Consider the following 61,510-nt stretch of genomic DNA (forward strand, 5'->3'; position numbering starts at 1 on the left):
TTTGTTCTTGCGGCACTCCCTTCCCCCAGACCTCCTTCCTCCTCGGCACAGCAGCACAGCAGACTCATCTTTCTCAGCGCAGACCTAACCGCCTGGGGTATACAGCCGCTGAGACAGAGCCCCAAGCACTTTAGCGGCAGACAAAAGCCAGCAGTACGTGTCCCGGAGTCCCAGATTCGCGCAGCGGCTGCACCATCCTCCCAGGGCACGAATATGCTAGACACCATACTAGCTCCACAGGATCACCATCACTGACGGTACGGCCCGCCCAATCCCACAGTGACAGAGAATACGCTATATACTCACCAAAACCAGGCAGAAACGTCATACAACCTGGACACACCAGGCGCTGGGTCTCCCAAGCTTGGAGAGCACAACGAAGAGATCCCAGGACTTCCCAGAAAGCATTGGGACTAGCAACCCAGTCTCCAGTTACAGCGGGACATGGCGGCAGAGCAGCACTGAACTGGCAGGGCACCACAGCCCTCCAGTTTAAGACTAACCACGGCCAAACCAGAGAACAGGGTTACCCCATTCCTGCTGAAGTGACCACCCGGAAATCTCCAGCTGCAGCAAGACCTCAGAACCTGGCAGTGACAGCAGCACAGAACTGGCAGAATACATCAAAGAAGCAGGGCCAAACCAGAGAACAGAGAGCCCCGGATACCACGATCTCTGCCAAGAGACCTGCCTGTAAGTGAGTGCACCCTTGAGAATCTGCAGTTCCCCAGATCCTGGGTCCTTCTAAATCAGAAGCCAGGCATCGAACCTCCCTCCCACCCACATACCCACTTTGGGAAACAGAGGAGCACTAGGGACATTGAAGTTCCTGCCCTGTGGGCCTGATTGAGGAGTTAAGACAGTTAATACCAGAAATTGCGCTGCAATCATCATTAGCGCCTGTGACATATACAGTGCAGAGCCCCTCCCACACACTCAAGGGTTCAATATTAGCCATCACTCTGTCCCTCGAGAAACTCATCCACGCACACTTACACACAACAAAACACACACACACACACACACACACACACACACACACGCGAGCACACACGCTTGCATTTGCCCCGTTTGCACCTGCGTACTTTCCTCCCACAGGTACAGCTAGTCCTCAGCACACACTGAGAGTGCTCAGCTTCCTGAAGAGCTCTCCAGATACCAGAGAGATACAGCACCAGTCTGATCTGCAGAATCCAAAAACAAACAGGGAAGGTTTCAGATAAGCCAATGGCCAGGGGTAGGCAAAAGAACACTTCCAACATAAATCAGGACATCATGACTTCACCAGCAAACCCCAAAATTGATGGATACTCCAATTCAGCAGAAGCACAGGAAAATGATTTTAAAGCCATGCTTGCCCAATTATTTGAGGCTCATAAGGAGGAAATGAACAAGTCTTTCAAAGAGATGGCCAGTCAATTGGAGGTAAAGAAAGAAGAAATAGACAATATCCTTAAAGAAACACAGGCAAACATAGCCAAACAAATAGATACACAAGTAGAGGAAAAATTAGTGGCATATAAGAAGGAAATGAAAAAAGAAATAGAGGCCATCGTAGAGAGAAAGGAATCCAAATTCAAACACATGAAAGAAATGGTGCAAGGCATGAAAACAGAATTAGAATCAATAAAGAAAACACAAAATGAGAAAACCCTTGAGCTGGAGAACTTGGAGAAAAGATCAGGAACCACAAAAGTAAGCATCACCAACAGAATACAAGAGATGGAAGAGAGAATCTCTGGAGCTGAAGACACACTTGCAGAAATGGATACTTCTCTCAAAGAAAAAGTAAAATCAGAAAAGTGCCAATCACAAAATATCCAAGAAATCAAGGATGCTATGAAAAGACAAAATCTAAGAATAATAGGAATTCACGAAAAAGAAGACTCCAGACTCCAAGGTCCAGAAAATATTTTCAAGAAAATCATAGAAGAAAATTTTCCCAACTTAAAGAAAGAGATGTCCATAAATATACAAGAGGCCTACAGAACTCCAAATAGACTAGACCAGAAAAGAAATACATCACATCACATCATAGTCAAAACACTAAATCTACAGAACAAAGAAAAGATATTAAAAGCAGCAAGGGAAAAAGGCCAAGTAACATATGAAGGTAGACCTATCAGAATCACACCGGACTTCTCATCAGAAACTATGAAAGCCAGAAGGGCCTGGGCAAGTATCATGGAGACTCTAAGAGATCACAAATGTCAACCCAGACTACTATACCCTGCAAAGCTTTCAATCAACATAGATGGAGAAAACAAAATATTCCATGACAAAACTAAATTTATACAATATCTACACAGCAAACCATCCCTACAGAAGATACTAGAAGGAAAACTCCAATCCAATGAAAACAAATTCACCCAAGAAAACAGGGCATACAGATAATATCCCAACAAAAATGAAAAGAAAACAAGCAATGAATCAGGGTTAGATCATCGACTCCATTACAAAAGGAACTAACATGCATTGGTCACTATTATCTATCAATATCAATGGACTCAACTCACCAATAAAAAGACACAGGCTAACAGAATGGTTAAGGAAACAGGATCCAACATTCTGTTGCATCCAAGAAACACACCTATGCAACAAAGACAAACACTACCTCAGAGTAAAGGGCTGGAAAAATGTTTTTCAAGCAAATGGTTCCAGAAAACAAGCTGGAGTAGCCATCCTAATATCTAATAAAATAGACTTTCAACCCAAGTTAATGAAAAAAGATAAGGAGGGCCACTATATTCTCATCAAAGGAAAAATCCACCAAGAGGACATCACAATCTTGAATATCTATGCCCCAAATACAAGAGCACCGACATTCGTAAATGAAACATTATTAAAGCTTAAATCATACATTGATCCTAATACCTTAATAGTGGGAGACTTCAACACTCCACTCTCACCAAGGGACAGATCAACTAGACAGACACCAAATAGGGAAATAAAAGCACTCACAGAATCCCTAAATCAAATGGACCTAATAGATGTCTACAGATTATTTCACCCAAACTCAAAAGAGTACACCTTCTTTTCAGCACCCCATGGAACCTTTTCCAAAATAGACCATATAGTGGGCCACAAAGCAAGCCTCAACAGATACAAAAGGATTGAAATAATCCCTTGTATACTATCTGACCACCATGGACTAAAGCTCGACCTCAACAACAACAGAAACAACAAAAAGCCGACACGCACATGGAAACTAAACAACTTACTACTCAATGACAGCTGGGTTAAGGAAGAAATAAAGAAAGAAATTAAAGACTTCCTAGAATTCAATGAAAAGGAAGGCACAACATACCCAAATTTATGGGACACACTGAAAGCAGTGCTCAGAGGAAAATTTATAGCACTAAGTGCCTGCAAGAAGAAATTCGTAACATCACATACAAACAACTTAATGGCCCAACTGAAAACCCTAGAACAAAAAGAAGCAGATACACCCAAAAGGAGCAGACGGCTGGAAATAATCAAACTAAGGGCTGAAATCAATCAACTAGAAACAAATAAAACTATCCAAAGAATCAATGAAACAAAAAGCTGGTTCTTTGAGAAAATCAACAAGATAGACAAACCCTTAGCCAAACTAACTAAAAAGCAGAGAGAAACTATCCAGATCAGCAAAATCAGAAATGAAAATTGGGACATAACCACAGACATTGAAGAAATCCAAACAATTATTAGGTCATACTACAAAAGCCTATATGCCACAAAATTTGAGAATCTAAATGAAATGGATAATTTTCTTGAAAGATTCCATCTACCAAAACTAAGTCAAGATCAGGTAGAAAGACTGAATAGCCCTATATCTCCCAAGGAAATCGAAGCAGTCATTAACAGTCTCCCCTCCAAAAAAAGCCCTGGACCAGATGGCTTCAGCGCAGAATTCTACAAGACCTTCAAAGAAGTGCTAACTCCAATTCTCCTCAAGCTATTCCACAAAATAGAAACAGAAGGAACACTACCAAACTCATTCTATGAAGCCACAGTCACCTTAATACCTAAACCACACAAAGACCCAACAAAAAAAGAGAACTTTAGGCCTATCTCTCTTATGAACATTGACGCAAAAATACTCAATAAAATACTTGCAAACCGAATCCAAGAACACATCAAAGATATCATCCATCATGACCAAGTAGGCTTCATCCCAGGCATGCAAGGGTGGTTCAACATACGGAAATCCATCAATGTAATCCACTACATAAACAAACTGAAGGAGAAAAACCACATGATCATCTCCTTAGACGCCGAAAAAGCATTTGACAAAGTCCAACACCCATTCATGTTTAAAGTCTTGGAGAGATCAGGGATACAAGGCACATACCTAAACATAGTAAAGGCAATATATAGCAAGCCTATAGCTGACATCAAACTCAATGGAGAGAAACTTAAATCAATCCCACTGAAATCAGGGACAAGACAAGGCTGTCCATTGTCCCCATATCTCTTCAACATAGTACTTGAAGTCCTAGCCAGAGCAATAAGACAACTAAAGGAGATCAAGGGGATACAAATCGGAAAGGAAGAGGTCAAAGTGTCACTATTTGCAGATGATATGATAGTATACATGAGCGACCCCAAAAATTCAACCAGAGAACTCCTTCAGCTGATAAACACCTTCAGCAAAGTGGCAGGACACAAAATCAACTCAAAAAAATCAGAAGCCCTCCTATATACCAAAGACAAAAAGGCTGAGAAAGAAATTAGGGAAACAACACCCTTCACAATAGCCACTAATAACATAAAGTACCTTGGTGTGACCCTAACCAAGCAAGTGAAAGACCTGTTTGAGAAAAACTTCAAGTCTCTGAAGAAAGAAATCGAAGAAGATATCAGAAGATGGAAAGATCTCCCGTGCTCATGGATTGGTAGGATTAACATTGTGAAAATGGCCATACTGCCAAAAGCAACCTACAGATTCAATGCAATTCCCATCAAAATACCAACTCAATTCTTTACAGACCTTGAAAAAAAGATTCTCAGCTTCATATGGAGAAACAAAAAACCCAGAATCTCCAAAACGATCCTGTACAACAACAGATCATCTGGAGGTATCTCCATTCCTGATCTCAAGCTGTACTACAGGGCAACAGTAATAAAAACTGCATGGTACTGGCATAGAAACAGAAAGGAGGATCAATGGAACCGCATAGAAGACCCAGAAATAAATCCACACACCTATGAATACTCGATATTCGACAAAGAAGCCAATTCCATTCAATGGAAAAAAGACAGCATCTTCAACAAATGGTGCTGGACCAACTGGATGTCTACATGCAGAAAAATGAAAATAGATCCATATTTATCACCCTGCACAAAACTAAAGTCAATGTGGATCAAGGACCTCAACATAAAACCAGATACCCTAAATCAATTGGAAAAAAAAGTGGGGAACAGCCTAGAACTCATTGGCACAGGAGACAACTTCCTGAACAGAACACCAACAGCACAGGCTCTAAGAGCAACAATCAATAAATGGGACCTCATGAAACTGAAAAGTTTCTGTAAAGCAAAGGATACCGTCATCAAAACAAAACGACTGCCTACAGATTGGGAAAGAATCTTCACTAACCCTTTATCTGACAGAGGACTAATATCCAGTATATACAAAGAACTAAAGAAGCTGAAAAGCAGCAATCCAAGTGATCCAATTAAAAAATGGGGAACAGAGCTAAACAGAGAATTCTCGACAGAGGAATATTGAATGGCAGAAAAACACTTAAAGAAATGCTCATCCTCATTAGCCATCAGGGAAATGCAAATCAAAACGACCCTGAGATATCACCTTACACCCATCAGAATGGCCAAGATGAAAAACTCAAGCGATAACACATGCTGGAGAGGTTGTGGAGAAAGGGGAACCCTGCTCCACTGCTGGTGGGAATGTAAACTGGTACAACCACTCTGGAAAGCTATCTGGCGCTTTCTAAGACAAATAGGAATAGTGCTTCCTCCAGACCCAGCTATACCACTGCTAGGTATATACCCAAAGTTTGTTCAAGTACACAAAAAGGACACTTGCTCAACCATGTTTATAGCAGCTCTATTTGTAATAGCCAGAACCTGGAAACAACCCAGATGTCCATCAACGGTGGAATGGGTACAGAAATTGTGGTATTTTTATACAATGGAATACTACTCAGCAATCAAAAAGGAGGAAATCATGAAATTTGCAGGCAAATGGTGGGATCTAGAAAAGATCATTCTGAGTGAAATATCCCAGAAGGAGAAAGACAAACATGGGATATACTCACTTATATAGACCTATAAGATATGATAAACATAATGAAATCTATACACCTAAAAAAAGATAATCAATTGAGCGGACATGGGGTAAGATGATCAATCCTCGTTTAGAAAGACAGATGGGATGTGCATTGAACGTATGACAGGAGTCTACTGAGCGCATCTGAAAGACTCTAACTAGCAGTGTTTTCAAAGCAAAGACTCATGACCAAACCTTTGGCAGAGTACAGGGAATCATAAGAAAGAAGGGGAGTTAGTCTGATGGGGAAAGGATAGGAGCTCCACAAGGACCAAATATATCTGGGCACAGGGTCTTTTCTGAGACTGACATTCAACCAAGGACCATGTATGGATATAACCTAGAACCTCCACTCAGATGTAGCCTGTGGTAGCTCAGTAACCAATTGGTTTCCCAAAGTGAGGGGAACAGGGACTATTTCTAACAGGAACTCGATGACTGGCTCTTTGGTCTCCCCACCCCCGAAGGGAGGAGCAGTCCTGTTAGGCCACAGAGGAGGGCTTTGCAGCCAGTCCTGAAGATACCTGATAAAACAGGATCAGATGAATGGGGAGGAGGTCCCCCCCATCAGTGGACTTGGAAAGGGGCACGGTGGAGATGAGGGAGGGAGGGAGGGAGGGACTGGGAGGGAAGGAGGGATCGGGACACGGCTGGGATACAGAGTTAATAAAATGTAACTGATAAAAAAATAAAATAAATTAAAAAAAAGAAAAAAAAACAAAAAACAAATATTTACCTAGAAAGATGGCTCACAAACAAAGAGGTTTAACAAAGACTCAGAGGTGCTGAGTCTCTGAAATTAGGCTTGTGATGTTGCAGTTGCTGGAAGGTTACAGGACCTGTTTCCTTGATGAATGACTATGACTAAACCTTAAGGATGGATTCTAGCCCAATGTAGGTGGTTAAAACCCTTCAACTTGGGGCTGTGTTGAATAAGTAAAGCAAGTAAGCCATAAAGACTAAGCATAGCCAGATTTTCTCCATGTTGACAGCATCTGCCCCTGCTTAAACTTCTGCTCTAACTATGAGAAACGGTGGACATGCATCAGGTCATGTAAGCCAAATAACCTTTTCTCCACACATTGATTTTTGTCATGATGTGTATCAGCAATAGAAATTGCACTAGGACAATATCAGAAGACTTACATCATTCTCAAGATCCTATTGACTCCACCTCCTAAGTGACAGGATACAAGAACGTACTACACCACTAAATTAGAAACTCTCAGATGAGATAGATGTCACAAAAAACAAAAGTTACTATCTAGGCAAACACGAAAAGAGAGGTGAGGATATGGTTAATGAACTTAATCACAGTAAGTGTCTTCAAGCAGCTGGATTAGACAGTTTTAGTTTATGAGGGAAAAATGTGAAATGTGATGCAAGAAGTATACAGGGATGGGGTGGGGAGAATTTGACTTCATTTTTAATGCAGTGAGAAGACACCAGAGGATGAGAACAGAGGAGTGACATCATCTGACTTGGAAAGTCAGACATGGGGCAAACATGTGAGTTGCAACATTGATTACAGTGACATAAGTTTAGGTTGCCTGTAGAAATGTGGTGATACTCTGGCTTGTTCCACATCAAAGTTCAATCCCAAGGTGAATATGCCATCTACATTTGGTGTGAGATGTTTCATTGAGTCAGAATATATATGCTTAATTAGCTAATCCAGCATGCAAACATGTGGGTGTGGGTGTGAGAGTGTATATGCAGATAACCTAGCTCATGAGATCAGAGGAAGTGTACCCTTCTGAACTAGGCTACAACGCACATCCTGGAGCATGGTTTGTGAGATCAGAATGGATATCACTCCTACATCATTTAGCATAATCTCATCTATCTCACCTACAAACAAGCACCATTTTTCTCTGCAAAACTGAGATGCAGGCACCACACACCAAAGAACATCTAAGAGCCTCCAAGCAAGAATCACCAATCACCAACCAGAGCACTCAACGCAATTAAGTCAGAAAGAATTAACATCTAAATCCGATGACCAAGCCCAATACAAAATCTTAAGTAATACGAAAAATACAAGAGAACCTGGCCCCTCCACTACATGATTAGTTCCAAAGTAATGCCCAACTGCAAGTGTCACTTAAAAACTTCAAAGTATTGAATGACTTTATCATGTCATTCTTTTTTCTACAGAACTTCTTTTTTTTTCTAGAGAAGTCAAAGCTGATTGTTCCTTATGGAATTAATAACACAAAGTGTTAAGTGAAACATGAAAGTAGAATGTAACAGAAAACAAAAGTACTAGAGGAAAGCAATGCTGGAAATAAAAAGGATCCCTGAAAGACATGCATGGTATGTGCTCACTTTTCAATGGCTACTAATCATACAGTACAGATAAGCATGCTACAATCCACAGACACAAAGAAGCTTATAGTTAACAAAGAGGACAAATGGAGGCTGTTTGAATCTCAAACAGAAGAGGAAATAAAACAGGTATCTGAAGTATGTGGAGGAAGGCAACTTGGTAGGAAATGGGAAGAAGAGGGACTGAGGATGGAGATCATATGTGTTTTTTGCAGACTGGGAGAGAGAAAGGAAATCAGTGAGGGGGAATCTCTTGGGTGGAGGAGACACCCAGCAGTCCACAGTTGGAGTATTCTTGTGGTGCCCCATGTCTTCTGTAGAATCTCAAGGCTGAATTCCAGAGCAGACTGGACATAGAATGAACAATCATCAGTCACAAGTGCAGTGGATCCCAAGTGTGGAAGGCAGATGAGGCTTTATATGGCTGCCATTTCTATGCTTCCATTGAAGTGGCAGTGGATAGAAAGAAAAGCTGAGGAAGTGTGGTACCTCTGAAGAACTCAGAGTGATGGCTATTCTTGGTTGTCAGTATACTGTATTGGAATTAAGTACTATCAAATCAACTAGGCATATTTGTGAGGGATTTTTTTCATATGTAATGGGAAGACCCACTCTAATCCTGATCTTTGAAGAGGGCAGATATGCCTCTATTCCAGATCTTTTGAAGTCAGAAGTGAGACATTTAATCTGGTCATTGGCATGAAGAACATGGAAGAAGGAATGTTGCTTATTCTGTCTGATTGCTCTCACTCAAGCTGTGTTTTTTCCATGATGAACTGCTGTTCTCAAACAATAAGGACTTATTGGGGAAAATGAGGTATGTGGGACAATGGATTTTTCCTTATGCTATACAGCCTGTCAATCACAGGAGTAAGACTGCACTGACAGTTTTCCAGGCCCTTTGCCATGCCTTTTCCCACAGATGTTCAGCAAGATTTCCTCCCTCAGAGGTGACTAAATGATTAACCTCTCTTTAAACACTTGGACCACAAAGAATCATATTTACTTATTTGACTATTTGTCTTTTTTTCTGTCTATTAAAGTGAGACTTTGTAATTCACAAAGTAAGCAATCTATGCTCCCAAGTATAACTGGGTAGTTTAGCTTTCATAAATTGCTGTAGAATTTCTCTTCCAAAATCAAACTGTATGAATATTTACAAACTGAGGTGGCAGGATCTCCTGTAGAGTTTTTGAAATGTGTGCTGTTCTTTGCAAGGGTTTCTTTCTTCTTAGAGAAATAAATTAACTCATAAAATTTTCTTTAATCTGTGGATATTTTTCATTACCATTCAGACACTGACTTCATCAGGAATTCATCTTCATGGACTGCTGCAGAAATGGTGTGGATCCATTTTATTTTAAATATTAGCCATTTGTGAAGTGCCATGCATTTCAGTCTTGATGTAAAGAAATGCTTTGATATGCTACTTTCTTGTCCACAACAAATATGTGGGAAAGGGTGCATGTTTGTTTATGTTTATACAGACTTGTCTGCATATGTGTACCTGTGGCTGCAAGAGATATAAGCCTTGAGTGTGTGAGCTTCTTGACTATTTTTTAATTAAAATTTCACACACACACACACACACACACACACACACACAAACACACATAGCAGAATACATGTTTCCTACTCTATGCCTGTGGAGGTAATAAGATAATTAGTGAGAGTCAGTTCCCAGTTTCAACCATGTGAGTTCCTGGGGAAAGAACTAAGACCAACAGGCTTGAGTCCAGACTCCTTTAACTGCTAAGCTGTATCACTAGCCGTGTTTAGCCTGGGATTATTTTATGTAGAACAGAATGATCTAATTCCCAGAGAGATTCACCTGCCTCTGCCTTCTGAGTGCTGGGTTATAGGTGTGCAATATAATACCTGGCTTCAGGTAACATATAGGATCACTGGTAAATCCTTCTAAACATTTAGAAAAGAAATTACCTCAGTCCTCCAAACCCTTTCCCTTTGCAATTTTGGGGACTAACATCCACCACTGTGCTACAGCTCCTGCTCTCCAGGTCCTGTTGGGAGAGAAAGTGATGGTATCCTTTCTATTTTTGTATCTATTGCTAGCTAGCTTTTCATAAATACCCAAGCCCAGAAAAGAGCAGAAACAACAACGTTCATTTGTCATAACCACAAAACAATCAGTTAATTGTCCAGGTGTGGCTCAGGCAAGTCTGTCATGCCAGGACTTGAGGGGCAGAGAAAGAAAGATCAAGAGTTGAAGACATTTTAATAGCAGCCTTTAGAAACTCTTAAACAAACAAACAAACAAAGCAACCACTAAAGCACACCAAGTGAAAATATTACAAGGAACCACACATCTGTGGCTCCAGGTTTGCAGAAGAAGTAAGCTATAGCCAGGTTTCCCTGCCCTTCTCCTCTCTCTGCCAGGCACAAGCATGCCATTGGGCTTCTGATGTCTGGACGGACATGCCATAAGAAGACGAGGTTGGAGCATGATAAATGAGAGATTATACGGTCCTGGTAAAGAATCTGGTGTTGCCAGGTAGATTGAGGGAAGGGATCAAGTGGATTTTCATCCGCATCAATACAATAACTTGGGGGACATACTCACATATAGAAAATTATATATATATATATATATATATATATATACACATATATATGCATTCTATTTGATAAGTGTATGCCACACTTGGAAACTGTCTCAAAAATCAGTTTTGCACAATATCTAAGTAACATAAAGACTGCACATTTCACCATGAAATTTTATTATTTTGTTAATTCTTGCATATGTTAGATGCTGCCTAAACCATGCATATTTATCTAGAGGTTACAATTCCATAGCAGATAATAATAATCCTAAAATGATATTGCTATAAACATAGTTAAACAACACTGTTGTTTTAAAAAGACTAACCATTCTACAACACACTTAGTATTGGCCCATCAGTCTGGCCCTGTGAATCATCCCCAGGTCTCTGCCCTCATGTCCCTGTCAACTCCCCTTGCAGGTTCGGGCTTGCTCGGATGCATAACAGGCGTGGGGACAAGTAGAAGCAGAGACTTTGCCTTCCTAAGCTCTACTGCATCTGAAACCAATTGTGAGAAGGGCCCATGACTCAGGCACATTGTTTCATGAGCTCAGGAGGGGCCAGAGACCTGGAAACTCAGCTTCATTTCACGTTCTCCTCCAGCTGAGGTGAGACACACTCAGGCCTGCCACCTCATCCTCTGCACAGGACCACACCCCTTTGAGAACCATAAACTGCCTCCTTGTCCAGCCAAGCCTCTAGCATACAGCCACACCTCTGAAAGGACCCCACCATGGGCTCACAGACCCTACCTCCAACTGTCAAGGAAGCATGGCCCATGTAGGCTTCTGCCCAACTTCATGGAATCGTCTTGGGCATCACTCTCAAAGAAAGCCTCACTTCTGATGGATCCTTTTCGCCAGATCATACCCAACACCAGGAATATGGTACATCAGGGGTACTCAGCAGCCCTTACAGGGGGAAAGAATAAGTGTTCTCATGGCGCTATTTACATTCTAAGACAGGCTGTATCCATGATGCATTGTGAAACTAAAGGTTAGAATTTGAAGCTCACAGGTCAACTCAAAAGCTCTCTCATTGGACTTAATTCTCTTCTCAGCTTTGCTGGTTTTCCTTGGTGTGTTCTGTATTGAACCTTTCTTCAGGCAGCCTGAGTGAAATAAGTTTAAGTGATGTAGCGGCAGGGAGATCAGAGGTCCCAGGCCAGATATGTTGATGGGAAACCAGTTTTTATCATCAGTTACCAGCAGAACATCAGAGCCCATCCCTGCTGATGGAGACCACTCATGGAGACTTTACTCAGGGGAGGGCAATGCAAAAATAGATATGCTTAGTATCTGCCTCTTGGTGGTGTCTCACAACCAGTGAAAACGCACTGTTGTTCTTTTTTTAATTAATTTATTTTATTAATTAATGTTATATACTTTGTATCCCAGTTATAGTCTCTTCCATCGTCCCCTCTGAATCCTACCCTCACTCCTTCATCTCCTCCAATTCCCCTTTCCAAGTTCATTGATCCACCTCCCATTCCCTCTGACCATAGCTTATCAGGTCTCATCAGGACCATCTGCATTGTCCTCCTCTGTGGCCTGAAAAGGCTGCTCCCCTCTCAGGAGGATGTGATCAAAGAACCAGCCACAGAGTTCATGTCAGAGATAGTCCCTGTTCCCCCTACTAGGACATCAATTTAGAGACTGAGTTGCCATGGTCTAAATCTGTGCAGGGCTTCTAGGTTATCTCCATGCATGGTCCTTGTTTGGAATATCAGTCTCAAAAAGTATCCCTGAGCCCAGATATTTGTTTTTCTCCTTGGTGGAGCTCCTGTCCCCTCCAGATCTTTTCAGAAGTGTATTTATTTTTTATTAATTACAGTATATTCACTTTGTATCCCAATTGTAACCCCCTGCCTCTTCCCTCCAAATTTCACCCTCACTGCTTCTTCTCTACCCATGCCTCTCCTCCAGTCCACTGATAGTGGAAGACCTCCTCCCACTTCATCTAATCCTGTTCTATCAAGCCTCATCAGGACTGGCTGCATTGTCTTCCCCTGTGGCCTGGTAAAGCTCCACCCGAATCATGGCATGATGATCAAAGAGCATGACACTGAGTTCATGTTAGAGACAGTCCCAGTTGCCATTACTAGGAAACCCACTTGGACAGTGAGCTGCCAAGGGCTATATATATGCAAGGATTTTATATTATCTCCATGAATGGTTCTTGTTTTGAGTATCAGGCTCAGAAATGATTCTTTTGCCCAGAAATTTTTATTCTTCTCCTTGTGGAACTCCTGTCTCCTCCATGTGTTTCTCTCTCACCCTTCTTTCATAAGATTCCTTGCACTCTGCCCAAATTTGGCTGTGAATCTCAGCAGCTGCTTTGATACTCTGCAGGATAGAGTCCTTCAGAGTCCTTCTTTGGTAGGCTCCTGTCCTGTTCCCTGTTTTGTCCCTCCTGTGATGTCCATCTCATTTGCCTTTCTCAATGAGGATTGAGAATCTTACCCAGGGTCCTCCTTCTTGCTTAGCTTCTTTATGTGTACAGACTTTTGTATGATTGTTCTATATTATATGTCTCATATACACTTTTAAGTATATATATACCATGTGTGTCTTTCTGCTTCTGGGATACCTCAATCAGGATGATCTTTTCTAGTACTCACCATTTACATGCAAATTTCATGATTTTCTTGGTTTTAATTTCTGAGTAGTATTCCATTGCATAAATGTACCACAATTTCTGTATCCATTCCTCAGCTGGGGAACATCTGATTGTTTCCAGATTTTTGCTATTACAAATAAAGGTGCTTCAAGCATGGTTGAGCCAATGACCTTGTTGTGTACTTGAGCATGTTTTGGACATATGCCTAGGAGTGGTATACGTGGATCTTGAAGACACACTATTCCTAATTGTCTGAGAAAGTGCCAGACTGAATTTCAAAGTAGTTGTACAAGTTTACATTCCCACCAGCAATGGAGGAGGGTCCCCTTTTCTGCACATCCTCTGGAGCATGTGTCGTTACTTGACTTTTTGTTCTTAGTCATTCTGGTGGGTATAAATTGAAATCGCAGGATCATTTCAGTTTACATTTCCATCATAGCTAAGGATATTTAGCATTTCTTTAAGTGTTTCTCTTCCATTCGATGTTCCTCTATTGATAATTCTCTGCTTAGCTCTGTACCTCAGTTTTTAATTGGATTACTTGATTTTTTTTTTTTTTTTTTTTTTTTTTTTTTGCTGTTTAAATTCTTTAGTTGTTTATATATTCTGGATATTAGCCTTCTGCCAGATATAGGGTTGCTGAAGATCCTTTCCCAATCTGTGGGCTGTCATTTTGTTCTGACTACAGTGTCCTTTGCTTTACATGTTTCACTTTCATGAGGTCCCATTTATTGATTGTTGATCTTAGAGCCTGTTCTATTGGTGTTCTGTTCAGGACATTGTCTCCTGTGCCAATGAGCTCAAGGCTCTTCCCAGGTATTTTCCTAACAGATTTAATGTGTCTGGTTTCATGTTGAGGTCTTTGATCTACTTGGACTTTAGTTTTGTGCAGGGTGTAAATATGGAACTCTTTACATTTTTCTACATGTAGATATCCAGTGAGACAAGTACCATTTGTTGTGGATGCTGTCTTTTTTCCATTGTATGGTTTAGAACTCTTCATCAAAAATGAAGTATCTATATGTGTGTGTGTTTATTTCTGGGTCTCCTATTTGAGTCCATCGATCCAACATTCTGTTTCTCTGTGTACTATGCAGTTTTTATTACTGTTGTTCTGGAGTACAGCTTGATATCAGGGATGGGGATACCTTCAGATAATCTGTTGTTGTACAGAGCTGTTTTAGCAATTCTGGGTGCTTTTGTTTTCCATATGAAATTGAAAATTGTTCTTTTAAATTCTGTGAAGAATTGTGTTGGTATGTTGATGATAATTGCACTGAATCTGTAGATTGCTTTTGGCAGGATGGCCATTGTCACCAATCCATGAGCAAGGGAGATCTTTCCATCTTCTGATATCTTCTTTAGTTTCTGTCTTCAGAGACTTAAAGTTTTTCAAACAGGTCTTTCACTTGCTTGGTTAGAGTCACACCAAGGTAAATTATGTTATTAGTGGCTATTGTGCAAGGTGTTGTTTCCCTACTTTCTTTCTCAGCCCTTCTGTCTTTCATATACTGCAGGGCTTCTGATTTTTTTTTTTTTTTTTTTTTTTTTAGTTAATTTTTTATCCCACTTGGCTGAAGGTGTTTATCACCTGAAAGAGTCTCTGGTTGAATTTTTGTGGTCACTCATGTATACTTGAAGCTTTAATTTTTTTCCTTTCTGATTTATATCCTCTTTATCCATTTTAGTCATCTCATTGCTCTAGTTAGGACTTCAAGTACTATATTGAAGTAATACGGACAAAGTAGGCACCTTGCCTTGTCCCTGATTTCAGTGAGATTGATTTAAGTTTCTCTCCATTTAGTCCAATGTTGGCTACAGGCTTTCTCTATATTACCTTTACTATGTTTAGGTATGTGCCTGTATCCATAATCTCTCCAAGACTTAAAACATGAATGGGTGTTGTATTTTATCAAATGCTTTTTTTTTTTTTTTTACATCTAAAGAGATGATCATGTGGTTTTTCTCCTGCAGTTTGTTTATATGGTGGATTAAGTTGATGGATTCCTGTATATTGAACCATCTCTGCATGCCTTGAATGAAGCCTAATTGTTCTTGGTAGATCAAAGCATAGTCTGAAACTCATAGCCAAAACTTGGTCAGAGTGCAAAGTATCATATGAAAAAAAGGATGAGTTAGTATGACCTGGAGAGGACAGGAGCTCCACAAGGACCAAATATATCTGGGCCCAGGGGTCTTTTCTGAGACTGTTTCTCCAACCAAGGACACGCATGTATATAATCTACAACCCCTGCCCAGATATAGCCCATTATCGAAGTGGGTTCCCTAATTATGGGATAGGGACTATCTTAATGAACATGAACTCAACAGCTGGTCTTTGACCGCCCCACCCTCTAGGGAGAAGCAGCCTTGCTAGGCCACAAAGGAGGACATTGCAGCCAGTTCTGAAGAGACCTGATAAGCTAGGATCAGATGGAAAGGGAAGAGTACATCCCCCATCAGTAGACTTAGTGAGGGCCAGGAAGGAGAAGAGGGAGGGAGAGTATTTTAGGGAGGAAATGAGGGAGGGGGCTACAGCTGGGATACAAAGTGAATGAACTGTAACTAATGTAAAAAAATAAACGTTTAATTAAAAGATGCAGGTGCTCTTGTGTTTGAGGCATAGATGTTAAGCATTGTGATGTACACCAGGTGGATTTTTTTCTTTGATGAGAATGAAGTGATATTCTGCATCCTTTTTTTATCAATTTTGGTTGAAAGACTAAAATTGATTAAATTAGATGTTAGGATAGCTACCCCAGCCTGTTTTCTGGGTCCGTTTGCTTGAAAAACAATTTTCCAGCCTTTACTCTGAAGTACTTTTTAATCTTTGTTGCAAAGCTGTTTTTCATGGATGCAACAGAATGTTGGATCCTATTTCCACAACCGTTCTGTTAGTCTGTGTCTTCTTATTGGAGAGTTGAGTCCTGTGATGTTGATAGATAATATGACCAATGAATGTTAGTTCCTTTTATTGTGGAGTTAGTGTTTTTTTTTTTTTTTTTTTTTTTTCAATGCAGTTTATTCAGGAACATTGAACAATCCTCGGACCCCGGGGAAAGCCAGCCCACAGCTTAAATAGCCTCTGGGTAGCCAACCCAGGCGTGCCACGGGGGCAATGCAGATAGGTCCACATACATGGAAGCAAGCCAGATCCTCGGCCTTAGCCAAATGTGGAGTTGTTCCTGACAGAGAGCACTCACCATCGGGAAGGTGGAGGGCGGAAACCAGCTCCATCTTTAAGGCATAGCATTCTGCAGCTCTCTACAGTTCCCCCTTTTTGTTTTAGACGCATCAGGCAAGAGTAGAGGTCTGATCTCTGATATTAGAAATAAATTGGGACTTTGTACAGATGTTCATTTAGGTGTCATCCACCCAAAGAGCATCGGACCCGTCCGATACCTTTTTCTCAGAGGCGGGACCTGGGGCATCAACCCGCATGCAATCAGACATGCTCTTCTCTGGGTCCAAAGCGGCTGACCCTGAGTGCAGTGCTTAGCCTCGCATCCTGAGCGTATCATTTTAGCTTTTTATGGTATCCAACCATGCTTGGGGAGAATGTCTGCCTCTGACATAATCTGATTGGCCTGCTCTTTGATCACCTCCCTCTGGGGGGGGGGGGGGTGCAGCCTTACCAGGCCACAGTACAGGACAATACAGCCACTTTTGATGTGAACTGACAGACTAAGAACAGAAAGGAGAGGAGAACCTCCCCTATTAGTGGACTTGGGGAGTGGCATGCAAGCAGAGGGAGGAGGGAGGGTGGGATTGGGATGGGAGGAGGGAGGGGCTTATAGGGGGATGCAGAATGAATAAAGTGTAATTGATGAAAAATTTAAGAAAAAAAGGGAAAAAAATAATTTAAGAACCTTAAATTGGAGTTAGTGTTTTTACAGTGTTTCTGTGCTTGTTTTCTTTTAATTTTTTTGATTGTGAAGTTATCTATATCTTTTCTTTTCTTGGGTGTAGTTGATTTTGTTAGATTGGAGTTTTCCTTCTAATATCTTCTGTAGGGTTGGGTTGCTGGGTAGATATTGTTTAAGTTTAGTTTTGTCATGGAATATTTTGTTTTTTCCATCTATGTTGATTGAGAGCTTTGCTGAGTTTATTAGTCTGAATTTATTAGTCTGTGGTGTTGGAGAGTCTGCATGACATCTGCTCAGGCCCTTGTGGCTTTCATGGTTCCTGTTGAGAAGTCTGGTATGATTCTGATAGGTCTACTTTATATGTTACTTGCTGTTTTGCCTTGCTTGTTAAAATATTTTTTTTCTTTCTGTATATTTAGTGAGGTTTTTTTTCTATTCTGTGATATGAGGAATGTCTTTTCTGGTCTAGTCTATTTAATATTCCATAGGCCTCTTGTACCTTTAGCACCTGAGATTCTCTCTTCCATTTCTTGTATTCTGTTGGTAATGATTACCTTCGTGGTACCTTTTGTTTTCTCTAAGATCTTTAGCTCCAGGGTTTCCTCTGTTATTTGTTTTTTGTTTCTTTGTTTTTTTCTTTATTGATTCTAATTCGGTTTTCATATCTTAGACCATTAACTTCATCTTTTTGATTGTGGATTCCTTAGTTTCCGTCATGACCTCTATTTTGTTGTTGTAGTTGTTCATTTCCTCTGTATATGCCTCTACTATGCATCTATTTGTGTGGATGTATTTGCCTGTATTTCTTTGAAAACTTTCTTTGTTTCCTCTCTATATGTCTCTACTTGTGCTTCTGTTTGTTTAGCTGTATTTGCCTTTATTTATTTGAGAGCTTTGTTCGTTTCCTCTTTATATGCCTCTAATAACTGGATAAGCATAGATTTGATATCATTTTCCTGTGTTTCCTGAGGGTTATTGTTGATATCATGATGTCCTGATTTTTTCTGATGTGTTCTTAAGCTAACATCTAGTCATCTGCTTATCAGTAACTTTCTCTGTTCCTGGGGCCTGTACTACGAAGGGTTCCATCTGTCTCTGTACTCTGGAGTATTCTTCAGGAAGATGAGACAGGTCCACAGCTTCAAAAGTGGTTGTTCCTGTTTCAGCTGTAGCTAAGGGAAGAAGGTCAAAGGCACATGTGCACAAGTGCAGGTGTATGCATGGAATTCTATAGCATGTAAAAGCCGGGAATGGTGAAGCTTAATAACAAGAAGGGGTGCAGGTGCTGTTCTCCGTACAATGTGCATGTACAGATGTCCTGTATAACTCAGGGCATATAGACTGGTCTACTGCCCTTCTGCTAACAGATCTGTCTTTGCTCCAGGAATTGTTTGCCTGGACTCCACTGGGAGACCCAAAGAACAGGACCTTCAATTTTGAGAATGCTGTCCCAAGGATCCTATGTTGCCCACAGTAGGGCTGCGGGTGGGAGGGATCCTATGTCTGGCTTTTAACATAGAGGGACTCTGGATCTGGGGCTCTGCACGTACTCACTTGAAGGCACACTCATACACTCACAGGACTAATCAGAAAGCACAGGTTTTCCCCCTGTTCTCTACTCTCAGTTTTTGGCCTAAAGGGGCAAATGAGAGTGTAAGAGATCTGTCAGCTCAGTTGTGTCCAGTGTTTGGCCATCGGGCAGGGAGACCCATACTTGGGGCAGCTGCCTCTGCTGTCTCAGTTACTGAGCACGGAGGTACCTGCTTGGGCTAGCTGCTGCCCTGCTGCAGCACAAACCTGGAAGGTGCTTACAGCACCCTGCCTCAGCCACAGTCCTGGGATACCCTCACTGCTGCCATCTCTGCTGTCTAGGTCACTGACCAGCCATGCTCATGCTTGGGTCAATCACTGCAGCCTCTGCTGAGCAGGGAGGCTTGTGCTTGAAGCAAGGAGAAGTGCAGAAGTGCACCACAATCAGTCCCCAGAGACGTTCAATGGTAACCTGGATCCATAGTGTCCCAGCTCACAGGTTGTCACCCCTCACCCAGGAAGCCTCAATGTTGATGTTCTGTCTTCAGCTGTCCCTCCACTCAACAATTTCAGAGTTTTGGATCATGTGTCCCTCACATAGGGTGTGAGCTAGTAGCCACTATCTTGGACTCCTTGCATTGTTTTTCTTTAAGAGGATGTAGGCTAGTCCTAGGTAATATGGTTGGCTTGGAAGTGGAATCACTTGGGATAGCACCCCAATGGGTGCTGACTATTGAGAACACTTCCCCTCTTTTCTCTGTCTTGCCTTTCCATGAAACAAAGCTCTCACCCATGTCTCTCATCATATTCAGATGTTTTGACAACATCCTTGAAAATGTTCAGAATTTATGCTCCAGGACCCTAAAAACATGATTTGAAAGGAGCTCAATTTTCTTCTACAAACATCAGGTTTTTTTTGTTTTGTTTTGTTTTGTTTTGGTGCTCTTGCAGATGGCCCAAATTCAGATGAGAGCATCCATGTTGGACAGCTCACCCCTGTCTCAAAAGGTCAGCATGGGTTAAATAGTAACCATACATCTCAGAAAATCAACACATAACAAGTACATTCTAGAATTCCTCATGAAAGACAAAAGACACAAAATCACCAGTGGACAGTCCATATGTAAAATTTGAACTCTGACCATGCTTGCAGCCAGTCAACCTCACCATTCCTCACTCACCATTCCTCAGTCTTTTGGCAACTCTCTCAAACAGATGAGACAGTCATTGTCCATTACTGCCAGCCTTGACTCTCCAAGATTTAGAATGTCAAGGTATGCTTTAGCAGTGCACCACTAAGGGGGATCATGATCATTAGGGTGTGCTCTCTTTCTTTTAAGTTGTTTGATCTTGGAAGATTTTCGGCCATAAATGAAAGCTCTTCACAGCTCAGTCTTGAGTCTGTGGAACACTAGTTTGAGATGAATTAGACTAAGTACCAAGAAGGAGAGAAACTGAATCATTCATTGGCCCATCCTTCTGAATACCAAAGTGTTAAAACCTCAGGCAATAAGATCAGATTCAGTTCCTGGAAGCATACCCATTGGAGCCTCTAAAGACAGAATAGGTATGCCTTCCAAATGTGACACACTACTTAGCTCTATGGACCATTTGCTCAGTACAGGGAATGACATTTCCCTGCTCCCTTCAACCTGCAAATTCTTTATTTAGATCTTGGCACAAGTCAAAATAGAAATACTTTTGCAAGCTCTTTCCAAGACTTCTAGCCATTACTTGTTACAAGACTTCTGTAGGCCTATGTATATATAGGCTGTATATGCACATATGTTTTTGCATTATTTGTATAGATAGCAGGTTTTCCTGAGTCCCACAGACATCCTAGTAAAGAAATAACAATCTGACATCAGCTGTTAATCCTTCCTGTACAGAACTACAACAGGAGGTTGATCACTTAGGATCAATTGATCCATTTGCTCTGAGTACTAGAATAGGCTCCTGGAATACGTGATTAAATGAGACTCTAACCATCAAACCTTCTACAATCCCTAACTCCAATCTTAAGGTAAAAAAGGAAATCCCAAGCAAAATGCTAGTCATACACCTGCATCTAGACATAAACACATGCATGCACACGCTTGCACACGCACACACACACACATGACCATTCATAAGCACATGCACACATAGACAGGGAGTCTGAAGTAGACAAAAAAAAAAACTCAATGGCTAATATTCCATCTTTCAGAATGATCTACCTCACAATGTGAGGAATCTAGGTTGCAACCTTCAACAACCATGATTTGTCCTGTCACATTCCCGAAACACTGATTTACTTTGACTCTCACCTCTTTAGTTGTGTGTGGAAAAGAGCAAGAAATGGAACTGAGGCCATTAAGAACAATGCCACCAGTGCATGCATAATTACACAGAATGCAGAAGTTCCTTCAGTCTCTGGAAAGGAGTTAGCATGTCTTTGAATCTGATTGAGAGGACCAGTGCATGCAATAGTGGAGTTTATGGCGATCAGAGAGAAAAGTCCAGTGTTTTTAATGCTTCCCTCTCAGTCTCAAATGTGAAACAGCTTAATCAGGTACTCCAACAACACATGCAAGCATAGACACAGGAAACAACACCTCATAATATTCTACTATTTCTGACTTGGCTTGATATTTTGTTTTATTTTTTTGTTGTTGTTGTTGGTGATGTTGTTCTTTTTTTTTTTTTACATTTTTTTCTTTATTAATTACACTTTATTCACTTTGTATCCCCCCTGTGGTTTCCTACCTCCTCCCGTCCTAATCCCTCCCTTCTTCCACCCTCTGCATACATGCCCCTCCCCAAGTCCACGGATAGGCAAGGTCTTCTTTTCCTTCCTTCTGATCCTAGTCAATTAGGTCTCATCATGAATGGCTGCATTCTCTTCTTCTTTGGCCTGGTAATGCTGATCCCCCCTCAGGGGGAGGTAATTAAAGAGCAGAACAATCAGTTCATGTCAGAGACATAAATGCCTGTTCCTATTACAATGGAACCCACTTAGACACTGAACTGCCATGGGCTACATCTGTGCAGGGGTCTTAGGTTATCTCCACGCATAGTCCTTGGTTAGAGTATCAGTCTCAGGAAATCATGAAATTTGCAGATAAATGGTCGGATCTGGAAAAGGTCATCCAGAATGAGCTATCCCAGAAGCAGAAAGACACACATGGTATATACTCACTCATCTAGACATATAATAATAGGATGTTGTTCTTAATATATCTCTAAGAAACAGATTTCTATTTGTATATATTAAAAATAATCAAGTACATTTAAGTTAAAATAAAGTAGTACACCTATGAATTTCTTTCTGTTTTTCATGATTCATGTATATATTTGGATTCTCAGACTAACTATGAAAGACTAATGTGAAAAATAAAAGCTGCATGAACAGTCTGCTTGCTCCAGTCCTGGCCTGTCTTTCAGTGGTCACTGAAGCATTTTAAAACATGTTGAATTGTAGAAAACTCAAACAACGTAAATTTCCACCTATACATGAAAAGAATAGATCACTTGGCAGACATGGTTCTCCTCTAATTTTTCACTTTAAACTTTCTTTAACCAGGTGGTGTTGGCATGTGCCTTTAACCTCAGCACTTGAGAGGCAGAGACAGGCAAATCTGAGTTGAAGGCCAGCCTGGTCTACAGAGTAAGTTCTAGAACTCTAGGGCTACAAGAGACACATTGTCTCAGAGAAAAAGCTTTTTATATGTGCACGCATGTTAGGCAGAGCATGTATGAATTTTTGTCCAAGTAAATACATGCGTGTGTGTGTGAAAGTATATGGACACAAGCATGTTTTTTTTTTTTTTTTGTAGGAATGGGAATACAAGTTTGTATGATGACTTTGAAAACTAGCATGTGAAGGCACAGACAGAAGGCTCAGTTGTTCTCATCTGCTATAGTAGGCCAGTGGCATTCAGTGCAATTGCTCCTGCTGGTTCATGCATCACTCTATGCACAGGACTTCCATGATTATAGGATACAGTTGGTGTCTGTGGGGGCACTAATCAGCCAGTAAATGCCCCCGGATTCTTTGTGCTTTTGTGCTGTTACTGAAGAACCCTGTCCTCATCCTGGGCAGGAAGCTAACTCTGGAAGCACTTCCAAACAGCACCCCAACCTGGGGCATGAAGATACTATCTATACTATACTTAATAAACTATACTTACTATACTATACTATACTTACTATACTAAGCCCAGCAAGATACTATCTGGGCCTGATCGTGCCCTGAAACAGGAGCAAATGATGGTGACAGAGGTTGACCAATGGTCAATATACAAAATGGTGACAGTGTATCAGTGTACCCCAACAATAGCATGCAAATATTGTAGTGGTATGAGAAGGAGGCCCTGCCTGAGTAACATGTGAAGAATATTGGTATAATATCCTTCAGAAGATGACTTGATTTTGGGGTGCTTAAACCCCTATGTTTATTCTTGTCTATGAACCTGCATTGAGTTCATGGTAAAACAGGATTTCAGGAGAAGCATGTTCCTGGCATGGATGTGCCCATGCTGAGGGAGACACAGGGAAGGGCCAGTACAGACAGGAGATACAGGAGCCCATCATTCGGTGACTGCTTCTTTTGTAAACAGTGTGTTCCACAGTTCTTGCTTGCTCTCATTAGTGAATTCTTAAAACTACAATGCTCCACCCAACCTTAAAATTTAGAAGAAGACTCAAGCTTCTGATGGATGGAGAGCAAAGGAAACAGAGCCCTCCACGAAAACCATGTGCAGTGTCTCACAGCCTCCAAGGTCTGTCCTTCTCCCTTGTTCCTTTGAGCTTAGAGGCAGGTCAGGTTCTCTTCATTTGCTGCTCCCCTACACTTGGATGTCAGGTTAAAATTGCACCTCTCCCTAAAGCCATGGCAGGCCCCATGGCAAGAGCAATCAGCAAGGGCAGATTGAATGTATGTGTGCTATTTGGACATTCTGGCTCCTATGTATCCTGGAGTTAGGTACCCTTCTCTCTGTCTTCCCACTAGAAACTACCACTGATAATGTGAATGAGGAGCCCCATTCTGCTGTAGGTTTTGATGTCTAACTACAAAGTAAGCCTGGACACTGGCAGGCAGCAGGAGTCATTGTGGGAGGATGAGGCATTTGTTGCATAATTCTGTTGTGTGACAGACTTTCACTGGGACAACTAACACACAAAACCAAATCAACTCACCCCAGAAAGGGAGGCAATGCTAGGAAATAGGTTGAAAACACCCATGTTTAATTTGGATGACCACTGTCTTTTACTCCACATTCCAGAGATCATGGAAGAGGAGTTACAAAAACCTAGGATAAATAAACAGTGGAGTCACTAGAAAACCCACCCCACCATCCTGAAACATCGTGAACACTGCAACTCTAACACTCTGTTAGCAGCTTGCCTGCAGCTCCACACTCAGAATGTGTCTTTCTTTCTGACAGTTGGTTGGTCATTCTTTCCCTGCAAGTGTTTACTTTTTTTCTCTTCTATTTATTTACTCAGTTTACATACCAATCCCAGTCCCCTTCCTCCTCTCCTCTCCTCTCAGTCCCACTCTCTGATTACTTCTTTTTCATTTCCTTCTTTTCAGAGAAGGTAGCCCCCACACCCTATGCCAATCTGCCCAGCTACTTCATGTCACATCAGGACTAATCCCATACTCTTCCACTGAGGCCAGACAAGGGTGCCCATCTAGGGAAAAGTGATCTAAAAGCAGGCAACTGCATTCATGTCAGTGACAACACCCACTCCAGTTGCTAAGGGACCCATGGAAGGTTGGAGCTGTCTATCACCTATGCAAGTGTAGGGGGCCTAGGTCCAGTCCATGCATGCACTTAAGTTGGAGGTTCAGTCTGTGTGAGTCCACATTGATTTAGTTTAGTTGTCTCTGTTGGCAGTCTTGTGGAGTTCAGTAAGGTCTATCCTTCTCTCAGCTCTCCCATAAGATTTCCAGATCTCCATCTGATGTTTGACTGTGGGTCTCAGTATCTGTTTCTTTCAGCAGCTGGGTAGAGTCTCTCAGAGGACAGTTATCTTGGCTCATGTCTGCAAGCATATCAGAGTATCATTAATAGTGACAGGGGTTGGCTCTCTTTGATGGGGTGGGTCTTGCATTGGGCCAGTCATTGGTTGGCCATTTTCTCAAACTCTGCTATATATCTATCCCTCCCAATCTTGTAGGCAGTGTAAATTTTGGTTGAAAAGTTTGGTGGGTGGGTTGCTGTACCCCTCCCTCCACTGGAAGTCCTCCCTGGTTATAGGGGTGACTACTTCAGTCTCCATATTCCCTGCTGCTAGGAGTCTCAGCTAGAGTCACCCCATTTCCTCCCAGAAGCTCCCCTGTCCCAGGTCTTCATCTTGTCCCAGAGATTCCCCATCTCTATGCCAGCTTTACCACCTCCCACCCCTGCTTTCCCACATGAAGTACCCACATATATTTTCCTTCCCACCCTCCTGCCAGTTCCCTCTCTTCAGCTACTTCTGATATCGTTTTTATTTCTCATTTTGAGTGGGATTCAAGATTTCTCCTCTGGACCCTTATTGGTACTCATTTTCTTTGTGTCTGTGGATTGTGCTATGGATATCCTGTACTATATGGTTAATATCCACTTATAAGTGAGAATATAGTATGTGTGTCTTCCTCAGTCTGGGTCACCTTTCTCGGGAGAATATTTTCTAGTTCCATCCATTTGCCTGCAAATTTTAGGATTTCTTTGTTTTTAACAGCTCAGTGGTATTCCCTTATGTAAATGTATCATGTTTTTATCAAACATTTTTCAGTTGAGGGACATCTGAGCTATTTCCAGTTTCTGGCTATTATGAATAAAGCTGCTATGATCATAGTTGAGCAAATGTTCTTGTTGTATGTTGGCACAACTTTTGTGTATATGCCCAGGAATTGTATAGCTGGATCTTGAGGTAAAACTATTTCCAATTTTATGAGAAAGCACCAGCCTGGGTCGGACTTCAAAGGTGCTCCAGAGGAGAGTAGGGGAGGTCAGTCTGCTGGGCTCAGCTGGACTAGGTGGCAGGCTAGTGAAGCAGGCTGTTGGGGCTGCCTGGCTGCAGGAGAGCCCTTCGAAGGCTATACCACCCTGAATGCACCAGATATCTTCTGATGGCTAAAGCTAGTGCTAGGTGATGTAGGTTTACTGCCTCCCCTCTATTGCTTTTGGAACCAGCCAGTGAGCCAAGTCAAAACCAGGCCAGGTCCTTCACCCAAGCAGCCCAAGAAAATAGGTCCCCTTCCAACAGCAGTGGAAATTGACCCTTAGTCACAGCCCTCAGACAGGAAACACCAGAATGAAGCTGTCTTGATTTGAAGGAAGCCTAGGCTGTCGTGTAAGTCCAGATCCTGGGACACCACCACACCTGGAACTCAAATTCCCCAGGCAGGCTGGTGGACCCTCCTACCCCACCCTGTAGGAGCAGTGTATGAGGATCCCAGTTCTCTCACCTGCCTCTAGGGCCCATAGTGTAGTGGGCCTGAATGTGTATACATGTGGGCCTGCCTGTCTTGTGTTGTGTTGTGTGTGTTTGTTTGTTTGTTGAAGGGGTGTGGGTGGGTATGGGCCAGGGAACATGCCTGGTATGTGTGGGGATGGGGTGGGTGGGTTTGTTGTGATGTGGCTGTGGGTGTGGGAACATTCAATGTGCTTCTCTGTGTGTGTGTGTTTGTCACAGTCTGACCAAGATGTGTGCTGGAAAGTAGTGGATAGCTGCTGTTTGGGGATAGAAGGTGGTGGCTGGGTTGTTGGGTAGAACTAAGGATAACCCAAGATAGTTCTGGTTACTGACCCAACTGTCCAAAAGCTAGGTCACCAAGTTCTGTGGGATCTGTCAGTCCTGACAGCATCTTCCACACTGGCCATCTTCTGTTTCTCCCTCCAGAGTGGTTTCAGGGATCCAGGGAATCCGCATTTGAAGTGGAGGAATGGATGGCCCCATTGCATATATGGGTTGGACTGGGTGTGGGGACAGAACTGGGAGTTGGAGAAGCTGCTGGCATTACAAGTCTATCCTGGCCACCCACCAACTCACTTTCTCTCCCACTGTACCAGGGCATTAGGTCTTGTAGTGCTCCTGGAATCTCCTGGAGCACAGAGATGTACTCGCTGGAGGAGGAGGAATAGGAGGATGAGATGGAGTCAATGCCCCAAGGGTGAGGAAAACCACCTGAGCACCCATTCTGGCAAGGTACAGGGAGAGCATGGGAAGGACAGTATCTACCCTGTCTGGGAGTATGAGCCAAGCAATCTGGCTGCCTTGCCTGAGCCTTGCTCCCCTGAAAGTCAGTGGTCACCGTCCCTGAAGGGACAGCACCAAAGCATAGGCAAAGCAGGGTCTGGGACCCATCTCTCTGAGCCCTTTCTCTCCCCACTGCGACCCCAATTCCTTCTCCACCAGAGAGAGACATGCCTGTAGGTTAGATGAGGGCTCTAGCCAGCCCAAAGGCAGTGCCTACCTGGCCCCTGGCCTCATGTGGGGTAAATCAGGAACGAGGTCCAAAGTCAACCCGAGTCCTGAACCACCCTGAGGAGTACAAGTCAACAACACTGGATTTTCCCCTTGAGGAGCCAGAGGCACATTCATAATGGACCCAAGGCCCAGGGAAAAGGAGCAGGTCAGCGACCCAGCAAACCTGCTACAGGAACCGGTCAGGGGTTGTGTGGGGCCGGGTGAGTGGCAGTGCAGATGATGAACAGGAGATAAGGTCCAGTAGGGTTGGGGGAAAGCTGGCCACTGCTAGCACTGGACCCCTTCTCCAGGCCTGGCAGAGGAAAGCTGAGGAAGTTCTAGCAGGCCTGAAGGCTGGCATGCCTGGGAGAGCTTGATCCCTGCTCTGGGGGTGGCCTGAGCTCGTTTGGGCTCCATGGCAGGAGAGCTCAGTAGGTTCTTGTGGCGTCTTAGAGATGGTCACTCTCTCTAAGGCCATACCACCCTGAATGAGCCCAACCTCATCTGATCTCTGAAGTTAAGCAGAGTCAGGGCTGGGTAGTACTTAGACGGGAAACCATTTGATCTCTGACCTTTTCCAAGCTGTGCTGAAATGAAAATGAAAGATTCAAAATGGTAAAAAACAGGGAGAACAAAAGAAAATAATATGTTAACAACATATGAAATTTCAACAGGTGGGTTCCAAGATGTCAGTGACCAGTGTGTACTATATCTGAGGGACAGAAGATCAGAGACTGCAAAACTGGTGAGTAAATAAGCTAAATAGGTAGCTGGATCCAAAACACAGACTTTAGTGCTTCTTGGACTGGAGGGGACATCAGTGGAGTTGTGGACAATTGGATTCAGCCCCCCACCCCCATGACTGTCTCCTGTGTCTAGGAGTCATGAACTGTGAACCCCCCTGCCCTTTCTGCATACTCTGCAGGCCCTCAGGTACAAGGACCCTCTGCTCCAGAAGCCAGACCGTGGATCCCTCATGCTTCCCTGAGGGCTGGATTCCTGGAACAGTATCTCAGCCTCCAAACCCCCATTCTACTGGCCCCTTTGTGGAGACCACATGGACAATATCGTACAGAATCTTGGATCCGAGATAGTGGAGCCCAGACACAGTGTCTGGAAGGCTTGTAAGCCATAGCTCAGCTGCCTTTTGAGGCACCAGAGGTGGTGGATGACTCTTACCTCACACCCCAAAGCTTCCACCTAGAGCGTCTGTGCCCCCTCAGCTACTACCTGAGATGGCTCCCCTAGCCCATACCCATGCCATTCAAGGAACCTGTACCTGTACTCTTCCCTTCAAGGCACCTTTCTTCTGAGTTGTGAAACACCCATGCCAGCGTGGCAACATCTGTAATGCCAGCATCCATTCATGTTCCCCTGGACTTCTCTCTTCATCCTGAAGACTATTCCAGACTTCAGAGACAGGTACATCTAATCTTGCATGCAGGTTCAAGAAACAAACAGCCAAGGCATGGACAACCAGATTGCTAAAGGCCAGCATAAGAACACAATCAACAAAATCTAGGACATTATGACTTCACCAGAAACCTCCCAAAACAAAGGAAATTCTAATGCAGCTGAAACACAGGAAAATGACCCTAAATCTCTGTGCATGCAGTTATCAGAGGCATATAAAGAGGAAACAAACAAATCTCTCAAAGAAATACAGGAAAATACAACCAAGCAAGGATAGACAGGAAACCACAATCAAACAGGTGAAGGAAATAAATAAAACAGTTCAAGACCTGAAAACAGAATTAGAATCAAGAAAGAAAACACAAACTGAGAATATCCTGGAGATAGAAAACTTAGAGAAGAGATCAGGAACCACAGACATGAGCATCACCAACAAAATACAAGGGAAAGAGGAGAGAATCTCAGGTGTTAAAGATACAATTGGAGAAATTGGTACAAATCTCAAAGAAAACATTAAAACAGAAAAGTTCCTGACAAACAATTTCCAAGAAAACAAAGGCACCATGAAAAGATGAAACCTAAGAACAATAGGAATAGATGAAAAAGAAGATTCCAGGATCCAAGGTCCAGAAAATATTTTCGAGAAAATCACAGAAGAAAATTTGTCCAATATAAAGAAAGAGATGCTCTTAAACATACAAGAGGCCTACAGAACACCAAATAGACTAGACCAGAAAAAAAAATCCTCACATCACATAATAATCAAAACATTAAATATACAGAACAAAGAAAACATTATTAAAAGCTCCAAGTAACATATAAAGGCAGACCTATCAAAATAACACCTGACTTCTCAACAGAGACTATTAAAGCCAGAAGGGCCTGGACAGATGTCATGCAGACAATAAGAGAGCATCGATGACAATGCAGACTACTATACCCAATAAAATTTTGAATCAGCATAGATGGAGAAAACATTCCATGACAAAACTAAATTTAAACAATATCTGTGTACCAAACCAACTCTACAGAATATACTAGAAGGAAAACTTCAACCTAACAAGGTCAACTACAACCAAGAAAACACAGGATATAGATAACTTCACAACAGTAAAGCCAAAAACAAACTAACAAAAACTCAAAACCAAAACAAACAAAAAACATCAGGCACAAAAGCACATTATTACCACCAACTCCACAATAAAAGGAACTAACAATAATTAGTCACTAATATCTATTAACATCAGTGTACTCAACTCTTTAATAAAAAGACACAGACTAACAGAATGGTTGTGGGAACAGGATCCAACATTCTGCTGCATTTACGAAACATACCTCACCAACAAAGATAAACACTACCTCAGAGTAATAGGGCTGGAAAAAGGTTTTCCAAGCAAACAGACCCAAAAGTCAAGCTGGAGTAACAATCTTAATATCTAATAAAACAGACTTTCAGTCATAATTAATCAAAAAGATGAGAAAGGACCCTTCATTCTCATCAAAGGAAAAATCCAACCAAACAAGGATAGACAGGAAACCACAATCAAACAGGTGAAGGAAATAAATAAAACCATTCCAAGAGGACATCACAATTCTGAATATCTCTGCCCCGTAAACAAAGGCACCTGCATTCAGAAAAGAAACATTATTAAAGCTTAAATCAATCCCAACACATTAATAGTGGGAGACTTCACCAACCTACTCTCACCAATGTACAGATCATCAAGACAGACCCTAAATAGGAAAATAATGCAACTATCAGAGATGATGAATCAAATGGACTTAGTCTACAGAACTTTTCCTCCAAACACAAAATAATATACTTTTTTTCTTAGCATGATACGAAACTTTCTCCAAAATTGACCATATTGTCAGTCACAAGCATACCTCAAGTTTATTAATTAGTTCATACTTTCCCCTCACTGAATCATGTTTAATATCCAATTTTCCTGTGACCCTCCCTGCCACCAGGGATTGTCAGCCAATATTAGTCCATGGGGGACAGGAACAATGGACAGGGAGTTTGGAAGTAAAAAAAAAAAAAAAAAAAAAAGACAACACTCTGGGATCAGCTGCAGACAGGAAGATCAATTTCATTTGGGGTAAAGTAGGGCTATATAGAACATTGTGGAGGGGATAGGACTATCCAGGGTGGGAGAAGGTCCTTAGGTGAAGAGCTAACATATTGAGATACCTCATTAGCACAGAAGGCATTCGAGGAATTGCAGGTGCTTGCTGAAGGACAAAGGCTGTGGGACCTGTAATTTCTACAGGAGCTGCATGATGTTCCTCAGGTAGAGGGTGTGGGGTCCAAGATTCCCTCAGAGAGAGAAGAGGAAGATTTGAAGACAAAGGGAGTCCATCATTTTGCACCTAGCTCACAGCTTTCCAATAATCTCAGACTTCGACCTTAACAACAGGGTTTTCCAAAATTTTCCTACATGCAAACATTTTCAGTATTTATCATAAATAAAAATAAGTAAATAATGGATAGCCAAGAAATAGAGAATGTAAAACTTTCTTTTATAGAATTTTGTGTATAGAGACATGCCAGAAAATAATCATGGGTCTATGAGACATGGCAGTGAAATAATCATGAGTCATTTCTAATAAAATTAAAATTGTCTATAAAAGTACAAGTCTAACAATTACTCAATTATACCTATGATATAATGTGTCATTTACTTAGTTAATCATTAGCTCCAAAATTAATAATTAAAAATTACCAATATGTATGCTATGAATACTTACTTTCACTTACTAAATTAACATAGTATGCTTTATAATGTATCTCTTTCAAGTACTGCTATTTTAAATACTTAATACATAGAAAAATCCTCAGTAGTATAAAACCAGAACTGAAGAGGCTTGAGAGGATGGCATAAACTCCATTTTATCTCCATTTTAAGACCAGGCATGACTTTAAAAGAAAAGTCATTAGTCCTAGGAACTAGTCCATATGTCACCAATTCCCAGAACAAGACCATAAAATCCCCTACCCAAGGAACAGCCTGGAAATAACCACAAAAATGGAAAAATATTTTAGCTCAGAATGGGGCATCTATGCTGGGCAGCCTTATTTCATCCTGTAGTTAAACATTCTTGGCACAGGAATGCAGCCCGCTGAATTCCTAGCTAATTAGGAATCGACCTTTGTAACTTCCCCAGCACCCACCAATGAGGTTTCAGATTATCTAACCCTTGTTAGAATTCCCCTAGTTTCCTATAAGAAAAGAACTGTGTGCCTTTGTCTAGTGTCAGCATTTTGTAAAATGTTTTGACCCCTGCATGCAGGTTTTCATGAAATAAAACCCTCTTGCCAATAGCGTGTGTGAGTGGTAGTCTGCATGGAGTAACTTCAGACTTAATACACCAAGCTTCCACAGTTTACTCCTGAATCTCATGCTAACCCATACAGGGCTGGAGACACAGGTCACTCATTAAGTAATCAAGACTGGCTCTGAGCTGTTATGAACTTAACCTTGAAGGAAAGCCAGAGTAAAGACCTCTGTCTGGTTTAGAATGATAAGAGTAGATGGTTTGCCTAGAAAATCTCTGAATAACTTCACTGCAGATGTGAAGAAAACTTACAAGCAAATAATAAAAATTTAAAATCCAATTAGAATATAAAATCTTTTTTATATATATGGTGTATATATATATGGTGTCAATTACCTATGCACCTATACTTAAATCTCAGCAGTAAATAAACAATTGTTTATAAGTTCAACAAAATTAAGGATGTTTTTCAGGGAAAAGTATTTTATTACCGCCTTACTGTGAATGTGTTAGCCAGCTTTTTTTCACCATAACAAGTATTTGGGATGATCACCTTATAAAGACAAAAGGTTTATTTTGGCTCTTGGTTTTAGAATTTACATTCCATTGTCAAATGAACAAAATAGCATGATGGGAGTAAATGGCAGAGCAAAACTGCCCACCAGAACTGCAATGAAACAAAGAAAAGGAAAAGCAAGGGGCTGGAGTCCGCATTCCCTTCCCAGGCATGCTCCAGTTATCTAGCTTCTACTTACTACCTTTCACTACACCTTCTAATGGCTCTTTCTGGCAGTAATACCATGCTGGATCCAAGTAGTCATCACATAGCATTTCAGGAGAAAGTGTAGGTTTGAGTAATAGAAACAATTGGCATTCTAGCTTGTGTTAGGTTTTCTGGATCCCTGATCTCACCACAAGCTGCTCCTGCTGTTCTCAGTTTAGGAATGCTGCTATCTGAAACTAAAATGAGAGGGTAAAAGCTGAAAATCAGTGACATGAAACGTGCCTGCCATTCTGACTTCTGTGTCATCATTCACACCAACACACTGTTCCCCACACTGCCTTCAGTACTGGGAGTAAGACACAGAACTAGTGAGAGATGGAGAAGAATGTGCTGGCAAGCAAATACAGACAGAGTGAACTCACATGGGCAAAAGTGAAAACTAGGTAAAAGGGACATTTTGTTTGGTTACAAGCTGCTCATTAGAAGAGATGACAGTGGATCAAAACTCAATTGGCTCCAAGCTGAGCACCATGCCTCCATTCTGCTTTTATCGAGGCACAATTCGGCTTTCCCAAAGGCCCCTCTCTTGCCTTCCTTATGTTTCTTTTATGACCCAGAACTAGGATTCCCTTTGTTAAGGTTTGGATTTCTAACATTTCCTTGGTCCTTCCCTCATTTTCTTTTTCCCAAGTAGAACATGTTCCCATGGGAAGGCTGCAACACGTTGTCCACAAATTGATTCTTCTCATTGTAACCAGGCAAAATCTGATTGAGCAGGAAGACATCAGGAATTTCATGTACATTCGTATAGGTGACCTGTGAAATTTGTGTGGTTGTGCTTAAGGTAGTTATTTCAGAGTCAGAATCTAGACTACACCTTCTAGCATAATGCAAACTTAAAAGTCATAGTATTCAAGTTTTACGTTTTCCTTAGCTAATAAACCTGTTTTACTGATTTGCAGTGAGTAATGGAGAAATTACAGATTGGACGTGATCTGCTTTTATAAAATTGTAATGTGATGTTAATAATGGCAGAGTCTGGACTACGATTCTTGACATTTACAGCATGCTTCAGGACTTCTTTTCGCTGGGTGTGGCTTGCCGACAGCCTCCGTGTTCCTGATGTCTACTTGCACATCTTGATCAGAGTTCCATACAGAAGTTTATAGAAGTTCCTTTCATCTTTTGTCTATAGATTTCATCAAACCTCTCATTCTGAGCCACAGTAAAATGGTGTTTCCAATCCCCCACAGTTCCTAAAAAATAAAGCCCATACAGGAGCATCAGTCTCTGGTTGAGAAACTTTGTATCCCTGAGTAGAGTATGGAGTGCCCACATGGGAGCTGGCCTGACAGGAGCCGAATTCCTCACCACCTTAGCTCTCCTGCCAGATGGGTAGGAACTCCGGTTTCTAAATCAAGCAGACAGCTAATCCAGGGGAGCATGGTGACCTGGAGCACTGGCCCTATCTGTGCTACATACATATCCTGGATAGTCACAGTTAAAAATTAATGAATGCTAGACATTTAACCATACCAGGAGATCTTAAGATGTTATGCTTGCCAAAAATCCTGGACATAAAAAATACATACTGTGATATTCCATGTATATGCCATGTAAGAGCAAGCAAAATTAACCTACAGTGAGAGATGAAAACATTGTTTTCTGAAAGTAGAAACTGACTAGAAAGGCTATTAGAGTAAATTTCCCAAGGTGATGAATTCTTTTCTGCCTTGATTCAGCTGTTGTTTACATAGTTTAATTGTTTATAAAAGTTTGTTGAACTGTATCATTAATTTCTATGAATATTTTGTATTATAGTATAGATTATATTTCAATGAAAGAGAATTTGGAGATAATTAGGATGAGATTCTATTTTCCACCAAGCAATAATTAAAATAATGTCAGATAGGAAATACTCTCTGTAAGGCCTGTGTTTGTTATGGAAAATTATACAACTTGATGAACAGAAATGTCCATTGCAGTACTAAACATAAAAATGTAAACACAGTATATATAGTTTCTATAATAGAACAAATAATTGGATGAATGACAGTATGACTATGAGAACTGTACAAACAGTGATGTACAGAGGTCTATGTTCCTTGCTCGTATGACTCATATTCTGGTAAGCAAAAGTGTATATTGTAACCACAGTTTGTGTTTTAAAGAACAAATTTCTATCATGCTATCTATATTTGTGTTTTTATGGGCCAAAGAAGCAAGCAAAAAAGCGAACACAAGTGTCTGTGGAGAATGCTGTATACGGATGGACTTAGAGAAATGTACTTGTCAAACTGTCACCACTGATTAAGAGTGAAAAGAGCTGTGTTTCAGGACTTTAGGATATTTTGTAGACTGCAGGGGCCATGAATGAGTTAGCTCATGTACTAAAAGAAAAAGAAAAGATGTATGTAAACTCCAGTTCCTAGTTGCACTGCTGTGAAAAAGAAATACATGTACTAATGAGAAGCAGGGAAGAGCTTTGTGCTGTTCCTAGCTTCTTGGGAAAAGAATAATGAATTTTAATGAATAAAGAATAAGAATTTTAATGAATATTTTTGTGAAACAGTCAAACAGTGTTGATTTTATTTTTTAAAGAGTTATTGAGGGCTGTGGAGATGGCTCAGAGGTTAGGAGTACTCGCTGCTCTTCCAGAGGTCCTGAGTTCAATTCCCAGCAGCCACATGGTGGCTCACAACCATCTATAATAAGATCTGGTACCTTCTTCTGGCATACATGTGTACATACATACAGAACATCATATAAATAAATAAATAATTTTTTAAAAAGTTATTGAATGTTATTTTTATATTTTAAATGTTTTTAAAAAATAACATTTTCTTCTTAAAACTGGACTATCTGAGTCAATTAGAATTCTTCTTTCAGGATCTAGGAAGCATTAAGAAGCTAGGTCTCAGCAACACATGTTAGAAGTCCTGAGACTCAGAGATTCGGGATCATGATCAAAAGTAAGTTAGGCACAGAAGTTGTACTGCATGCAGCAGCTATGGAGGAGGAGAAAGGCACAGCAGTGGAAGACAGTGGGTATGCATGTGGACAGTAGCTGTACTTACAAGTGGTAGAGCCTTACAACAGAGTGCTAACTTTCTGATTTCAAGACCTCAGGTCTGATGAGTCTGACCTCAGGCAGGGTTCCCAAGGAGGTGTGCACCAAGAGTAGCTCTGGCCTTAGTGATCTGTAAGAGTCTGTGTGGGGAGTTTCTTGAACACTAGAAACAGTCTCTAGCCTTCTCAGTTACATATGTGTATTTGAGGTGGACTGACTCAGACCTAGGGATAAAGAAGCCCCACAAACCTTTTCTCATGAAAGGAGAAATGGACTGGTCCAGGATAGACTTGGGGACTGTAGAACGATTTGTCATAGGATTCTCTTTCATTTTCTCAAATGATGTCTCCTGGACAATTTTATCCAGCACTGCTTCATCCAAGTTCTTTCCCATGAACTGCATCACCTTCTGGATTTCATGCCTTGGGTTCTGTGGGTGAGAGTAACATTGAGTTGACTAGAAGAGAGTTTTGATAGGATCCCATTTTCCCAGACAGGGATTGTCAGAATCTCATTCCTAAAGCAGCTTCTCTGTTCCTTGAATAAGGGATCTCTTGTGTATTGTATGGAGGTAACACCCGTCAATTAAAAACCTGTGGCCTATGGCTGAGACAGGAAATAGGCAGGATGTCCAGGAGGGATTCTAGGAGAGAGCCGGGTATGTGGGATTCTGGCAGGCAAGATGTGAGAACAAACTCATGAGCCCAGGTATCTAACCAAGTAGCAAAATGTAAATTAGTATAAATGGGTAGTTTTAAGTTATGAGCTAGATTGAGAAGAGCCTACCTGTATGGTCTAGGTACTAGTAAATAATAATTTAGTCTCTTGAGTAATTATTTCCAGGGAAATTTGGGAAAGGGAGGAAAAGCTTCCTGCAAGACTGTCTGATCCAGAAGCAGTAGTTTACTTGCCCTCTTCAAATCTTCATAGAAAAGGAAGAGAATCTGGTGTCTGTCTTGTATTTCCCACCATCCTTTCACATGGTCGAACCAGGATCCCCAACTTACTGTAACAGACAAGAACATTTTTCATGGACACAAACCTTCTAAGATTCAGAATGGGGGGGGGGAGTTGTGCTTAAAGTACATCAGAAACATGGAATAAAAAAAATTCTATATCAGATATATCTTAAGGACATTGCACTTCTTGATTCTGGGGTCATGTGTTTTGGGTCAGTCTTGGGGTTTTGCCTTAATATGCTAAATAATGTGGCTTCATGTTGGTTATGCACAATCACTTGCAAGGTCATATTATGTGTGATATGGATACCCAAGCTAAGGGTAGTTCTATAGGCCAGGGATCCTCGAATAAATGCTTCGGAATAGAAGGCAGACAACATTCTGGGGAGTCAACTGTGATGAGTGGTTCTTTCAATTCAGGATCACTGGAGTAAGAACACGGGGGAACAAAGCACTTTTATTTACCTTTTCCATTGATGAAGGTTTCGAAATACTCGTCCCAGGTGCCTGGATCAGGGAGCACCTGGCTCATCCTATAGAAGTGGTAATAGGAAACCATGCAGTCTTTTGCGTTTCGAGCCACATAAAGGAACTTTGGAAAAGAAGAGAGGTGGGTTAAAGGGGCAAAAATATACTAAGTTTTGAGTTCTGCTTTAGCTGAGTCCCTTTGAAGGCTGCTCAGCTCTCTTGGACTGGCAGCACTCCTAAGCCAATTATGCTACCTCTAACTCATTAAGAGTTAGCACAATTCTTGATTACCCCTTGTTATCAGAAGCGAACTCTTTTTCTAGAAACTCTGACCTGTTTTCCAACTATGAAGCCAATGACCCTTCCAGAAACCTCAGCTAGGTTTCTGAAAAAGCAGTAGCTCCACCTGGTGTTTGAATTATGGAAGCGCACCATGGCTCCTGTTTTCTGTGAGCACAAACCTTCCTCCATGATGATCATTTTTGCATCTCTGTGTTTTCATATGGCTGACTAAACAAATGCCAGTTGCATTTGAGTAAGGTCCAGGTTGTGGAGTCCTCCTGAGAGATCTTGTCACCTTGTCAGAGATATAACACATTTTTCCTCCAGTCATCATGTTGCCATGCTCCAATGGAGAAAGTATTTTGGGGGAGGTGGGAGGCTTGTTGTTTTTTTGTTTTGCTTTGTTTATTTTTTTGTTGTTTTGTTTTTTTAAACAGGGTTCTCTCTGTCTCCATCTCACTCTCCCTATCCCCCACCCTTCTCCGTCTCTCCTTTTCTCTTAAGAGAGACCTGGACTCACTTTGTAGCCTAGTCTGGCTCCAAACACCCAAGAGATCCACCTGTGCTGGAATTAAAGGCATGCACCACCATGCCCAGCCAGGAGAAAGTTTTTATAAGTGTTGGATTACATTTTTTCACTTGAATTCTTAAACTTTAAACCTCAGGTTGTCTTTAATCTCATTATTTCCTGACGTTTTGAGTGTCTTCTTTGCTTTTCATGTGTGTGACTTCTAGCCACATCACATGACTTTCTTCTTTGCTCAGCCCTTTTACCACCACCCCCTTCCTTCATACATTTATTTTATTTTGATGCACATATTGTGTAAGTTAATCTAGTTCTGGTTTTTAATTTTCAGTGATTGTCACACACACATGTGATCAAGTATAAAACACCATTTAGTTTGATAATTATTAGTTTGGTAATTCTGATTATAATCACATCCTATTTCTTCATACTATTCTTTTTATTAAAATTTATTTATTACATACACAGTGTTCTGCCTGCATGTACTCCTGCATGCCAGAAGACAGCACCAGATCTCATTATACATGGTTGTGAGACATCAAGTGGTTGCTGGGAATTGAACTCAGGACCTTTGGAAGAGCATCCAGTGTTCTTAACCTCTCTCCAACCCTTCTTCACACTAGTCTTGTTACAACTGTTCATTTTTGTACAACATTCTTTTATTTCTGCATATAGCATGTTTGTCAGAAGTTCTTGGGGGCTAGCTCTGCTGTTTCTTAGCAGAGACTCTTATGATGATCTCTTCCTTTGTGTATTTGTAAAGTACCACGGTGAGGACAGTGGTAATCTGGTGTAATGCTTTGAAATGACTCTTTGAAGAAGATTCATAAGTGTTTCTGTTATGCATACTGGTGAATCTGTCAGTGGGTGTCACCTTAAGCTGACTTGTATGACGCTTGTAGTTTCTTGGACAGAGCAGGAAGAAGGCATTAATCTTTTTTTTATTTCAACATTATTTTTATTATTTCCTTTCTGAAAAAAATTTTAAAAATGTATAAACTAAGAATTACCTTTTGATATAACACACAAGTCAAAATTACAGAAATTATAGTTGTGATATTCCTGCTTCTTTCCCCAGTAATTTCTCCCATTAATCATTTTTTTTCAGTTTTTAAAAATTTTTATTAATTACAGTTTATTCACTTTGTATCCCAGCTATAGCCCCTGCCCCCATTCCCTCCCAATTCCACCCTCCCTCCCTCTTCTTCTCCTATGCCCCTCTCCCAGTCCAATGATAGGGGAAGTCCTCTTCCCCTTCCATCTGACCCTAGTCTATCAGGTCTCAACAGGACTGGTTTCTTTGCCTTTCTCTGTGGATTGATAAAACTGTTTCCCCCTCAGGTGGAGGTGATCAAAGAGCCAGCTCATGTCAGAGATGATCCCTGTTCCTAATACTGGGGAACCCTCTTGAACTGAGCTGCCATGTGCTACTTCTGTGCAAGGGTTCTAGGTTATTTCCATGCATGGTCCTTGTTTGGAGTATCAGTCTCAGAAAAGACCCCTGTGCCCAGAGTTTTTGTTTCTGTTGCTCTCCTTGTAGAGCTCCTGTTCCCTCCAGGTCTTTCTATCTCCCCCTTCTTTCATAAGAGTCCCTACACTCTGCCCAAAGTTTGGCTATGAGTCTCAGCATATGTTTTGATACCCTGCTGGGTAGAGTCTTTCAGAGGCCTTCTGTGATAGGCTCCCATCATGTTCTCTATTTTCTTTCTCTTCCAATGTCTGTCCCGTTTGCCTTCGTAAATGAAGATTAAATATCTTACCTAGGGTCCTCCTTCTTGATTAGCTTCCTTAGGTGTACAGATTAGAGTATGTTTATCCTATATCATATGTCTAATATCCACTTATAAGTTAGTATATACCATGAGTGTCTTTCTGCTTCTGGGATACCTCACTCAGGATAATCTTTTCTACATCCCACCATTTGCCTGCAGATTTCATGATTTCTTTATTTTTAATTGCTGAGTTTTTAATTCCATTGTATAAATGTACCATAATTTCTGTATCCATTTCTCAACTGAGGGGTGTCTGGGTTGTTTTCAGCTTCTGGCTATTACAAATAAAGCTGCTACAAACATGGTTAATCTTTTAAAAAAAAACAAAACAAAACAAAACAAAAAACAACACTTTGAGAGAGTATCCAAGGCTACCTAGGAGCTGCCCAAGATCTCCTTTACCATGCACAGTATACACTATATTGGTAAATTGTCCTGTGTTGTTTGAACTCATTGAGAAGCTGGCCCTGGAAATGGGGTTGTTCCACACAAGTTTCAACACCAGGGATCTTTGTCCAAGTTCTCCAAGACCTATGTGGGATTAGATTGCTCTCCTAACTCTGTGATATGGAGGAAAGTGGCAAAATAGGCTGAGTAAATTCCTTGTGTTCTTGAGAACATCTGGATGATGAACTATTTTCTACTGATGTTACTTCACTTACTGAGAAAGAAGTTCAGACCTGGGAAAGCTCATCCATAGAGAGAAAGCTTACCCTGAAATTCCAGGGATGCCTCAACTTCCTTAGTCAGTTTCTTAAGAATATGATACAAGCACAAGCCCTGCTGATGCTGTCTCTAACTGTTTCGATCTGTCCTTTCACTTGGAAGCCTGTTCCGCTCTGCTTGACACTCTTGAATGGTAAGCCAGCTGGCTACCTAATGCAGCTTCATCAGTCAGTTTTTGCTCGTTGCTTCTCGAGTGCCATTTTGATGACAATATATTTCTGTTGTGATTTGTTCCTTGACTTAGAAGCCTCACCCATGGTGTACATTCTGCTCTGCCTGGGACTCTCTCTATTGGGAACTCTAGCTGACTGCTTCATGTGAACTTGCCCTGCTGGATATTTTGAGCACCCGATTCTCTCTCTGTCTCTCTCTCCCTCTTGTTGTATACTTAATAATCTCACTCATTTAAAACTGAAAATAGAGCTCTTATAGATCATTTTCTGGGCCACAGCACAAAATTCCTCCAACCACTCATGGGGGACACTCGCACTTGGTACCTCTGCTCTCCTCATTCTTCTTTTTCTGAATGTGCACCATGTGCATGCAATACCCATGGATATTAGAGGGGAGCAGATCACTGGAATGGAAGATTCCAACTGTTGTTGGAGCCACCACATGGGTGCTGAGAGCTGAGCCTTTGTCCTCTATAGGAGCAGCCAATGTTCTTTACCACTGGGCCATATCTCCAGACATATTTTTGTCCTTTTTTGCCTTATTTCCACCTACAAAAACAGTATCCTTCTCAGCAAAGCTATTGCCTCTTCCTGGGACTTCAGCTCCACCCACTACAGGGTTACTCTTCACTTAAACATTTACAATCTCAACATTCAAGGATATACTAGACTAGAAGTATGGTACACGGCATAGGGCATGAAGGAAAGCCTGGAGGCTTCTGGGCCTGCAGCCAAGCATTTGCTTGCTCTGCGGCTCCACTGTGCTTTATCTTTAACAGTCAGTCCTTTGTACTTGTTCTGCTTAGTCTTGTTTCTGCTCCATTCCATAGCCCTCTAATAGCCTATGGTTCCTGCTCCACATCCCAGTCTGCTTCACTGAAGAACAGGTTATCTCCAACACTTCAGTCTGGCCTTCCTTTATGTCACATTTGAAACCATCCAGGGAAACACTGTACTGAACCTAGCCTTGTCTTTGAGTTAGTACTGAGTGATAGTTCTCAGCAGTAGTGGGTAGATAATGCTGAGGAAGGCCTGGGTCTCTGGGCTTTCTGGCTCAGCCCCCAGAGGAACTGCTGCTGTCTTACCTTACAGTTATTTGTCCAGAAAGATGGTGGCAGCAGTTGAGTGGGAAGATGGGTCCTTAGTATTCTTGGAGCTGGCATCTCATTGGCTTGATCCACACCTTTAACAGAATCCAGGAGATAAGTGCACAGCATGCCCCACACGTGGGCACTTCCACTCCAGGTATTGCTCATAGCACCCATCCTACACACATGGATTGCCCTATTATTGGCTCTATTTTATTTTATTTTTTTGGAGGGCGGGGAGGCAATCCTTTAGAAGGATTATTCATATTCTTTTGTGTTTGTAGGCTTATATAGTTTGAGAGGTAGATGTAATCTCTGAGTGAATTTACTTTGTCAGTTTATAGGAGATAAGATGGAGGCTTAGATAAGTGTGTGTTGCTGAGAAAATATAAACCAGACTGTTCCTTGGGCCATGTTCTCTGAAACACCCTTTTCTTCTGTAAAAGAAATGGCAAGCCCCCACCAATAACTTATATGTGGATCTCTAAACCCATAGAATAACAGGTTCCCTGGATGCTCAAATTCTAGAAGAATGCCAGACTCCATTCTTACTTCTTTAAGAAAATTTAGAGTCCCAAGCTACCGGACCACAGGAGATCAGAGAGCTATCAATAGAAACACAACTCCCACCTGTTGAACACCTCAACTAAAAGTGACCCCCCCGCCCCTTCATTAGAGTTGTACATTTCTGCCCTGGGATTCCTTCTCCTCATCCTGCTGAATAGAAATCAGAGACAGCCTGACTTCATGAAACCTCCCACTTGCAATGAGAGCTATAAATATGGACCCCCCACCACCACCATTCTACCACATGGCATGGATTCTCATCAGAGCCCTTCCATGCTGTTCTCTCTGTATGTCTGTGGAATTAACAGTTCTTTTAACAAGCTTTTCATCTCAAAGGAAATTCTTCTCAGCACCCCTCTCAAACCTAAAACCTCACAGCATTTTATGGGAACGTCAAAGAATTTACTTTTTCCGTCACTTTGAGTATGATGAGCTGGAGGCTGAGAATATGCAAGAGTGTTTTAGTGAGGCAGAGACAGTCAGCTCTAGTGAGCAAGCCCTTCTCACCTCCCTGCCAGTCAGAGCCAAACCCTCTCTCTGGTTCTCTGCAGTGACAGTTCATCCATAATATAAAAACAACCTTGGTGACACATGATTTATGATCTTTGCACTTCTATTTAATCCTTATAGGGACTTGCTCTGTGAAATCATTGAGTTAAAGTGAGTGAGAGGAAATAAAGATAATGCAGAATTTCCTTAAGGGGTTTCCTTTAATCTAATAATTAAGCTTCTGTAAGTAATGCCAGTGGATCTGAGAAGAATTAGTATTGAAGACTAAAGTTACTTCTAGGATTGGGGTGAATTCATGCTGTTAGCTCGCACATTAGAAACTGGACTCTGATCCGTAGCGAATGATAAAGATTCTTTTACATGAAGAATTAGGAAGCCTGTTACATAGAGGAGGGTACTTACAAAACTAGAAATATAACTGATAATAAGTGACATTTACCTATAAATGTGAAGCAGGAGGGAATGCTGTGAAATAACTTTGCAACTTGCTTCTATGATGTGAGTTCTAGAAGGTGGCCAGGTATATACTGGTTACTTTCCATTGTCAACTTGACCGAAGTTAGACTCACCATGAAATATATCTCTGGGTATATGTATCTCTAATGGTGTTTCCAGAAAGGCTTAACCAAAGAACATGTGCAGTACACTGGGGAATTAGGTTAAATGGAAAAGAAAAGGTGAGCTGAGCATCAGTATTCATGGCTACTTCCTGCCTATAGATGCAATGAGATTAGTTGCCTTGAGCTTCTTGACAGACTCATAATGTGAGCTGAAAGTCAAACCTCAAGCTAGAAAAGCCTTAACATGCTGTGGGTAGAGCTTAATGGCCCTTCTGGTGGAAATCTGGAAGACCAGAATGCCAAGAAAAGGGTAGATAATGAAGGCTCAGCTCATGAAGCTGCAGACAGGCTGTATTGGCAGCTGGGCTAAGGGTTATTATATTACATTTTGGGGAAGAGTCTGACCACATACTGCTCATACTGTTCTAACAATATGAGTGAGGTTGAATTCATAATTAAGGGCTAATTCATTTAGCAAGAAAATCTCAGGACTGCATAGTGTCATATTATGGTTATTGCTCATGGCTGTTACTCAGTTAAACAGTGAAAGAGAGCAAGTAAAACAGAAAGTAATGAGAAGTGTGCAGTTTAGCAAGGAAAGAAGCATGACTTGATTTAAAGGTTCAGAAAAAGCAGAACATAAATGGCTGTGAAAAAGATGGCCTCATTAAAGAAACATGCCCCTGGGGACTAGAGGGAAGAAGAGCTGCAACACAGAAGGCAAGAGAGGCTGTATTGATAGCTGCCCTCTCTTGGTCCCTGGAGCTGTGCTCAAGGACACCTGTGGAGATGAGGCTGATAATTCTGGCCTCCAGAAAGTTAGAACACAGAGCAGAAATCTATGTTTGTCTAGAATTTAAAGCACTTGTCATCTCAGAAAAGGGATGAGGGAATAAAACTTTACCTACTGGTTGAGGGCATCGGGGAAATTTCTTTGTTCCTGCCTTTGGCAGTGTTGCATAAAATTAGTCTTCCTTGAGAATGAGAAACCACACATCATCTTTTCATTACTTGCATAGACTTCATATTACGATATCCGATTGATCTAAAATTTAAACTATTATAGATGGGAAATGCTCAAAGTCAGTTCAGAAGAAATAAAAAAAAAAACAAATCCTATGAAGGAAAGTTGGAAAAGACAACTGGAAAGATTATACCCCAAAATCACAGTCAAAATATTCTGTGCTGGGGTAGACACCCCACAGAGGTGTCACAGCAGGGCTGAAACAAGAGTGGGACTATAAAAGCAAATGGCCACTTACACAGTCAGGGAATTTTAGAGACCAGGGAGCTAGACAGGCAGAAACAATATCGTGACATGAAGGCATCTCCTTGCCTGGGTTACAAGTTTCTAATGCATCTGATCAGGACTTCCTGTCTTGGACATATGAACCAGTTCAGCAGAGCCTGTCCATGACTGTCTCAAGCGTGCCATACTTCAACTCTACTATGGTCCTGACTTCCCCTCACAGCAGCAGCCCGTAGGGTTCCAAAGTTTCTGTTAACAACACTCTGATGGGACAACTTAGGAAGATCACTCCCTTGCTTTGGCTTCTGTTTTCTGGTTGTCCTCATGAACTTTTCCCCATGTGTAAAAAGAACAATTACCAAGTTGACTTTATGTGGGGGGAAAAAAAAGGCTTTTTTAGCTTAGCAAAATAATTGGCTCCACTAATGTGTGTGTGTATGTGTGTGCGTGTGTGTTTGTGTGTGTGTGTGTGTGTGTGTGTGTGTGTGCGTGGACTTGGACTTGTGTGTGGAGGTATGTATGTAATCTGTGACTTATTAGACATTTCCAGGACCCACTTGATTATAATAAGGTTGGGTACTGAAAGCAGATGGGGTAAGTTGCTCATGAGTCACCTTCTTGTGTTCTACTGTTACTCATTACCAGAGCAAAGATATAATGAGAAAATAAGGCAGAACTTTACCTTCACATGCATCTTTCATGCTTGCTGATTCACATTTGGTAGAAAGAGAGACAAGAAAAGAGATGGGTCTGGACACAGTGGCACATGCCTTTAACCCAGCATGACCAGCCTTGTCTACATAGTGAGTTCCAGGACAAGCAGGGCTATGTAGATAAATCCTTCCTCAAAAACAAAGAAACATGGAAGGAAGGGATGGAAAGAGAGAACAGGAAGAAGAGAAGGAGGAAGAGATGAAGAGACAAGGCAAGGACAGAGACAAGACAGGAGAAGAACACAAAGAGAGTCAAGGGCTTTTACCTGATGGCTGGGGTGGCCGTGCCCACTCAATAAAAGGATGTCGGTGTTGAATGATGGCTCGCTGGCACTTCTCCACATCCCCATTCTGCTCAATCATGTCCACAATTTCTTGAATCCATGTTGTTCCTAAGGACACAGAGAAGAGTAAAAATCAGAAACCTACTGTTCTTTATTAAAGAATCCTGAAGAATCTGGGCACAATGGCATGTGCCTATAATTCCAGCACTCAGAGCGGCAAAGGCAGGCAGATTGCTGTGAGGTTGAGAACAACCTGGCCTACAAAGCTAGTCCAGGACAGCCAGTGCTGTCTCAAAAACATCAAAAAGAAAAAAAGAAACCTGAAGAAGGGATGTGGAAACAGATGTTGGCTTCATTTTCACCTGCTACTCTGTCCACAATCCTATTAGCTCTATGGCAAGAAGACTTTGGATTTCTGTGGAGAGTAGAACAGCAGAGAAAAAAGTTACATTTTCCCAGGAAAGGTGAATGGTAGAGGAGAGTGAGCTCCAAAAACAGTCAGGGATACAGGCGTTTGAGATGGAACACATCATGAGATAGGAAGGGCAGGTCTAATGTGAGGCATTCGGATGGCTCAGAGGATGAAGCTGGAGCCATTACTCTGCTGAGTTACCTGATTTAGGGTAAGTACAAATAAGGAGGTCATCTGGCTTGGCCTTGAAGGTCTGAATCTGCCTCCAGTTGTCTACAGTTGCAGCCTGCAAGGGGATCCCTGCTACCTCTTTCAGTTTTGTTTGTTTGTTCAATTCTGGTGTCAGGGCCATAGTGTCTCAAGGTGGAGGGTCCAATCCCTATGAGAGGAGAACAGAGGGAATTAAAAAAAAGAAAAACTATGATAAAGCATATGCAACATGACAGTGACTCAACCATCATTGTAGACGTCTCAGTGGCATTAATAATATTACGCCTGTTTTACGCCTATTATCATGTTCTATTTCCAGAAAACTTTTCCCTTTCCTAGATGGAAACTAGGAACTAATTAATTCTAAATCTCCGTTTTCTGACCCCTGGATACCACCATTTCCCTTTCCATCTCCTGGAACCTGGAACTTTAGATGCTTTACATAGTTAACTCAATTTTGTTCTTGTGAAGTTTGTTTTGTGTAGTTGAATGTTTTCTCTCTTTTTTTTTTTTTTTTCTGAGACAGGGTTTCTCTGTGTAGCCTTGGCTGTTCTCGATTCCCTTTGTCAACTAGGCTGGCCTCAAATTTACAGAGATATGCCTACCTCTGCTTCCCCAAGTGCTTGAATTACAGGCATACATGACCATGCCCAGTTGTTGAATGTTCTTAAGGATCAACTCTGTTGTGGAATGTCATTAGATTTCCTTCCTGATTAATGCTGACTATTATTGCATGCCTGCTTGTACTATTATTTTGTTTATCCATTTACTTGTCTATAGGCACTCAGAGTTCCTCCTTTCAGCTATTGTGCATGAAGCTGCTATAAACATAATGCACAAATACCTAAGCTCCTATGTTCATATTTTTGGGTTTATAATTCAATGCAGCAATGCAAGATTTACATTTGTAATAGCACTTTTCTACAGTGGCTGTATCATTTTAGAGGTCCACCAGCAGTGTATATTACTCTAATTATCACTGACAGGTAATGTATCTGGATAAATAGCAGTCCCAAAAGATTTGTTTTGCATTTCCTTCATGAGTAATGGTAAATATCTTCTCATGTGCTTATAGTCTACTTTATGTCTTTTTTGGATAGGTGCACATTTTTGTACTGTTTGTTTGCTGTTGGTTGCTATACCTAGAAGACTTGTAAATGCATGAAAATTAAGGTAGGAAGAGTGAGCCTCTATTACTCAAGAGCGAGTTGTTGTTACAGTTCCAGAACACATTTACCACTGCCGTACTGCTGCTCAGAGGGACAATAAGGTAATGTTCAGTGACAGCTACAGTGCTAGGCTGAGTACCTTTATAATCAACTTATTTTTAATTCTTATATAACTTGAGCCACAGAACAGTAAAGAGGAAATGGTCTTTATAGAAAGTGTAACAGTAAATAGTTGCTGGAAGTTCAATGACGAAAACTAGCTTGGCCACTCCAGGGAGTGAGAGGAGGGGATCAGTATGGCCAGGGTGACAGACTCCCAAAGACAGCTGGGCTCTCTGAAATGGTTAGTGTTTTTAGAAAATGAGAATCTGTTATTCTCAAAAGCATTTCAAATATAAGCTGCAGCCGTAATCACGATGTGTCAGAGAGGGTGGACTTTTCACTTGAGTGGTGTGGTGGAGTCAGCTTCAGCAGAGGAATGTAGATTATTGCCATCTTCTCCTCTTTCCTGTTTTTTTCTGGTGGGGTAGGAGGGGATAAGAGTGGTGTGAAGTCTCTCTACCTATCCCAGGATGCCACATAACTCACTGAATTCACAGCCCTCTGCCTCAGTCTTCTCAATGCTGAGGTGACAGGTGTAAACTACCTCACTTGGTTTGAAGCACTGAGACTTCTCGTGGGCCTCCCTTGTTAGGTCCTTCCCCAAATTCTTTCTTCTCTTTTAATTCATGTCACAAGTTTTGCATAGGAAATAATTATCATTCTTCTAAATATGGGAAGACTTGCAAAACACAGGGACCAGTGGTTTACTCAGGATCACAGCTAATATCTGTATACAAATCCCATCATTCTTCTTTAAAAATTGCCCCATTTTAGGTTGTGCATATGCATATGGAATTGAAATTTTAAAAGCCCTTGCTATTAGCCCATATGCACAATGAAAACTATCGTACCGGTGTGCTTTTGTCCTCTTCAAATGTAAATTGTGGAATGCAATGTAGTGATTTCCAAAATCACTTTCATCCTAATCTCCAAAAGAGCATTGGTGAAAGAGGTGGGGACCCTCAGGGTATAGTGAGGACATGACTGCCCTGCCAGCTCATAGACAAAGGAGAGCAGATGTCAAGAAGCTGAGAATGAAGCATAGGTAGCAGCCTCCATATTTGCCTACACAGAATTGAAGACTGCTGACCAGCAGATGAGCTGAGCAGGAATGCTTTTTCATCTACCCAGAGACTATGATCTCTTCAGACTTCTTACCTACAAGAGTTAAAGTGATCAGCAGGGTGTGACAGTAAGCAACATGAGGGAAACTAGGAAGTTTCTATGGGAAACTATGACTTTGAGGCCAGTCTGAGTTACAGTGAGACTCTGTTTCAAAATATCAAAGCAAAACAACAATAATAAAAAAGTTTCACATAATAAACTCATCCTTTTTTTTTTTTTTTCTAAACAGGATCCTGCTATGTATCAACTTATACAACAGGTTGGCCTCAAACTTGCCAGTATCCTCCTGCCTTTGCCTCCTGAATGCTGGGATTACAGGCATGTGCTACCACATCTTGTTTGTGTCATTCAAAATTGCTAAATCAGTGGGCAAAAGAAAATTATTTTGACATATTTATAATCACAAAAGAATTGTTGGATAAAATGGACTGAATCATGTGCCTCCAAATTCATGTGCTGAGCTGAAATCTCCATACCTTAGAAGGTAACTGAGATAGAGCCCTAAAGAGTTAGTTAAGTTACGATGAGATCTTTAGGGTAGGTTCTAATTCAATCAGACTGGGGTTCTTTTAAGAAGATTCTTAGACACACAGAGAAACACTAAATGATGCAGGAAGGAAACAGCATGGCCACCTGAAAGCAGAGGAGAAAGGTATTGAGAAATCATAGCAGCTGACACTCTGATCTGGGATCTCTTACTCCAGAACTGTGGAAAATCATTTAAACTGCCTAGAATTGGGGAATTGGTTACAGTAGGATGAGCGTGATTAATCTCAGAAACCAGGTGTTCTATTGAACGTCAGAAAATAAAGGGAATTAATCATTTGATTTGGCTTTCTGATATTAATTAACCAACTAGCACAAGAAAGCACATTTCTATTTATAGAATTATTCTGATAAATAAAAGAAAAATAAATTATATAATTATAATTCCTTTTTGCAGCTCTAGTGAATATAAAAACTTGGACTTTAATATTCAGTAAATCACAAAAGAAAGACAAGACGTTTTTTGTCTCTTGATGAAAAATACTTCCCATATGAAGTGGTTTTGCTAAGTCACTGACACTCCATCTGTATCTAAATAAGAATGTTTGGGAAACTTCTTTCAGCACAGGTTAAAATCAGCCTGGTGGACCTGCATGGGTATGCAGGACGATGATACATTCCCTTCAGAGAGTTGGTAAGAAATTTTTTTAAAGGTATAGATCTACAGATGCATTTTTTTCCATAAAATAACACATTTAAAGATACCAAAAAGATCAATCTAAACTATTATGTCTAGGACTTTTGTCACTGATGTTAGTAAATTATAAAGAAAATGTAGCTTCATGGGAGAAAACATGCCTAGCACTCTGAAGGCTGTGAGCTCGAGCCTTAGCACCAAGAAAAGACAGTAAAAGTTCATTTGAAGTGTTTGGACAGTGGCTGCTCTTAAAGTGAGGGAGGGACATGCCCAGGAGAGGGGAGCATGTAGAATGCGTTCTCATTATTTGGCAGGGTTTTGCCCCCTATTGGATGGGTGAACGCTTGAATGTATACCTCATATTAACATGTTGTTCTATGTATTTACTTTATATTTAGCAATAGAAACATGACACCCAGAGCGTGAAATCTGGTATGGGAAGGGGTTGGTGTATTGCGTAGAGGGGAGTTCATGCAAGCTGCATCAGTAAGCTTTGGGTTACTATTCTGAAACAACCAAGACAGGCTTACAGAGAAAAGAGGCTGGGCATGGTGGGGCATGGTTGTATCCTAGCACATGGGAGCTGAGGCAGGAAGATCACTAATTTGAGGATAGACTACACAGTGAGAATTTGTCTCAAAAACAAAATAGAGTTGTATTTAGTTCTTAGTTTTAGAGGCTCAAAATCCAAACAGCTGTGGATAGGCCTAGGACTAGGCCCATTACATCACAATGGGAATGAGTCTGCCTGTCTTTCTCTGTGGTCTCCTTACAAAGCCATGGGGGATTCATTCTTTCAAGTCCATTCATTTACAAAGGCACACTTTAGAACAACAGAGAAGGAAGGAGGTTCCTTGCTCTTGAGTTTAGGAAGACAAATCATATGCAAATCGTAGCTAGGGGCCCTCAGCAAAACAAAGCAAGATGTAACCTTGGTAAGGAAGTCCCCAGGGCTTAGAGCTTTAGCAAGGGGTATGTAGATAAGTGTTTGGATAAGTAGGTAGGAAGGTTGTAAGTATCTTAAGGAGTGTGTTTTATCCTGCAGGTATCAAAAAGAGCCAGCCTAAGCTGGGTTTAAGTAGGCTTAGAGTTATGGCCTGGAGGTAACATCTTGAAAATCTTCATTCAACAAAGACCAGCTCTGTAATTGTATTTGTGTTTTAGGCAGGTAGATCTGAGGTGAGACTATGAGAAAGTATGTAAACCTGAGTCAAATGGGGGCTGATGTTCAGTGGTAGAGGGTTGCCCAGTGTTCACCATTTCTAGCTTAGCTATGTCGGGGAGGGGAAGATTCCTGGATGTATAATCTTACAACGATACAAAAGCCATAGTCAGTCAGTGGAAATTGGATTCTCAAATTTGGATCTGTTCCCAGAACTGTAGTTAGTGTGTAGCACAAGCCTCTCTTCTGCTGCTGTGCTGTAGCAGTGATCCCAGGAAGACAACTGACTGCAGCCCACTGTGCCTCCTGTGCACCAAGGCCTGGCAGCCGGGTTATACCAAAGCTCAGAATGATGACACCTTCTACTTCCAGTAACCTCATGGAATGTCAAGCAGCAGGCAGGTGGAAAGATACCTGGGGTCTGATGGCCCACAACAGGCAGGGCTGTGAGGAAAAGAGAACCACCAGAAGCTGCTACTGCTTCAAGGACAGGGAGTACTTCCTGTGCAGTGCATAGTGCTCTCCTACCTGCTGTATTGGAGGCCCACAGGGTAGAACCTTTCAAGAAGGAGGTGCAGCAGGAGGATGGAGGCATCTGGTGCTACTGGAGCTGGGGAGAACATTGTTGATCCCCATTTAAATTTCAAGACCTTGTCACCCTCCCTTTGGCCTCTACTTATTGGTTGCCTCAGCTATGGTCACTGCTATTTTTAGAATTGGGCAGATTGACACACAAAGGCAGCCCCCTTTTCATATTGTCAGGCTAGGTCCTTCTGGCCTTTTTGTGAAACAGTATTTCTGTGAGCAAATATCATTACTCTTTTCCATGAAGTTAATGTTTCATTTGGTTTTCTGACATAGGGTTTCCCACTGTCCTCCGAACAAGCCTCATACTCACAGCAATCCTCCCACTTGACTGCTAGTGTTAACTTCACATGCCCTTTATTAAATTTCTCAGGTTTCTTGGGACCTGATTTTAGTTAATCTACTCATAAATTAACACTTGCATGACTGAATACTAAGAACACACTCCAACAAGTTAGGCCAAACTTTTTCAGATAAGCTGTGTTCTTACCTTCAAGTTGTAGTTGTCAGTAATCCCCAGGCTGGACTGCTCAGTGTTCAGTGAGTACAAAAGTACATCTAGAGAAAGGAGAAAAACATTTCTGGGGTATGACAAACACAGAGGTTCAAATTCTACTGTGCCAAAAGTCTCCAACCTACAGCAACCAATCCAGAAAGCTCTGCCCTCAGTGTTGTCAGCCAGAATCTTAATCAGCACAGCCAAGACTGCAAGAAACAAACCTTGGCATCTGCCCAGTGAAAAGTAACTTTACTGTAGAGTGATTGCCCAACTACAAATCTCCACTACCTTGAGCCCCTGCAGACTCTAGGCTGTTGATATGAATGCATGAAGGCAAACACCTGGCTCCTCCCTTTCTTGACCACCACATACCCCACTATGGCTCCTGGCTTTATAGCAGAGCTCCATGCTTGAGCTTCTCCCTAGTCTGACAGAAAGTCTAAATGGGCAATGACTAGGGTGTAGCCACACTTATGATTCAAATAGAAAGAGCCCAAAGCCTGTACATTCTGCCTTTTGCTCCAAACAGCCTGTCCCTAGCCAAATGCAGTCTTCATTAGTCATGCAACCAAGCAACCTGAGGTTGATATACATGGCCTCTTTTCACCTTTCAAGACTTGCGATGCTAAGATGTGCCAAACTAACGAATTATTAACCACATGTCTTACTAAGTAAACTAACTCCCATCCTCCCCTTGTCTATGGTGAAATGAAGCTTAAAACCTAAGTGAGTTAAAAGGTATTTCCGTCCATTATCTTAGTCTTGCTGGCTTGCTAAACCTTTTTTTTTTTTTTTCCTTTTAAATCATGTCAGTTAGTCCTTAGTTCCTTGAGCCTTATCCTATTTGGCAAATAAATAAACTTGGGTTCAGTAATGGGTAAACTAGAAAACTGGCTTCAAGATCTCATGCATCCAATGGGACCATTTAAAGATTCACTTTCTACATCTATAAAATGTGAGGCATGTTAACTGCCTCCAATCAACACTGTTAGATAAAAACAAGATGATTAACACACCCACCTAGCATAGACTAAATGTTCGTTCTTTCCCTTTCTTTCCAGATGCAGAAGGGGCAAAACAAAAGTCTACAATTACAGCCTAGGTATGTGTTTATTTTTATTCTCCTTATTTTATGATAGATACACTTGCATGGAGGCAAATTATATTCCTTCCTCTCCTTGACTATCTAAGAAATAAAACTGACCATGTGTTAATCTCTTTTGGCCACTTCCAAACTTGAGTTAGACCCTCAAATAAAGCTTACCTCATCTTCTTTGATCCTGTAATTCTTAAGGCTGATGTCACTTCTACCACTTCTTTTCAAAAGAAGTTTTGTTTTTTGTTTTTGTTTTTGTTTTTGAGTTGCAATTCACAACTACTGTGTGGAGATATCTTATATTACATACAACTATTTTCCCACTCAAAATGTAACCTTAGACTCTTTCCCCATATAACAGTGTCATTTATTAATTGAACAGGTATTTATTGAGGGTGTCTGTAAATGAGATAAATCCATAGTTTTTATCTCCCTAAGATAGGTATTTAGTAAGCATTGCTTGTAACTGCTTCCTTCATGGTCACAGTGATACACTCAGCCCTCCAATAGCTCTACTTGCCTCAGCTACCACACGTTAAACTGTGAGCCACAAAGCAGAAACCAGTATAAGAAAACAGAAATATTAAACAGAGTGTCACAGTAGAAACAGACAGCTAGAAATCAGGAAAGAAAGAGGATTAAAGTCCTCAAATATTTAGTGCAATTCTTACAGTTCAAGGGTCAAATATGGAGCTCTCTAAAAACTCTGTAAGTATATTCATATATGCACCAAATACAGGCATACCTAATTTCATAAAACAAATAAATTAGATCTAAATCCACACACTAATGACAACACAATGATATTGCATGACTTTAGTATTCCATTATCACAAACTGGCATGTTGTCCAGATACAAACTAAGCAGAAAAATATTGGAAGTGAATAAAGTCATAACTCAAAAGGACAAAAAACATCCTACAGACCATCTATCTGAGCATTATAATTACACTTTATCCTCAGTAGGATACAGAACACTCTCCAATATTGACCACATACTAGAACAAAAAGCAACTCTCATCAAATACGGGAAAATTGAAATAACTTCCTGCATTCTATCTGGACACAATAGAATATTACAGCTTTGAATGCCTAACTGAAAACAAACAAACAAACCAAAACAAAACAAAACTGCAGGATCTAAAATTGGTAACTTAATGATACAACCAAAAACCTTGAAAAACAAGAACAAACCAAATCCCAAAACAGTAGGTGGGAAGACATAATCAAAATAAAGGCAGACATTAATAAAATGAAAATAAACAAAAAGTTACAAAGAATCAACTAAATAAAAAGTTGGGTGTTTGAAAATATAAACACTCTGACAAACACTTAGTTAATCTAACCAAAGAAAAAGGAATGCAAATGCAGGAAGCGCTGAATGAATAAAGTCCTAAGTGAATACAAATGAATAAGGAGATATTATAACAGATACATATGAAATTCAGAAAATCATAAGGACATGCTTTAAAAGCCTTTATTCAACTAAACTGAAATAGCTAAAAGAAACAGATAAATTTTTAGATCACTTGGCATACCAAGATTAAACCAATAAAAAATAAATGATTTAAACTGATCCATAATTAGGAACATGACTGAAGCAATAATAAAACATGCCCCAATTAAAGAGTATCCAGAATTGGATGGATTCATTGCAGAATGTTAGAATTTTAGCACATTTCAACAAAGAACTAATTAGAATACTATGCAAAATAGAAAAAGAATATAAGAGCCAGCAGATGTAAAGAAAAGCTATAAAATGCTGAGTTCTGGAAATGACACAGCTGGTGCATCAACTAACTCACAGCAGATGTGGTTTCCTATACAAGACCAGCACAAGGCCAGCAAATCAACTAAATAAACATTTTCTATCATGATTTATTGTTATTACCAAACTGCAACATACCTACAGTCAAGAAGGCAGGTTACATCAAATATTGGTGATGACGAGAAGATTCAGTCCAATCATAACTGCTTTTCCTTTCTTTCATTTTCTCCTACTTTTCTCTTTTCTATGTTTTATACTGAATTATTATTCTATTACTATTATAAGAATTACTATTCTTTTGTAATCAGAATATAACAATATTTCTTTTCTAACACTATCTTTATTAAGATAATCTTTCCCACTCTGCTCTCTTTCAAATTCATGACCTCTTTTTTAAATTGTTGTTACATATATTTATGTATATATGTGTGTGTGTATTCCAAAATGCATAAATATAATCTGATCAGTGTATATAATGTTACTTTTTTGCATATGTTTTCAGGGCTGATCATTTGAGTTGAAAGATCATTTCTCCTACTCTCAACATCCCTTAGTTGGCATAGTTCTTTGTCTAGGTTTGAGCCTCATGAGCTTTTCCCAGTCCACATTAGTATATCTATTGGTGTCTTTCTTGTTCAGGTCATGTTTAGGCAGCCATGTGGGTGAGGATCCATGCGTGTAGCTTTTCTGACATTCTGAGGAGACAGGAATGGCTCTTTCAAATGGCTTACAACCTTTCTGCCCCCTCTTTCACAATGACTGCTGAGTCTTAGATACAGAAATTAATTATGTTGTAAACATATCAGCTGGGACTGGGGTTCCAAAATTCTGCATTTTGATCTTTTGTGGTTTTCTGTGATGGTCTCTGTTTCAGAAAGAAGCTTTCTTGACGAGGGATAAGAGTTGCACATATCCAACCAGATCCTGGGAGAAGTTTCCAGCACAACATCTTATTTGTCTTAAAACTTTCCACCTCGGCCCTCCAAGATTAGTATTGTCAAAGGATATAGAAACAAAATGGCAGGATGTGTACAGACCTGCATTGCACATTTTAGACTTGCTTCTCAGAAGGTATGGACTAATTAAACAGAATTGAGACTTGGATGTTAACCTAATGGTCAGGAATTTGTAACTTATAAAGAGAGAGATTCAGCAGAAATAAAAGGAGTTAATGAGTCTCCACAGGGATGGGTAGCTCTTGGTATTCCTGAAGTTGAATACTTTGATTGGGCAGATGATGGGCTCTCGATGTCTGCTGTTGCTGCTTCCAACTCACTTATTCTAAGACGTCTTAAAATGACAGACTGTCCAAAGGAACTGTTGTAATTCCTGTCCACCCAGGTGCATAGAGGCGTACTTTCATCTGTTATCTGTCATCTATCTATAGGCATGAATCCTCCAAGTGGGTGCTAACTGCTGTAAATGGGTCTTTGGAACAATGTAGTTACTGTTCATAACATCTGTGTTCCAGGAAATAGACTGCTCTAGTGTATTCTTGAATTATTTGCTCCTTTTTCTTCTCTTTTTCAATATTAATTGTAAGACAGTGTCTTATTGTACGCCTAGCATATTCTAAGAATCCGTTTTTATAATTTTATTTAGATTTCTAGCAGCCATGTCAGATGGCTGCTATTGCTACCCCACTCCTTGTCACAAAGACATTGAAGCATTGGCTCTGGTCACAGTACAAAGCTCAGATTTGTAATCTAGCAGGCTGCTTCCCTAATATACATTTTAGCCCATCTTTTAAGTCTGCTTCCTACAAGTGGAAAACAATGCCATTGCCATGAGAATACTCATGCTGGGTGCTATGGTTTGACCAATGCCCCTCACACGCTACATGCTGAAGGTCTAGTCCCAGTCTATGGTGCTTTTGGAGGTGGCAGGGTCTGTAGGAGTTGAAGTACAAGGAAGGGAGTTATGTCATTGAGACTGTGCATCTCAGTTGGGGTTACTATTGCTGTCATGAAATACCATGACCAAAAGCAACTTTGGGAAGGAAGAGTTTATTTGGTTTACATATTCCAAATCACAGTCCATTGCGGGATGCCAAAGCATGAACTTAAACCAGGCAGAAACCTAGAGGTAGTACTTGATGCAGAGGCCACTTAAGACTGCTACTTACTGATTTGGTCCACATCGTGTGCCCAGCCTGCTTTCTCATAGAATCCAGGACATCATCCCAGCAATGTACCACCCATAATGGATAATGGGCCAGGCCCTTTTCCATCAATCACTAATTAAGAAAATGCCACATAAGCTTGCCTGCCTAAAGCACAGTCTTATGGAGACATTTTTTTTTTTCCAATGGAGTATTCCTCCACCCACATGATTTTAGCTTATATCAAGTTAACATACTAAAACTAGCCCGGACATACAATGAGAGGGATATTGGGACTCTAGGCCCTTCTTTGGTTTTTTGTTTGTTTGTTTGTTTTTAATAGAAATAGGTGAGCAGCTTTTTCACCAAACACTGGGCCTCCACAGGCAAAGGAATCTTCTACTTTCTTATGATTAACCCAATGCTAATACTCTATGCCAAATGGCTTAATAAGATTCTTACTACAACCTGAAATGTTCTTCCTTTATGAGCATCATTCTTTTACCTGTGTGTGTGGTTTGAATGATGGAATCTGGACCTCATGTATGCTATTCAGAAAGTCTATCACTTACTTATATCCCATACCACCATCACTTTAAAAAACTATTTTTGGTGGGGGTAATGGCATGGGGAGGGGAAAGCATGTGAGCTGGAGAAATGGCTTGGTGGTTAAGAGCACTGGTTTCCCTTAAAGAGGACCTAGATTCAATTTCCAGCACCCAGATGATAGCTCACAACAATCTGTAAGTCCAGTTTCAAGGGACCCATACCCTCTTTTGGCTTCCATGGTGAACACAGGTAAAACATTCATACATAAAATAAATTAAGTCTAAATCAATACAACAACAAAACAAATAACATATTTTTGTTATCTAAGGTAATTTGAAATTTATTCTTGTCTGTTAAAGAGCCAAGGACTCCACTCATCTTTCAAAATTAATAGCCTGTTTTCTTATATTTTTGGTTGTGAGTCTAGCCTTAATAGCTGAGCCATGGGCTGGAGAGATGTCTCAGAGGTTAAGAGCACTGACTGCTCTTCCAAAGGTCGTGAGTTCATTTCCCAGCAAACACGTGGTGGCTCACAGCATCTATAATGAGATCTGATGCCCTCTTCTGGCCTGCAGGTGTATATATGCAGGCACAATACATAATGTTTTTTTTGTTACTGGTCCTTCTATTTCTCTTTTTATCCCATCTCCTGGCTTCTGGTACTATTTTTCTGGGTATTTGTTTTTCTTATTATTATTATTAGTTACTTTTTATTAACTCTGTATCCCAGCTATATCCCGCTCCCTCATTCCCTCCCCATCCCTCCTTCCTTCCCTCATCTCCTCCCTGCCCCTTTCCAAGTCCACTGATAGGGGAGGACCTCCTCCCATTTCATCTGACCCTATTTTATCAGGTATGTTCAGGACTGGCTGTAAAGTACTCCTCTGTGGCCTAGCAGGGCTGCTCCTCCCTTGGGGGCTGGGGAGGGCAATGAACCTGCCGTTGAGTTCCTGTCAGAAATAGTCCCTGTTCCCCTTAATAGGGAAAACCAATTGGTTACTGAGCTACCACGGGCTTCATCCGAGCAGAGGTTCCAGGTTATATCCATACATGGTCCTTGGTGGAGTGTCAGTCTCAGAAAAGACCCCCGTGCCCAGATATATTTGGTCCTTGTGGAGCTCCTACCCTCTCCAGGTCATACGAACTCCCCCTTCTTTCATATGATTCGCTGCACTCTGCTGAAGGTTTGGTTATGAGTCTTAGTATCTGCTTTGATACACTGCTAAGTAGAGTCTTTTAGGGGCCCTCTGCGGTAGGCTCCTGTCCTGTTACTTGTTTTCTCCTACGTCCAATGCACATCCTATTTGTCTTTCTAAATGAGGATTGATCATCTTACCCCAGGTCCTCTTTCTTGTTTATCTTCTTTAGGTGTGTAGATTTCAGTATGTTTATCATATCTTGTAGGTCTATATAAGTAAGTATATACCATGTGTATATACCATGTGTGTCTTTCTCCTTCTGGGATACCTCACTCAGAATGATCTTTTCTAGATCCCACCATTTGCCTACAAATTTCATGAATTCCTCATTTTTGATTGCTGAGTAGTATTCCATTGTGTAAAAATACCACAATTTCTGTATCCATTCTTCCATTGATGGACATCTGCTGGTGGGACTGTAAATAGATACAACCACTTTGGAAGTCAATCTGGTGCTTTCTCAGACAATTAGGACTAGTGCTTCCTCAAAACCCAGCTATACCACTCCTAGGCATATACCCAAAATTTGCTCAAGTACACAATAAGGACATTTGCTCAACCATGTTTGTAGCAGATTTATTTGTAATAGCCATAATAAATCTTAAAAAAAAAAATAGTTGAGCCATCTCTTCAGCCCTAATGGCACATTTTGTATTTAGTGTTTAAATCCATTTCATTTAAAGGACTAAGTAAAGTCAAGGCTATAATCAACCTTTAGTTACTTACAGTTATTTTTTAAAGGCAAGCAGTATTTGCCAGTAAAGCAAAAAGAGTACATATCTTGCTTTGCAGACAGAGTCTCTTAACAGGGTCCTTCGTCAGATTAGTGAGTGTCCTGATTTCAAGGTTAACTGGCAGCATAGGAATTCACCCACACTGATCCCACCCTGGAGGCATAAGCATATCATGGTATGAATGCTTTGGTTTTCTTCAGGAAATTACTTGCCAGCATTGCCATGTTGTATTCTGATTAATTAGCTTACTTTTGATAATATTGGCCACACCTAGGTTTGAAATCAGGGTTGGGTTTCTGTCCTCTGGAGAAAAGGACACAGAGGCTGAATTAACTCTCAGTGTAAGAGGAAAGTTATAAAGGATACTTCTTGGAAACCAGGCTTCAGGGGAGGACAGAGTGCACCATCTTTATGTCTTTTGAGACTTAAGTGATGCCTGGACTTAAGTGGACCACTGGTGACGCTTGCTAACTTCTGGCATCATGTTCTGATTAGACAGCTAAAATGTGCTGCAAACAGGTAAGGAGAGTCTGTAAATTCTATAAAAAAGTGGAGACAGCTTCAGAGGATCCCTCTTCATAAACAAAAGAAAACAACAAGATACTGAGAACTGATGTTTACTACCGTTTATTCATTCAATATTGGTTGATTGCTAAAATCTTTATTAGGCATGGCGTGTGCAAAGAAATGTCTTTATGCAATTTTTGAAGACTTCAAGCCTCTCTATTGTGTTACTGCCCTCAAAATTTTAAGACAAATAGCTCAAAAGCTTCTAGGTTATGTGTAGTCCTGAGCAGAGAGAGCCCATAACTCCTGTCTGAGCCTCCTGCTACTCTAAAAGATAGATGGAGTTCTGAGGACACGTAAGATAAGAGAATAAGGCATAGAGCAATGTGCTCCCTCTGTTCCCTCCATTTAGATCTACTCCCTGGTTGCTAACCATGATTATCTTTCTGAAAACCTTCATCAATGGTATCCTTTACATAGCAGGGGTCTTGGCTTGTTTTCCTTCCCTATAAAAAATTAGCCTTGATTGGGCAATTTATCAATAGTTGGGGGAGGGGAATTCATGCTGCATCAGTAATGAGGCAGACATCACACAGTGAAACAGAACAAATGTTCTAGTCCTTGCCTTATAATGCCACCATTATTGTACTGTGACTTTGCCCACATATTCTCACCCAATCCCATTGAATTTCCAAAGCCCCTTCTAAGTAACATTAGCATGCAAATGTGGGAGGATTCTTTCTAGCACATAGACTTTGCAGTAAAATGTAAACAGTAAGGACCAGACATTTTGCTAGACTGTGGTCCTCCTTTCCCCTGGGGAGGGACCACAGCCCATAAGGACAAAGAGAACAGAGAAAACTTTCAGAGAGAAAGCTCATTTTATTGTTTCAAGAATAAGGTATATAAGGCTTCTTGGGGTACATTTGGGAAGGAAAGATTGGTCATAAGACAACACTTAATTATCATATGGGCAAGAAAGTCTGATTTGTTATAGTTTAGAACTTAATTACCATATGGGCAGGCAAAAAAGTGGGACTCCTGTGCTAAGTTATGTTGTGAAAGTAAGATTTAATATATGGTATCAGATAGGATTCAGGATGTTATTTCAATTTTCCTATGTTCA

General features: G+C 41.0%; 1 protein-coding gene across 3 annotated transcripts; it reads right to left on the reverse strand.

Annotated features, from left to right (window-relative positions):
• Positions 1–33,344: 33,344 nt before the first annotated feature.
• LOC110565118 (sulfotransferase 1C2) lies at positions 33,345–52,974 on the reverse strand. Of its 3 annotated transcripts, XM_060376634.1 has the most exons (10): positions 52,803–52,974; positions 52,422–52,489; positions 51,875–51,956; positions 46,597–46,774; positions 45,966–46,091; positions 42,098–42,195; positions 37,531–37,657; positions 37,018–37,112; positions 36,356–36,536; positions 33,345–34,292 (listed from the first exon to the last, which is right to left on the reverse strand). In XM_060376634.1, the coding sequence occupies exons 4-10, from the start codon at positions 46,745–46,747 to the stop codon at positions 34,180–34,182; spliced, it is 891 nt and encodes a 296-aa protein (XP_060232617.1). In that variant the 5' UTR covers positions 46,748–46,774; positions 51,875–51,956; positions 52,422–52,489; positions 52,803–52,974; the 3' UTR covers positions 33,345–34,179. The 3 variants fall into 3 exon arrangements, with proteins under 3 accessions (XP_060232617.1, XP_021518397.1, XP_021518396.1); XM_021662722.2 differs by lacking the exon at positions 51,875–51,956; XM_021662721.2 differs by lacking the exons at positions 51,875–51,956; positions 52,803–52,974 and having other exon boundaries at positions 52,422–52,546.
• Between the last annotated feature and the right edge of the window lie 8,536 nt (positions 52,975–61,510).

Source organism: Meriones unguiculatus, assembly GCF_030254825.1.
Source record: "Meriones unguiculatus strain TT.TT164.6M chromosome 16 unlocalized genomic scaffold, Bangor_MerUng_6.1 Chr16_unordered_Scaffold_43, whole genome shotgun sequence".
Lineage (NCBI taxonomy): Eukaryota > Metazoa > Chordata > Mammalia > Rodentia > Muridae > Meriones > Meriones unguiculatus.

Coding starts and splice junctions, on each gene's coding strand:
- LOC110565118 (XM_021662722.2), bottom strand. CDS start 46,747: ATGGCCCTGACACCAGAATTGAACAAACAAACAAAACTGAAAGAGGTA. Junction 46,092..46,596: donor TTGTACTTACCCTAAATCAG/GTAACTCAGCAG, acceptor CTGTGTCCTTAG/GAACAACATGGATTCAAGAA. Junction 37,658..42,097: donor TCTGGACAAATAACTGTAAG/GTAAGACAGCAG, acceptor TCTTTTCCAAAG/TTCCTTTATGTGGCTCGAAA.